At 40.0% G+C, this 72,089-nt stretch overlaps 2 protein-coding genes and 1 non-coding gene across 3 annotated transcripts; 2 read left to right on the forward strand and 1 right to left on the reverse strand.

Annotated features, from left to right (window-relative positions):
• Positions 1–3,671: 3,671 nt before the first annotated feature.
• idh3a (isocitrate dehydrogenase (NAD(+)) 3 catalytic subunit alpha) lies at positions 3,672–11,087 on the reverse strand. The gene is made up of 11 exons (XM_033990525.2): positions 11,030–11,087; positions 10,094–10,150; positions 9,418–9,501; positions 8,805–8,919; positions 8,046–8,233; positions 7,096–7,229; positions 6,362–6,464; positions 5,956–6,020; positions 5,802–5,886; positions 5,263–5,415; positions 3,672–4,440 (listed from the first exon to the last, which is right to left on the reverse strand). The coding sequence occupies exons 1-11, from the start codon at positions 11,054–11,056 to the stop codon at positions 4,357–4,359; spliced, it is 1,095 nt and encodes a 364-aa protein (XP_033846416.1). The 5' UTR covers positions 11,057–11,087; the 3' UTR covers positions 3,672–4,356.
• Positions 11,088–12,112: 1,025 nt separating this feature from the next.
• Positions 12,113–31,000, forward strand: LOC117391647 (calcium and integrin-binding family member 2-like). The gene is made up of 6 exons (XM_033989511.2): positions 12,113–12,330; positions 13,560–13,594; positions 18,581–18,692; positions 19,118–19,265; positions 20,033–20,228; positions 29,702–31,000. Exons 1-6 carry the CDS (start codon positions 12,280–12,282, stop codon positions 29,721–29,723), a joined length of 564 nt encoding a protein of 187 aa, XP_033845402.1. The 5' UTR covers positions 12,113–12,279; the 3' UTR covers positions 29,724–31,000.
• Positions 31,001–33,444: 2,444 nt separating this feature from the next.
• On the forward strand, positions 33,445–33,516 carry trnaq-cug (transfer RNA glutamine (anticodon CUG)). Its single transcript has one exon. It is a non-coding gene; the product is annotated as a tRNA-Gln (tRNA).
• Positions 33,517–72,089: the final 38,573 nt, after the last annotated feature.

The raw sequence follows: 72,089 nt of genomic DNA on the forward strand, positions 1-72,089 counted from the left end.
TTGAGATGAACCATTTTGCTGATGCTGCCCTCGGTGAAATTGAGTTTGACACCCCTGTCGTAGAGCTTCTTAATACTTTCAGAGAGTCATCACGGTTTACATTGCTGCCGAGATTAAAAACATGTGTAACCTAACATCTGAAATAACCAGATGATGCATTTGAGTGGCTGTTTAAATTGATTCACCAATATAAAACCTGGTAATTCTAGTGTAGCTTGAGAATTATACAGTAGTTATTAAATGTTTACAAATCTCTTTTATAGTAAGTTGCATGTTTATAGTGTTTTTGCTTTTAATCTGTTCTCTTTATTTAAAAAATAAACCTAAATAAAAGCATGTTTTATTTTGTTTGTGTTTATTGTAAAGGAAAACATGTGTCCTTTCACTGAGCAGACTCTGCACAAACCTTTTATCTGACCTGGAAGAAGGCCTTTTTCTATGGAATCATGCAGATAAAGGCCCTCATCCAGGCCAAAGGACTGTCAGGTTTGTTGAGATGCAGGTCTGCACGCAGTAAAGGCACATTTTTCTATGTTTGACCGGTACAATAAACACCACCAAATATATATATATATATATATATATATATATATATATATATATATATATATATATATATATATATATATATATATATATATATATATATATATATATATATATATATATATATATATATATAAACAATTCAACTCTATTTTTGGCTTAAACGTTACACACTGTGGCTTTAGTTTGACTAAAACGTTTGGCTAAAACGTGTATAGTGGGGCAAAAAAGTATTTAGTCAGCCACCAATTGTGCAAGTTCTCCCACTTAAAAAGTAATTTTCATCATAGGTAGACTTCAACTATGAGAGACAAATTGAGAAAAAAAATCCAGAAAATCGCATTGTCTGATTTTTAAAGAATTTATTTTCAAATTATGGTGGAAAATGAGTATTTGGTCAAAAGTTCATTGTAATACTTTGTTATACACCCTTTGTTGGCAATGACAGAGGTCAAACGTTCTGTAAGTCTCCACAAGGTTTTCACACACTGTTGCTGGTAGTTTGGCCCATTCCTCCATGCAGATCTCCCTTAAAGCTGTGATATTTTGGGGCTGTGGCTGGGCAGCACGGACTTTCAACTCCCTCCAAAGATTTTCTATGGGGTTGAGATCTGGAGACTCCAGGACCTTGAAATGCTTCTTACGAAGCCACTCCTTCATGGCCCAGGTGCTGTATTTGAGATCATTGTTTGCTGAAAGACCTAGCCATGTTTCATCTTCAATGCCCTTGCTGATGGAAGGAGGTTTCCACTCAAAATCTCACAATACATGGCCCCATACATTCTTTCCTTTACAGAGATCAGTCATCCTGCTCCCTTTGGATGCAACTCAGCATTCTTTCTCCTCCAAACACGACAAGTTGAGTTTTTACCAAAAAGTTCTATTTTGGTTTCATCCGATCATATAACATTCTCCCAATTATTCTCTGAATCATCCAAATGCAAACTTCAGACAGGCCTGGACATGTACTGGCTTAAGCAGGGGGACATGTCTGACACTGCAGGATTGGAGACCCTGGCGGTGTAGTGTGTTACTGATGGTAGCCTTTGTTACTTTGGTCCCAGCTCTCTGCAGGTCATTCACTAGGTCCCCCTGTGTGGTTGTGGATTTTTTTCTCACTGTTCTTATGATCATTTTGACCCCTCGGGGTGAGATCTTGCGTGGAGCCCCAGATCATGGGGAATTTTCAGTGATCTTGTGTGTCTTCCATTTTCTAATTGCTCCCACAGTTGATGCAACCAAGCTGCTTATCTATTGCAGATTCAGTCTTCCCAGCCTGGTGCAGGTCTATGATTTTGTTTCGATTTTGCTCTTTGGTCTTGGCTATAGTGGAGTTTGGAGTCTGACTGTTTGAAGTGGACAGGTGTCTTTTATACTGATAACGAGTTCAAACAGGTAATGAGCGGAGGACAGAGGAGCCTCATAAAGAAGACATTACAGGTGTGTGAGAGCAAGAAATCTTGCTTGTTTGTAGGTGACCAAATACTTATTTTACAGAGGAATTTACCAAGTAATTAATTAAAAATCTACAATGTGATTTCCTGGCTTCTTTCCCCCCATTCTGTTTCTCATAGTTGAAGTGTACCTATGATGAAAATTACAGGGCTCTCTCACCTTTTAAGTGGGAGAACTTGCACAATTGGTGGCTGACTACTTTTTTGCCCCACTGTATGGGCCTTGTTAGGATATTAGTACTGCTACACAAATAGATCTTCTGCTTCAAAGTTTCACACTGTACCTTTAAGATGTTTTCTTTTTTCAAAATAAAACTCTGCAGTGAGATAAATACCAGATTTATTTTCCTTTTTTCATTTCAAACCATTTTCAGTCCCGTTTACTGCAATTACAGTGATATCAGCTGCGCAGTGAAGACAGCTGCACTCGGTTGTAAGCCAAGTTTATGTCAGTGTCATCAGGTAACAGAATAGATATAGGAGTGTAGCTTGCATCATAAACCTTTATAAACATCATAAATTGTATATTTGTAGATGGCAGTATGTGACAGTAACACTGAACAATAAATAAGACGATATTGTAAACGGTTACAGTAGTTAACCGCTAAAAAAAATAGTGATTCTTTTACAGCAAAAACAACACAGGCAAATATGATGATATGAAGACATTTTTGGTTAAGAAATAATCTCTGTCGTTTTTGGTCATGTGGTGAAATTGTGCGTATATTCAGAGTGAATGTTTGACTCCACAAAAGGCTGCAATTAACATGTAAAGTACAGAGACACAGGCAGCAATGGTAGAGAAGTCTGAGAAGAGAAAACCCAAGTCCATTCAACTGGTGAAATCTCCTGGAAACTTGGAATTAGTTTTAATATTTTTGTCATTGTTCAAATCCTACTTTTTGTCTACTTAAAAAGATGCACATCTAACTTTTTGGTGGAAGGTCTGTCACCAACTTGTTTCCAAGCTAGTGTCAGACCTTGGTAATACTTTGCCTGAAATGTCCCATAATATGGCATTATCCAACTGCATTCATTCAATTGGCTGTGTTTTTATTGCTCATAAACATGCATTCTTGCTGTGAGCAGAGTCGCCTCACCGTAGCTCTGAGCTGCTAATTTCCATGGAGATAGTCAAGATTAATGCCATACTATGAAACAATCCAGGCAAAAAAATCTCTTCATTGAGAAAAAATACGTAGTGCATCTTTAAAATTACATTTGTATACATTATTATAAAATTTGGTTTTGAATCTGTTTTAGTCATTTGAAATGTTTGAGAATCATACAGAAGCAACAACACCGGGACTAAACTAGGTACTTTCCATGTAATATTTAGTGGCCCACCATCGTTTTACATACAGTGCCTCAAATACCTACAAACTTATACTTTACATTCTTCCATATAAGGCAATGGAAAAGCTTGTTATTACAGTAATATGTTAGTTCACGTCAAAGGCAGCATGGTGTCTAGACCTAAGATTTGTACCAATCTTAAACTGTATGCATTTTAAATTGAATGGTAGCTCTCAACGTGTGGTAGGCGGCCCATATAGACATGTTCATATACTTTGTTTAGCCCAGCTTTATTGCAGTTTTAAATATTGTTAAAGAGGAGGTATTAAGCTTCTATGAAGTATTAACTATAACACATAATATAATTAGATCACCACATTTCCTTTTATTGTTTGAAAATACTATATTAACTGAAAAGAATGTATTAACATATTTAATAAGGTTAATTTTTGGTTTTGCCTGTGCAAAGTCACTCTGCCTTCAGAGCGCTATCACAACACAATCAGCGCGTATTCAGCTAATAAAACTACAACACCTCGCATCAGGTTTATGAAGATGTAGAGTAGTTTTGTATCATGTTTTGGTATATTTATGAAGAATTGAGCATGGGTGATGTACACTTGTGGGCCGAGCATTGCACAGAATCTTACAGTTAACTGTAAAGAGGGCTAGAATAGGCTCCAGAAGAGATCGCTAGATTACTCAAACATGCATGGATGACATCTAAAACCTCTTCAGGCAAGTTTTTGATGAAAGAACAACATTATAACATGGGAGAAAGCTTTAAAAAGTCAGTTTTTGATAATACCCCCTCTTTAGAACACATGAGACCCTATAGTAAATTCTAATTATCTTCACCAGTCAATAAAGGGACTTGGGCTGTATTAGCAGTAAAATAAATGTGACAGAAATAAACAATAGATGGCAGCACAGAGTTCCCTTAAGCCGACCTCCATTTCCCCTGCATCTTCAGAGGAAAAACAGTTGACGCTGGAAGGAGTGGAGCTACAGTGCCCTCGACAGGTCAAACAGGAGTACTGCATCTGTCTTAGTGAGTGAATCAGTTCATGTCCTGAACTCTACGGCAGATCTCCCCTGTGAACTCTGAGCACTTTGAGTTCCCTCCGAGATCCTTTGTCAAAACCTGAGGAAAAAACAAGGGGAAATGTGTAGGGTTATTATAAATGTTATTGTTAATTCATCTGAAAGCTCGCCCCCTATGGACCAAAAATGTAGTTCTTTTCTTAAAATTCTTCAGGGATAATTTCATAATTGCTGTAGTGGAAATATGGGCCTGATAATTGTTTTGGAGTGATTAACTTGCTTCGAAAAAGCACTAACGAATACAATTTAAAAAATTTAAATAAGGAGTACAAGAGACAACTGTTGTTGTGATTTTGGGCATTACAAAAATAAAATGAATTGAATTGAATTGAGTAGGTAGGAATAAAACAGGTATTCTACTTTCTGTAAATCATACATGTGTACTGTTTTTTTAATATGTCCTCACTGTGTGCTTGTTATGTAAATATTTATAATGAATAAATCAAAGTGTTATGTTGAAGTATTAATTTATAGACTATCCTAGAGCATGTTTAGAAGCCTAATGTGGCACTACTGCATATTTGACAGAATCTTTAAATGTTATCATACTTTAGCTAGTTGGAATACGTTAAAATGCACTAGAAAACATGAAAAAAGTCTATATTATTAAAAATGTTAGACCCACTCTGGTTCATAATCAAAAAAGTATCCTTGTAATCAACAGTTTAGCCTGAGTGGCACTGAAGTGGAGAGGGCCTCCAAGCCAAATTCTGCTTAGGGCCTACTGAAATACAAATGTATTACAATGACTGACCCTTGAAAACATTTTTGACACAACAATCATGACAAACATCTGATAACGTGACACCATCATTGGAGTGTTTTATTGTTTTTTCTGTATTATGTATTATGTAAACCTGACCTTCTTGTCCTTGATGGTGTCAAAGCAGGCTGTCTGGATCTTGTCTGCGTGGGAGTGGAGGCCCATGTGTCGCAGCATCATGACCGCACTGAGGAGCAGAGCCGTGGGGTTGGCCAAGTCCAGACCCGCGATGTCCGGAGCTGTGCCATGGACCTAAACAGCATTCAAAATATAGTCAATAACTGATTACCAAAATTTTGTTTAAAAAAAACAAAAGCCCAAAACACATATTTCCATAACATTTTCTTCATTTTTCTATCTTGTATGTAACCACAGTATGTAACATTTAAGCCAAAAAATTGTTGCTGTTTTTTGCACTGAAAAACATGCATCCGGCCCTGAGCGGGGTTGCATTTCCACAAACCTGACTCTTACTTGGCCTAGAGGAGGGACTATGGCTATAATCTTGCAGTATGGCATAAAATGTAACCATCTCCATGGAGAATATTCTCAAGTATGGTTTTAAATTTCCATGGAATCATGCAGAAAGTTGTGTACTGTACCTGTATTTTATTTTTTTTATTTTTTAAAACACAAACCGATTCGAAGATGGCGACTCCATTTGCTCCGATGTTGCCGCTGGGAGTAACTCCGAGTCCTCCGATTAGACCAGCACAAAGGTCACTGTTTAAACAGAAACGGACTTTAATACTAATCAGGTTGAAATGTTTGTTATTTATTGACCTATCTCACCTGAGGATATCTCCGTACAGGTTGGGCATGACCAGCACATCGAACTGAGTGGGGTCCTGTACCATCTGCGTAAAGAAAGAAACCTGCTATTTTAATTTATGGGTTTCAACTAGTTAATATCTATCTTATCCATCTTAACTATCCATCTCAACTATCCATCAATATTAAGTATCTATCATCTATCTATCTTAACCATCTATCTTAACTGTCCATCTTAACAATCTATCCATCTTAACTAACCAAGTAACTTATGTTTCTTGTCAATTTTTATAGCCCATGTTGATTACATTGTGGCTTCGCTCCAGATTTTGAGGGCAGATCAGGTGCACATACTCTTTGATATTTTTAGATTCCTGCATTTTCTTAACTAAATAATCGTTGAAACATTACTGGACACTGGACTCACGTTGAGGCACACTGTGTCCAGGTACATCTCTGTGAATTTTATGTCTTTGTAGTTTTCAGCCACTTCACGACACTTCCTGAGAAACAGGCCGTCCGACATTCGCCTAAACACGTTTTAAAAGAGGGAACAGGAAAAATTGAAGAAAAAAATGAATGATGACTTCACTACTGGGAGAGTCCTTATAAAACACCATAACACCAATATATATCGATTGGCTGATGTTATCGAGCCAATATTTGCCCTTTTTAGTGTCTTTAGTCAGAAGGTAGATAGTTTGTTTTGGCAAACCTGCTGCCCAAAGAATAAAGATAAAGCTTTATTTGAACACTTTAGTGAGAAGAGATAACAGCATAAAACATGACTATCCAGCCCTCTTATAGGTTTGTAGTAAAAAAAAGTCTGTGGGTTTGTAGGAAATTTAAATTACATAACTTGGGGGAAATAATCTATATCGGCCCTAAATATTGGCAGAGCTCATCGATCATCAATTTCTTCGGATTCAAAACTATTTGTATTGGCATCAACCATGAAAAAACCCAAATCAGTCGATCTCTAGTTGAAATAATCTACATTATACCTTTATTTGTCAAACTGTCAGAGAGGCATTAAAGGTATTGCAATTTTTTTAAATGTAGACTTGATCATTGTAATTTTAAAAGGCCATGTGCATCTTACTTTGACCCCTTCTAAGTTTGGAAACTGAAGACGATACAGAGACATTTATATTGACTGACATGATATTGGCTTTGTGCACGGCTGTGACGCTGGTTCTTTGGTTGTTCCGGGCGTATTCAAAGGCATACTCTGCAATGCGTCGACTGGCCTCTTCTGTGATCAGTTTGATGCTCTGAACCACACCATCGACGATCTAAAATGTACAATAGAGAGGGTTCAAACAGCATTCAAAACAAGATGTCCATTTTTTATTCAAGAATTCAAGAATATTTGATGCACAATCCACCTGATAAGAAAGGATTTCAATAGTTCTAGACTATACTTAGCCCAAACCCTATAACTAAATTGTTTTGTTTTGTACATGCGGCATTGGTTAAACAGCAGCTTGTAAACACAAATGAAAAAGAAACATTCAAATTTTACAACAATATTACAATAACAAAAACTATCATTGAGATATTTATACAGTTTCATCCCAAATATATATGGCTGGGCAATTTTTTTTTTTATAGTGATTTGTCTTTAATTTAATTTAATTTCTCATTAAAACCAAATAAATATGTTTTTTAATGTTAAGGTTCATGAACATATAAAGTTAGCCTCAAACTACGAACATGTAAAAAATACACACCTGACCCTTTTCAGCTAGTCTCAAACTGTAATACAAAATACTTTACAGTTCTATTCAAAAATGTAGTGGAGTAGAAAGTACAGATACCTGCTCTTGAATGTAATGAAGTGAAAGTAAAAAGTATCCACTTTCGGATGTATTTAAGCACCGATACCTAAAATTTCCACTCAAGTACTATCCTTTATTATTTTTACTTTGCAATGTTCCATCACTGGTTAACGGACAATATTGGTGAAGCTTATCATAATCATGTGCAAATGTCTTGATCATATTTTCACTAAATATGATTACCGGTACTTAAATGTCTAAACAACTGTCTCTGAAGTCTTCTAACAATTAGACTTGTTTGGTTATAGTAAAAGTGATGTTCAGACTCACGATGTGCTCGATGCCACTGTACTCTCCCTCTGTGTTCTCCCTGATAGTGACCAGGTCCACATCAGTGTAGGGAGTCTTGTACCCCTCGATGGACACACACGGACGCACATTTGCATAAAGGTCAAAGGTCTTCCTGAGCAGCAGGTTCATGGAGGGATGTCCTGCCGCGATGGGGGTCTTCAGAGGTCCTAAAGAGGGAAAAAAGTGTTAAAAGGCACTGTACCTGATTTATATGGTCTTAAAAACCATGAAATACAGGCCAAGTTAATTTTAAAAGATTTGCAGTGGTCCAAAGTTATTCCTCACTTTCCTTATGCATTCTGAGCTTCCTAATTATTCACCACTTTTCAGCACTTTTCACTTTCAGAGACAAACGTGGAGGTCTGTCGTGACGGTAAAGCTACCAACAACTAGCATACCAAACACACATTTCCTGATTCTTTATTATTAGACGAAAACTGTACTTAGTGGTTTTATTTTGACCTCAAGAACTCTTCATAAAATACATTGGTAATGGTGCAAGACTAATTTTGCTCAAATAGGCTGATAAAAAATTGGTATAGGCGCTTCAAGTTTTAATGTTGTGGAGATCATCAACAGGGCTGAAAAGGGGCTGCAATTATATACATATCAGGTATTCTGTACAAAACAAAATGTGGGGTATTATTATTCTTGATTAAACCTAATAAGACTGTAGTTTAGATCTCTACAAACATGTTGCGAACTGCATGATTCTTGTAATAATCTAGAAGAATATACCTTTGAGTCCCATTTTATTCTTGTCCATTGACTCTTTAGCGTCAGGAGGAATCATCCACTTTCCTCCAGGTCCTTTTATGGCTGTGACGTTCCTCTCCTCCCATCTGATTGGAGCCTGTTTTTACACGCAAAACAGACATTTTAAATAAGAACTGCTTTTTTTTTTTTTTATAATATGTCACTTAAAATATGTAATCAGTAATGTCCAAATGATGTCCAAATGCACAGACCTTGTATAACAGTATAATTTGTAGGCACACTAAACGCTGACAGCAGATTTTGGAGTGAATATATTGCTAATAAAGCTGAAAGAACCAACATAAACAACACTATACTCCAAATCACATCATGATGTTAGGTCATATCGCTCTGCCTATCTGGATGTCAATAAAAAATACAACTGTCTCAATGATGAAGCCAAGAAATAAACTAAATTAAAATAGAGAATGTATGAAATATAAAGCAACAGTATCAGCTACAGGTTTGTAAAATAAAACTTATCCATATAGTTTATTTAATTGTTTACAGTAGATTAATTACAACAACTTTATAATGCTCAAATTAAAGATAATGCTAGTAGTAGTGTTTTTGTGTTTTTTTTTGTTTTTTTTACCTTAGCAGCCTCAAAGATCTTCATGACGGCAGTGGAGATCTCAGGCCCGATCCCGTCTCCTGGGATCAGAGTCACTGTCTGCATCTGAGGAGGTCAAACACCAGGATTAGACCCCTCTCACACCATCAGGATTATAAGGATTTTCACACCAACATCAGAGCAATTCTGTATCCTCCCAAGTTTGTCATCATCTTAAATATAACTTAATTTTCAGTATTCGTTCATTCCCCTTATACGTGTTTTCACAATTTGCATGTCTAACATTAAAACCTGGATATCCATTCCACACACAACTGCCATGTAGCAGTAGGTAAATCTGGTACAAATCATCTTTTCTTGAATGAATTTGTACATGGTCCCTGACAAAGAATAAAGAAAGAAAGATATTCACAAAAAATTAAAATTTTAAATTGAATTATATTAATTTTTACACCATAAATTGTCAATTTGCATTTGAGTCAGCAAACATATATTTGTGTAGTTTACCAATAACATACCCATGTAATAATGCAGAGCTTTTATCCTAATTCCTCTCCCAAGTAAGCTAACAAATACAGGTGAACTAAGCTGGAGGAGACACTTTTGTTCTTTGTCAATGGTTATTTATGTTCAGGTACATTTTTGAGAGAGGTCCCAGCCCATTGTTAGTGTCAGGTTTAGGTCATATGGAACTCACCCCTCTGGAGAAGGAGGACAGAGCAGGTTTCTTGACGGCCCCTACGGCCTGGGACAGCTGCAGAACACAAGGTCAACAAAGAGTAAATAGTAAATCATTAAAATAAAACAGAACTGATCCCCCTAAAAAAAAGTATACCATCTCTCTGGCTTTAAAAAGTGAGAGATTTATACAGATTTGGTTCAATACTGGAAGAAATATTGTCCATATAAAATTAAGCAATGTTTTAACTGTGATCCATCAGTAATACTAATTTTCATATGGGACTGTAATTGCAATTTTCTAAGAACAGATTAAAAGACATGAGTATAAAGACTTTATATCCCATATAACTCATTTTAAATTTAAGAAAACAAAATCACTCTGTGGTAGGCCTCTATAATATTGCCATACGTTTGACAAGTATTTCAATAATTAACATAAACATACACTATTGGTTACATACTTAATATAAGAATTACTAGGGGAAATTACAATGTGGGTTTAGCTTTTTAAATTACAAAGAATAAACATGGCAATATGGCCTTTGTGTTGGCCAATAATCAATGAACTCATGTTGATCATAACCCAAGCAACGCTAATTTACAGTCATAAATTAGTTACAAACTCTATAAAACTATGGTTTACGTTTATGTGAAGACTGGCTATAGATATCAAGAAGTAATAAAAAAAAAAAAAGTTAATTATAATATGTGTAAGTAGCTTAAAATAATTGCTAAAGCTAACTTTGATACAGGAGCAGAACTGTCATCCAACTGAAGGACACAGGCAACAGCTAACGGGAGCTAATTGCTAATAGCCGCGTTCATAAGAGCAATAAGGAGAAAATCTTACGTAAACCCACAGGATCTTCTGCTAAAACAAGCCCCAAGATAATTAAGATGAGTTAAATCATTACACGGATTTTTAATAGTTTAACTAATCTAATTTACTCACCATTGACCTCCACGCGTTGCCTGCCATGCTACTGACGAGAAGATGTGCTGCTGAGGACAAGCCGGGACCGAGATCGTGTATGAACTGTTACCTCCACTCTGAAGAGGCGTGTCAACGTTCTTAAACCACTTAAAACTCTATTTAAAATACAGATGTTGATCACTTATGTTAGCTTTTAGATTGAAATGTGTACTTTATGCTAGAATTTGCAGCAAAATTGTAAATTATATCCTTGAAGAAAAAAGCTCAACGTTTTAAGAGTGGTTATTTCTATAATAGATGATCTTGGAAAGAGGAGCGCGTTTAATGCGGAAATACAGAGGTAATCTGTGACGCTACTCGGTTGCCAGATCTCTTTTTCCACCAATTATTTTAACTTATTTGGTGTTTGATTTAGACCTTGGAAATACAATATATTTGAGAGGGTAATATAGAAAAATATCATAGAAAATATTATGGCAATAATTGTCTTTTTTCATGATGAGAACCAATATTTTCTTTATATCCTCGTATAAATATAAATAGTACCTTATTAGTACCTGATTTTAGGTTAAATATACAATTGCAATGCCAGACAACGTACGTACGAATGAATGAATGAATGAACACAATTCGTTAACTGGACTTAATTGCATTAGTTTTATTTTTATTTGCAAACTTGTGGTAGTGAAAATATGACATTTGTCTTCCTCTTGTGACTGAAGTTGGAACTGCATGAGCAGCACCGCAACATCCCTCACCTTTAGTATGCGTTCAAGAACATCGGGAAAAAATAAATGATAGCCTAATCACTTTTTTGATTAACTTAATTTAATATTAATAATAGTTTTATCCATATTAGTCCATTTTATTCATGCTTAAATTAATAGTAGCCATAACAAAAATAGCTACAATTGTTGTTAGCCTATTCTTTAACCTTTATTCTCAAATTCTCCACAGCGTAATACCTCTCTTTCCACACCCACTGCTGTCGTAAACATTTGAAACTCCTCTCTTTTCCCACTCTCCATCCTGGCCTGTGAACGTCCCTCGCTGCTGTCTTCACCTCCTCCTCTGCAACTGCGCGAAAACCCACCTTTTCCCCAGCGCTGGTTTGCACTAAAATCAAACACGATGCAAATATGAGGGTGGATCTAGGCTTTTTCTGACGCTGTTTACTCGGATTAAAGCGGATATTTTGTTGCTTTTGATGTTTTTTGCGGAACTTCCAGTGTGATGCATCTGCTTGGAGCCGGGGCCAGTCGACGAGGATGGGCAACAAGCAGACAACCTTCACCGATGAGCAACTGGAGGCGTTCCAGGTATTGCTACCCCCCAATCATGTTAAAATATATTGGTTCGGTATAAATTATTTTAGCATCAGTTTGCTCATAATCTAATAATAATTGTACATAGAGAGGGATGTGAGAATGGAAGTATCATCACATTTTAAGTTACATAATACCAATTCAACGGAAAGGGTCTTTAGAGTATTTAGCAGGTGAATAGGGTCTAATATCATAGGGTTTTGCACAATAAGTGATTTCAACAGCTGTTTTTAGTGCCAAGTGTAATCATTTGAAAGTACAAAATAGGCTTTGTCAATATGAAGAAAAAGAACATTTTATCAATAATTATGGTTGCCTTGAAGGGATATTCTGTTGTGAATATCTGTTTTTTGAAAAGTCGTTAAAATAATAGACCTGTTATGATAATAATTTAAATTGTAAAGTGCAATAGAAACTACTTATGTTCTTGACACAAATCCTAAAGCAGGATAATGCCATGCACTTAACGCAACCAAAATGAAACAAACCAAGCATGCTTTTATTTCGTCTATGTTGTCTAAAAAGTTACATATTGTGGCTTTAAGTGGTTAGTTATAGACCTGTCACGATAATTACTATACTGACTTCATCCTTCAATATTTAAAAGCTGGAACAATATATTTCTGGGTTCAAAATGTACTGCGTGTGCAATGTTTTTGTAAAAGTGTGGATATTTTGGGTGTTTTTGTTGTATTAGAATAGGATTTGACCTATAGAGGGTTGAAAAAGTAACTCTTGTGGCTAATTATTCTTGCTTCATTCTGCTATTAATGCAACTCATGCCACGTAATGGTACTGTCTATTTAAAAATGGTTTATTGGGTTTTTCTTGCATTATTTTTTATTGTATCAGTGACCTAAAGTAGTTTCAATATTAATGTTTATTGCTTTATATCTTTGTAGCAATATATTGTGTTTCAAAATGTGTTATGGTGGCAGGTCTAGTTAGTTAGCATTATTAATGATTTGATTGGGTTGGGCTTGGGTCTACAGCTCAACTGTTACAGTATTACAAACAAAGAAATGCACACATGATAAATATATTGTTCCATATTTCATTAATTGGACAATACGTTGATGTAATTGATGTAAGTAATTATCATGACAAAAGTACAAAGGATGTAAACTAAAGTGGATATCGTCTCACTTCTGATTTGTAACATATAGAACATGATCGGGTTTCACTTATGCAAAGATTTTTGTGTTTTGTTTTATTTTTTTCAGGACTGCACTTTTTTCACCCGGAAAGAAATTTTAAGGTGAGTTATAACATTCACTCTCATTTCAACTGTGTGCACTTTGACATGCACATCCTTATTTACTTTGGTTCAGTTGCAGGATGCTGGTTGTGTGAATGTAAACATGAGCTTTTACAGGTCTGCTTTTTAACTATATTGGTAGTTTCCCCATTTTAGAATGTGTTGATATCATACACTCATGGGGGCAAGAGACAGATTTCCCTACTGATAACATTGTACTTTGCCATGAAATATCCAAAAGGTAAATTCACAAATGTTGAGTTATAACTATATTAATTACATATTGAATGGTGTGTTGTCATCTGAAACCCAGCAAATCAATCCAGCACTGATTATTGCTGGTTTACATTATTGCACTGTTACACTACCCATACTTTTTATATTGTATTTTTTATTTATTTATTTATTTATTTTTATCGTATTTTACTGCATGCCCCTATTTTCATCATAGATTATATTATTATTATTTGTTTAACATTGCACCATAACGTCCAAGCCAGTTCCTGTTTGTGAATGTAGTTCACTGACTGCCAATAAAACTGTGATTTTGATCTGCAACAGCTTATTTTCAAATGACAAAGGTGGTCTTATTATTCTGTTATTGAGGTTTAATTTTGTCCAATTGCGATTAGGTATTTTTCCCTTCCCATGAGGTTACTGTAGTGTTAAACTAATATTACTACTCCTGCAACTCCTGATGTTGGGAAGTAACTGAATACATGTACTGAAAATACATCTTCAGAATGCAAATTATGAGTATTGTATTTTTTTTTTTTTTTTAAATATATATTTATAATTTATTTGAATAGGGACAGATACAACAACTGTTAACTGTTCAGTAATCTGATGCAGGTATCACAGTGTTTATACCCTCGGTTAATTCACAACACCAGTCCCAGAAGGGCTTTAAAAACTGTTCAAATTTCATTAAAAAGCAGCAGGATTATATGTGGAAAAGCAATACCTACAGTGAATTTGTCAAGAGTATCACACACTTACAAACTTTCTTTATTTATACTTTATTTGTCAGGGGCCATGTACAAATTCATTAATCTTACAAAAGAAGAGACAATTTGTACCAGATTTAGCTACTGCTACTCTCACAGACTCATATTTTACTCTTTCTCAGCCTCCTCTCTCCCCCTTGCCTTCTCCTCATACTCTTTCTCTCCCTCTCCCCCTCTCTTCCCCTGCCTTCCCCTCATACTTTCTCTCTCCCCCCTCATATTCTCTCTCTCCTTTTCCTTCTCTCTCCCCCTGCACCCCCATATTCTCCCTCTCTCCCCCTGCCCCCCCCATACTCTCCAGTCCCCCTGTGCTGTGGCTCTATAATCCCCCTGTGCTGTGGCTCTATAATCCCCTTGTGCTGTGGCTTTATAGTCCCCCTGTGCTGTGGCTCCATAGTCCCCTGGGGCTGTGGCTCTCTAGTCCCCCTGTGCTGTGGCTCTATAGTCCCCCTGTGCTGTGACTCTATAGTCCCCCTGTGCTGTGGCTCTATGGCTCTTTAATCCCCCTGTGCTGTGGCTTTATAGTCCCCCTGTGCTGCAGCTCTCTAATCCCCCTGTGCTGTGGCTTTATAGTCCCCCTGTGCTGCAGCTCTCTAATCCCCCTGTGCTGTGGCTTTATAGTCCCCCTGTGCTGCAGCTCTCTAATCCCCCTGTGCTGTGGCTCTATAGTCCCCCTGTGCTGTGGCTCCATGTCTCTTTAATCCCCCTATGCTGTGGCTCTATAATCCCCCTGTGCTGTGGCTCTATAATCCCCCGGTGCTGTGGCTCTATAGTCCCCCTGTGCTGTGACTCTTTAGTGCCCCTGTGCTGTCACTCTATGGCTCTATAATCCCCTTGTGCTGTGGCCCTATAGTCCCCCTATATTGTGGCCCTACAGTCCGCTGTGGTGTGGCTCATGTGGACCCTGTGGATAGTTTTACAAATGTACAGGGTGGTTCAGGAGCCAGTCCATTCAAACATTTAAAGATGAGTTTTACATAATACAAATTATAGAAATTATCAAAGTTTAAATTGTTATGCTTTGATAAAATAGAACAGTGTTCAAATCTGGGCTCTGGGCTTTTTGTCTAAACTTTTGTAATCACGATTGTAGAGCCGCTCGTTTTAAGGTGACAGTAGTGCAGTACGACAGTTGAGACAGGATCATGGTATTAAGAAAGACACAGGCACAGCTGTGGTGCAGTTACTTTTTCATGTGGTGGAATCCAGAATACAGTTACTTTTCTAAAATCAAAGGAATAATAATGCAGGTTTCAAACCCGAATGGCAATAGTGCGAATATTATAAACCACTGCTCTTGTGGTGAGGCAGGTGTGATTTTTCCTTCTGTAATCAGTCATAAATAAAGGCATTATGTTTGTTGCACTGTTTATTATGCAGTTTTAATCATAAGTCATGTTTCTTACTCTATAATATAATGCAACTCCATTTGAAAGTATTCCAAGTATTCAGAATGCAGTACTCTGATTGGGCCATGTAAGGGAATACGTTACAAAATACATTCATTAATGCAGTATTTTTCCAACACTGCCCACACCATTTTAAAGGTGCACTATGTAACTTTTCCAATGAAGAGTGCATTTGGGGGATCTTATAGCTTTGTCAGTGTTCCACTGTATGGCATTAAGCTAATCTATTTTGCATTTAATTGCTGTTGCTCAAAAAATACATGGAAAAGCATCCATTCTTACTGTGAGGGTCACCTCTCTACAGAGCTGACCTATAACCTGGTGGTGTCACCTGTTTGTCTCCATGGAGATAAATAAGTTAAATGCTATACTTTGGAGTATTCTCAGAAAAGCAAAAACATATCCATGGAGACAAGGTGGCAGATCTTCAATCCAAAAAGTTGCTACTTTAATTGCAGCACTTTCTCTTGAAACTTGTAATCACTCAAACAAATAAGGACAAGGAGATATTTCTGCACTTTTGTGATTGATTTTTGCCACTGTATATATGGTCTTTTAATACCTAGTCCTTTTGGTAATTTTAGTGCAAATTAGGTAAATTTGCAAATGTAAAAAACAACTGATTTTGTGCTGCCTCCGGTGGCCACTGCAATTTCAAGTACTATGTGACATTACACAGGACTGCCCTGATTACAGCCAGGTGTTTCTGATTTCAAAGAACTGGCTGCAAGGGTGGAGTTTGAATTCTACCTGTTACACCAATCACACTGTTCCTTATATGTATAAAGACTGTATAAAGAAGTGGACTAAGTGAGTGTGACATCACCCACAGCGTTCAGCTCCAGTCAAATGAAGCTCATCGAGGCTAGCAATTATAGCGGCAAATTTGGAGCCAAGTTCCATATTTGGAATTCCGATCCCAACTATTATAGCAACCAAAGAGCTAATCGGAGCAAGGTTGTTGAAGGTAATGCCCCTTTCCGCCCGTGCTGCTGGTTTCGCAAGGAGCAAGTGCTTAGCAACGCTGTCAATCAAACCTGTACTAACACTAGCAGGAGCGACCTCAGGGAAAGAAAGTGCCTGATTTGTCTGTTATTAATGTTCATATCTTGATTTATGGACAGAATAGCGAAATAAAAATGCCAGGTTATGTAGAGCGGGTTAATACAAACATTTTAAGACCAAAATGATGACACTCACTGCAGGAATTACAGAGAAAGGGCTGACAGTTTTTCAATGTAAAGTGAATTGGAGCCACAGTCAATGGAGCCGGAAGCATGCTCATGATCACTTTGTATCTGGAATGTGGCAGCTAGCACGTTAGCCATGTCCATTTATATACACAGTCTATGGTCCAGACCTCGCCCCTCCTGCCCCCTGACTCTCCCTTTTAGCCCTCCAAGTACTGGCCAGTTTAGCAGCAATGTGCAATGTGGTTGTGGGCAGAATTTATGTGTTCAGTCCCACTTAAAAATACTGAATATTGTTATCAAATTATTGCAAAACACTATCAAGATACTCACTGTAGTCAACATCGGCAACCCCCACTCTCATTACCCTCCCACTGTTCCTCCTGTTCTGGTGATCTATGACTCAAACTGCCTCCAGGTCCAATTAAAGCCCTGTAAAGCTCCTCCTCTGTGCCCGGGCTCCATTTGTTCAGCTGCAGACTACAGTAGGTCACGGTTCCTCTATGAAAGCTACAGATTTATGCTCATTATTTACGCTTATGGTTTTATAATGAGCATTAGCTGTTGCAGTGTTGCTGGTTCAGGTTATTCCTACATTTCCCTGTGTAAATCAGCCCTGTGTTTTTTCCACTCTTTTGGCTAACGTTTGTTCAAGTCTATTAGTGAATGCTTCCACTCCGCTGCACACCGCTCTACAGTGATGCTAATGGACGATTTAGGCTTGTAGCGTATGTCAGTAGTACAGAGTGATTGATAAATGGTTATTGTCAAAACAAAAAGAATAACTAACATTTGCAACTTTTCTCCTTAGAGATCTTGCTGTTCCAGTTGTCTTGAATGTTCCACAGTATGACATTAAACTTATCTATACTTATCTATAACTTATCATTTATTCAATTACCAAAGTTTGTATTGTTAAAAAAATACATGCACTCTTACTGTGAGCAGGGTGACTTCTCCACAGACAAGACTTGTAACAGCATCACTTGCTTGTCTCCATGAATGAAATGCCATACTGTGGAGCACTCTCAGAAAAACTACAAACTTTCTACAATGCTCCCTACACACCATCACAATATTATAAGATAGTTTAATGTAAATTAGATTAGATTTACCGATCTTGATATTTTACTGCATATTTCTTCTGTTGTACTTTGCGTTGCAAGACTGAAATTTCCTTACTGTGGGACAAATAAAGGTTTTCTTATCTTATATAGGCCTACTGTGAGATTTGGATTCTCCCTAGATGTGAGCAGTGCTGTTTTTGTGCCTATGCTTCTTTAGACATACTACATGGACATGGACTAAAAGTAAAACAATTACATGTATGATTTTCTCAAATATTTCACAGTCCACCTCTGTGTGTGTTGTGTGTTGTAGGCTACATGGCAGATACCGAGAGCTGGCTCCACACTTAGTCCCTCTGGATTACACCAACGGCCCTGACATCAGAGTACCCCTGGCTCTGATCGTCACTATGCCTGAGCTTAAGGTAACACTAAATACTGCAGCTCCTCTGGTATGTTCTGATCAGTATTCTACATCACGTCTCCTCCTATGCATTGTTATTTCACACTGTATTCAAACCTGTAATTTGTAACCTGAAGCCTTGTGTTTATGTATTACAAAAGCCCATCACAAAGTGCAAATCTCCCAAATTCACTATCTAACTTTTCTTTTCTAAAATGTTCCACAGTATGGCATTGAACTTTCATTTATTCAGTCTTATGTGTGTGTGTATTGCCAAAAAATACTTGCTTTAGTCTCCATGGAGATTGCCAAATGTTATGCCATTGTGTGGAACATTCCAGGTGAAATATCTGAAGACACTAAGCTTTCACATATAAACTTACATAGTGCATTTTAAAGTGGCAGAGTCTTAGTCTCTGTTTAAACGTGTTGTTTCTGTGTTTTCAGGAGAATCCTTTTCGAGACCGGATAGTGGAGACGTTCTCAGAAGACGGAGAGGGAAACCAGAGCTTTAATGACTTTGTGGACATGTTTTCTGTTCTGTGTGAGGCCTCACCCAGAGAACTCAAGACCATCTATGCGTTCAAGATCTATGGTAAGAACCAGACTGCTGAGATGGAATTTTAAAAGAGATAAAAGATTCAGTATTTTACAAGCTGGATATGACGTGGTTGGAGAAATATATTGTGAGATGAGTGGCTTTGTGTTCTAAATGCATCATAATCAACAGTATAACTGACACAGCAGGACTCATATCTGCCTCATTACGTCAGCAATGCTTCAGGCTTCAGTGTTAGCAGTGTGGCATGTAAATAAACATCGCTACATGATGACATCACCGGGCTGGAGTTTGTTTGTGCTAGTGTGAGTGTGAGTGTGATGAGGATAATCTGTTATTAGTTCAATCCATTAAATGACCCTAAGGCATGGTTGTTCAAACTTTTCCAATCAGGGGTATCAAAACACAGATGAAGGGGAGGGCCAATGGAAGGCCATGGACTGACAGTCAGTATGGGGAATAAATGAAATACAAATGCAAATACATGCATTATAACAGATTACACTGAGCCACCAAACTTTTATTCATGCTTAGATCCTCAACAGAAGACACAATATTTAATATTTGCTTCATCAATTTAGATTTGCAAAAATGTGCAGTGAAAGGTACTGCTTAAGGAAATATGGCCTAATTCACCAGGAAGGCTGGGGTGCATATTTGGCCTCTGGGTCATACTTTGAACATGTCTGCCCTATTGTTCATGCCTCGACTGAGTCATCTGTCTCTTATTAACATACCCTGATTGTTCTCTTTGTTTGATTGAGGGATTACACAGACATCTTAAGTCTCCTCTTATGTTTCAGACTATAATCGTGATAACTTCATATGTAAAGAGGACCTTCATCAGACCCTGGTGAAGCTGACCAAAGGCGAGCTGAGTGCAGAGGAGGTGTCTCTGGTCTGTGACAAGGTCATAGAGGAGGCCGATCTGGACGGAGACGCTAAACTCTCCTTCAGCGACTTCGAAAATATGATCTCTAAAGCTCCAGACTTCCTCAGGTACCACTGGTTTATACACAAGGCACTTCAGAGCATGGACTCAAGATAATGATGCTGTTTGTGTAAACAAAGATAGCAGATCACTTAAGCACCAGTTGTAATAATATAGGTTTTAGAGGTTTAGTGCTTTTCACTGTAACTCAAGACTCTTCACAGTAGTTTAACACCAAACAAAGGACAGGACAAGTGAAAACAAGTAGTGAGGAAGCAGTCATTTGTGGGGGTTATAACATACACTCACCTAAAGGATTATTAGGAACAACTGTTCAATTTCTCCTCAATGCAATTATCTAATCAACCAATCACATGGCAGTTGCTTCAATGCATTTAGGGGTGTGGTCCTGGTCAAGACAATCTCCTGAACTCCAAACTGAATGTCAGAATGGGAAAGAAAGGTGATTTAAGCAATTTTGAGCGTGGCATGGTTGTTGGTGCCAGATGGGCCAATCTGAGTATTTCACAATCTGCTCAGTTACTGGGATTTTCACGCACAACCATTTCTAGGGTTTACAAAGAATGGTATGAGAAGGGAAAAAAATCCCTTGTTGATGTTAGAGGGCAGAGGAGAATGGGCCGAGTGATTCAAGCTGATAGAAGAGCAACATTGACTGAAATAACCACTCGTTACAAGCAAGGAATGCAGCAAAGCATTTGTGAAGCCACAACATGCGCAACCTTGAGGCGGATGGGCTACAACAGTAGACCCCACCGGGTACCACTCATCTCCACTACAAATAGGAAAAAGAGGCTACAATTTGCACGAGCTCACCAAAATTGGACAGTTGAAGACTGGAAAAATGTTGCCTGGTCTGATGAGTTTCAATTTCTGTTGAGACATTCAAATGGTAGAGTCAGAATTTGGCATAAACAGAATGAGAACATGGATCCATCATGCCTTGTTACCACTGTGCAGGCTGGTGGTGGTGGTGTAATGGTGTGGGGGATGTTTTCTTGGCACACTTAAGGTCCCTTAGTGCCAATTGGGCATCATTTAAATGCCACGGGCTACCTGAACATTGTTTCTGACCATGTCCATCCCTTCATGACCACCATGTACCCATCCTCTGATGGCTACTTCCAGCAGGATAATGCACCATGTCATAAAGCTTCAATCATTTCAAATTGGTTTCCTGAACATGACAATGAGTTCAATGTACTACAATGGCCCCCACAGTCACCAGATCTCCACCCAATAGAGCATCTTTGGGATGTGGTGGAACGGGAGCTTCATGCCCTGGATGTGCATCCCACAAATCTCCATCAACTGCAAGATGCTATCCTATCAATATGGGCCAACATTTCTAAAGAATGCTTTCAGCACCTTGTTGAATCAATGCCACGTGGAATTAAGGCAGTTCTGAAGGCAAAAGGGGGTCAAACACTGTATTAGTATGGTGTTCCTAATAATCCTTCAGGTGAGTGTATGAGGAAAAGGTGACGTTTGAGCTGTTTTTGAAGGTGTTTAGTGAGTCTGAGTTTCTGATGAGTTTCAGAATGTTGGGGCTGCAGTTGGTTTGACTGTAGGAGTGAGCTGATCGGAGGCAGAAGTGGGGCTGGAGGAGGTCAGGGAGGTATGGTGGGACCTGGTTATGGAGAGCTTTGTAAGTGATCAGGAAGGAAGTTCAAAATCATTATTTTTTTTCCTGTAATGATATAGTGGCAGAGAAGTTAGTGTTAGGTCCCAGGTTTGATTTTTGGATGGATTAGGGTTTTTCTATGTGGAGTTTGCATGTTCTTTTAGTGTCTGGTTTCAAGACTCTCCTGTATGAGATTCCAAGTCTCAGTGGGATAATTCTGGTTAAATAAAGAATAAATATGAACACCTATGCAAAGCTCTTAAAACCGTTAGATTTTTGAATTATTGTTGTTGACAAATTTGATTTAATATGAATTTTGCGAAGTGTTACTGTCAGAACCAGTAACACTTTGCAATATTATTTATTTTTTACATCTTGAAAGCCACAAAAGTTAGTTTTTGTCATGGGCTCTGCTGAATATGAGCAGACAAGTGGTGGTGTCTGTAGTCTGCCTGTGAATTTCAAAATCCTAAGAAGCCCTTTATATTCCTGTGATATAGTGAATTCCATTACCTCTACATGTGAGCACAGTGGAGCAGGTCTCATTTATGTTTTTACTGACGCTGGGCCTTCACAGATAAACCCAAAGCGCGGTGTGCCATCTGACTCTTTTTACACTCCCCATTCATCAAATTCACTATGAGGCTGTAAAGCTCCCATAACCTGTGCACGAGTCTATGTGGAACCAATGTAAATTGGTGGACTTTTATATTTCGTCAGAGTGATGTGTTTTTATGCAGACAAACACTGAGCAAAATCTGAATGAAAGTTGATTATTAAAGGTGCACTCTGTAACTTGTCTGGTGGGAGCTCTGCCAACTGCTTGTCTCCATGGAGTTGTTGTTGCTTTGCCAGGAATATTCCACAGTATGAAATTAAACTTTCATTCAGGTTTTTATTACAAAAACAAGATTCCATGTAAATAGAAAGTTAAAGAGAGAGATTACAGTGGAAGGAGAGAAAGATTACAGTGGGAAGAGAAAGAGAGGAAAGCGAGAGAGATTTACAATGGGAGGAGAGAGAGAGAGAGAGAGATTACAGTGGGAGGGTGGGAGGACAGACAGAGGAGAGGGAGAGAAAGAGAGAGAGATTTTAGTGGGAGGAGAGAGAGGGGGGAGAGAGAGAAGGGACAGTGGGAGGAGAAAGAGAGAGATTACAGTGGAAGGAGAGAAAGATTACAGTGGAAGGAGAGAAAGATTACAGTGAGAATAGAAAGAGAGGAAAGGGAGAGAAATTTACAATGGGAGGAGAGAGAGAGATTACAGTGGGAGGGTGGGAGGACAGAAAGAGGAGAGGGAGAGAAAGAGAGAGAGAGATTTCAGTGGGAGGAGAAAGAGAGAGATTACAGTGGAAGGAGAGAAAGATTACAGTGGGAAGAGAAAGAGAGGAAAGGGAGAGAGCTTTTCAATGGGAGGAGAGAGAGATTACAGTGGGAAGGTGGGAGAACAGAGAGAGGAGAGGGAGAGTAAGAGAGAGAGATATTACAGTGGGAGGAGAAAGAGAGGAAAGGGAAAGTTCCAGGACAGTTGGGAGAGAGAGAGAGAGAGAGAGAGAGAGAGAGAGAGAGAGAGAGAGAGATGCACAGTGGGAGGACAGAGGAGCCCGAAAGAGAGAGAGGACAGAGAAAAAACAGAGAGAGATGCATAGTGGGACAATGAAGAAAGAGAGATGTACAGTTGGAGGAGAAAGAGAGAGTCAGATGTGAGTGGGAGAGAAAGAGAGAGCAAGAGAGAAAGATGCATAGTGGGAGCACAGAGGAGATAAAGAGAGAAAAGTACAGTGGGAGGAGAGGAGAGAGAGAAAGAGAGAGCGATGTATAGTGGGAGGAGAGAGGAGAGAGAGAGAGAAAGAGAGAGATACACAGTGGGAGGAGAGACAAGAGAGGGGAGCAGAATGGGTTGTGTTATTGCGTGTGCAGGGCCCGATAGAGCCGTGCTGCCAGTAAAACGATGAGTCACACCAAAGATGAGACTCGTGAAGTTTAGAAATATAAAACTGAACTGGAAAATTATAGTATCATTTTCAACAGTGAGAAAAACATTGATTTTACTGTTACATTTCAGACAAGAGGAGGGCTCAATTGTATTCAATATTTTTGGTACCAGACCAGTACTTAAACAATGGCAGAACTTAGAACACAAAGTTTACTTTTTTGGTCCCTTTGTTAATTAGACCAGATCCACAAAAAACACATATGAAAATTAAATAGATTTTTAAGTTCTTGTTTCTGTGGAAAATGTTATTCCTTTGTAGTGAATGTTCCACTGATTGGGATTAACATTGTCTTTCCTCACGAAGACAAGCGTGACATCACCAGGACAAATTACAGGATCTATACAGAGGCAAGCCCACTTACATTAAGAATAATGGTCGCCCAGGCCTTTCTGTGTGGAGTTTTGCATGTTTCTCCCCGTGTCTGAATGGGTTTCCTCTGGTTTCCCCCCATCAACCAAAACATGAACGCCCTTCGAGACAACTGTTGTTGTGATTTTGGGCGTTACAAAAATAAAATGAATTGAATTGAATAATGTTATTCTTAAAGGGCAAAAAACATTGACAATGAAATAAGGCAAGTTTATCTGTATAGCACAATTTGTGGACAAAGTAATTCAAAGTGCTTTGCAGAATACAAAAGACATTAAATTCACAAACAACAAATCAAAACATAAACAATAATCATGAAATGAACATTAAAAGTGAAGAGTGCAAAATAAGAACCTTTCAGTCATATGCACAGCTAAACAGAACCGCTTTGAGCCTGGATTTAAACTATGTCAAAGTAGTGACCTGTCTGCTATCTTATAGCTGCATAAAACTGAAATGCTGATTCCCCATGTTTAGTCCTGGTTTAGTCCTGGTTTAGTCCTGGTTTAGTCCTGGTTTAGTCCTGGTTTAGTCCTGATTTAGTCCTGATTTAGTCCTGACTCTGGGTACCTGCAGGAGGCCAGTCCCTGAAGTCCTCAGAGTGTGATGGAGAGGTCATGGAGAGACTTGTGCACAAAGCTTTCTGAGCTACAGGAAGCCAGTGCAGAGACCTGAGCACAGGACTTATGTGCTTGTACTTCCTGGTCCTAGTCAGGGCTTGAGCAGCAGCGTTCTGGATGTGCTGCAGCTGTTTTAACGCAGATTTGGAGAGGCCAGTGAGTAGGCTGTTACAGTAGTCTAACTTACTGGAGACAAATGCCTAGATAAGTCTCTCTAAGTCTGGTTTTGACAGTAGACCTGATTTTTTTTTTACCAACAGCTTATTAGCTTCCTCGAAATTAACAACTCCTTTGATGTCTTCCAATCAGGTTTTAGACCCCACCACAGCACTGAGACTGCTCGTATCAAGGTGACAAATGACATCCGCCTGAACACTGATGCAGGCAAAGTCTCAGTCTTGATCCTGTTAGATCTGAGTGCTGCCTTTGACACTGTGGATCATGGGATTCTCTTACAGAGACTAGAGGACTGGGTGGGCATCTCTGGTACAGTACTAAACTGGTTCAAGTCCTATTTAGAAAACAGGGAGTACTTTGTTGAAATTGGAAAATGTATATCAGATAAAATGTCCCTGACCTGTGGGGTGCCCCAGGTTTCAATCCTGGGACCCCTGCTCTTCAATCTCTACATGCTGCCATTAGGCCAGTTAATACGCAGCAATAATGTGTCCTACCACAACTATGCAGATGACACTCAGATCTATGTCTCACTGGCAGCAGGTGAATATGGACCAGTGGATTCATTCTGCCACTGCATCCAACAACTTTCTTCTGCTAAACTCAGACAAGACTGAAGTCATCATCTTTGGCCCACAGAAACATAGAGAAAGTGTCAGCAGTCACCTCCAGTCTCTCTCTCTAAAACCTTCAACTCAGGCTAGAAATCTAGGGGTAATAATGGACTCAGACTTGAACTTTAACAGCCACATCAAATCAATAACATCTGCAGCTTTTTACCACCTAAAGAACATTGCAAAAATCAAAGGTATACTGTCAAAGCCAGACTTAGAGAGACTTATCCATGCATTTGTCTCCAGTAGGTTAGACTACTGTAACGGCCTGCTCACTGGCCTCTCCAAACGAGTCTTAACACAGCTGCAGTACATCCAGAACGCTGCTGCTCGGGTCCTGACTAGAACCAGGAAGTACGAGCACATAAGTCCTGTGCTCAGGTCTCTGCACTGGCTTCCTGTAGCTCAAAGAATAGACTTTAAAGCAGCTCTGCGTGTGTATAAGTCTCTCCATGGCCTAGGTCCAAAGTACATCTCCGACATGTTAGTTCAATATGAACCATCTCGCACACTGAGGACTTCAGAGACCGGCCTCCTCTGGTGCCCAGAGTCAGGACTAAACATGGGGAATCAGCATTTAAGTTTTATGTAGCTAAAACCTGGAACCTTCTTCCTGAAGATGTGAGACAGGCCTCTACTTTGACAATGTTTAAATCCAGGCTCAAAACAGTTCTGTTCAGCTGTGCATACGACTGAAAGGTTTTTATTCTGCACTCTTCTCTTTTAATGGTAAATTTATGATGATTATTTGTGATTATTTATGTTTTGATTTGTGTGTTTTTAATGTCTGTCTTATTCTGTAAAGCACTTTGAATTACCTTGTGTACGAATTGTGCTATACAAATAAACTTGTCTTGCCTTGCCTTTTCAATGTTTTGAATAAATGCTAGAGAGATACATATAGTACCATACTACTGAACAATATAGGCAAAGCAATTACATCTCCATGGTGCTGAAAAACACTTCTTAATCATGGCTGGCACAATAATCAAGAAAAACTTATTGGTTGGGTTCAGCTGTTTCTACATTTCCATGGGTTTAAGAATGCTGAACAGTTAGGACCATTGCCATAGTGATTATTTTAATTCAAATATAATTACAAACATTAAAACTGCAAGCAGTGATAAAGGCCCTCGCCACCCCTTGCGACCGCGGGGTACACGCCACCGCGGAGATCCTGCCTTTCGTTCCCGCTTTCATCGCTCCTCCCCCCAAAATCAGCAACTGAGTAATACTACTCCATTCATTCCAATGAGAGCATTTATGACATTGTCACGCCTGTACGGTTAGAAATAGAGGTATATCTTCATTGGCTTTTTTGTTCAGTATGATGAGAGGAATATGTGTACCAAATTTCCATGGTCTATGACAAAGTAATAATTTTTCATCCCAGTTAACCAAAACCCATGTATTTCAATGAGAAATGTCAGACGTTGCCATGGCAACACCTTTGAAAATAGAGGTATGGTGTCACTGACTTTTTTGTTCAGTATAGGAATAGGGATGTTCATGCCAAATTTCAAATGTTTGTGACAAAGTAATGTTTTTACATGCCATTTAAAATTTTCAAGGGGGTGCTGTGGAGCAATGTAGTCTTTGATATGTGTAAATTGCATATCTATTCACTCAAATCAAGATTTTGAACAAAATGTATATTAATGCCGGGAAATAGGACACTGCATGTGTGAGTTATGCTCACTTTAACATGTCAAAATATTGCTTTTATCTTTGATTGGTGGCCACACCCACATTTTATGATGTAGAAAAATCCAGGACAGTTCCATATAATCCCACATGGGTCTAGTTCATTTTGACCAATTTGCAAGTTTCTTGAATGAAAATCCAAGGCGCAAAAAATCCAAATGTGAGAGGTAAAATTTTGGAAAAATGGGGTTCCGCCCACAATGGCAGACTTCCTGTAGGGTTTAGGGTGGGGTCATAATATAATTTTTTACTTGTCTTGAAATGTTCTATGTTTGTACCAAATTTCATTAGTCTACGATGAAAAAGGTCTCTCATTGCCGTAATGTATTTCAAATTTTGAGGTGGCGCTATTGAGTCATTTTGATACGTTAATTTTTTTCCACATGAAAATACAACTTGTTTTGCCAATCTTGAATTTTAGGCCATAGTTTGATGAGTGTAGAGCATCTATTTAGTCTACAACAAAGTCCAGTACTTTGAACCCCATTCATTTCAATGGCACATTTATTATGTTACCACGGCAACATAGTTGAAAATAGAGGTATGTTCTCATTGGCTTTTTTGTTAAGTATGATGAGAGGAATATGTGTACCAAATTTCAATGGTCTATGACAAAGTAATAATTTTTCATCCCAGTTATCCAAAACCCATGTATTTCAATGAGAAATGTCAGACGTTGCCATGGCAACACCTTTGAAAATACAGGTATGGTGTCATTGACTTTTTTGGTCAGTATAGCAATAGGGATGTCCTTGCCAAATTTCAAATGTTTATGTCAAAGTAATTTTTTTGGTCCAATTCAAAAGTTCAAGGGGGCGCTGTGGAGCTATTTATTGTCTGACCTGTGTAAATTGTATATCTATGTGTTCAGATCAACATTTTGAATAAAAAAGTATATTCATGCCGGGACGTAGGACACTAACTGTGTGAGTTACATGCAATTAAAAACTTTTAAAAATGGCTTTTTTCTTTGCAGGCTGGCCACACCCACATTTTATTACTTAGAAAATTCCAAAAGAGTTGCTTATAATCCCACATGGGTCTAGTTCATTTTGACCAATTTGCAAGTTTGTTGAATGAAAATCCAAGGCGCAAAAAATCCAAATGTGAGAGGTAAAATTTTGAAAAAATGAGGTTCCGCCCACAATGGCCGACTTCCTGTAGGGTTTAGGGTGGGGTCATAATATAATTTTTTACTTGTCTTGACATGTTCTATGTTTGTACCAAATTTCATTTGTCTACGATGAAAAAGGTCTCTCATTGCCGCAATGTATTTCAAATTTTGAGGTGGCGCTATTGAGTCATTTTGATACATTAATTTTTTTGAACATCAAAATAATAAATTTTTCACCAACCTTGAATTTTGGGTCCAATAAAATTGACTTTTCGTTAACGTTCAGGGGGTCAAAAGTGGATTCAAAGTCATGACCAAAATAATAATAATAAGAAGAAGAAGAAGAAGAAGAATGGAAATGCATTTTCCACCCATTATTTTTCTCCTAAACCATAACAGCTACAGTCATGTGACTTTCTCACATTGTGCCCCATCACAAATAAGGCCCCTGTGAATTTTTTCACACGTCCACAACAAATCAATTGTCTTCTATGAATTTTTGAAAATGAAATTTGAAGAGGGCGCTAGAGAGCCATTTTGTGAGAGAGTGCCTTGATTTGCATATCATTGCGTTCAGCTCACAAATGTGCATAAACGCTGTATTAGCGTTTTCCCAACAAAAAATGTGTGAAAGACAAATATTTTTTTGAAATATTCCAAAATTTGCGATTTTGTTGAAAATTCACCCTGACCACACCCAAAGTCATAATCAAAATGTAATTGATAATCTTTAATCACACATGGGTTTAGTGGGATTTGGCTAAATTTGATGTGTTTCTGATGAAAACTGTGCGAGAAAATGTCCTGAATGTGAGGGTGTGCACTTTTGTCGTTCCTGGGTTTGATCCAATATGGCCGGCGTCCTGTACATTTTAGGGCGGGGCCATAATATCATTTTTGTCATGTCCCGACATGTACTATTTTTTGATGTAAGTTTCGGATTTTTACGTTGACTTTTTTCCGAGTCGGGCTCCCATTGGCCCCATGAAAATGAAAGTTTGAGGTGGCGCTACCGAGTCGTCTTTCGATATTTTTTCTCAGGGTCTTTTGTGACAATTAGAGCTCGTCGAGTTCTAATTTTTGACACTACTCACTGCCATGTCAGGGCGGGTTTACTACTTGATTTTTGCCATTTTACGGGTTTCGGACGCGGTTTTAATGAGTCCCTCGCCGGGACGGAGTCCCAGGCTTGGGCCTAATAATAATATAACTTCTGAATGGAAAAATCCTCAAAATGAAAAGAAACAGGAAACAAGAAGCTGAATTTGTTTCTGACCATGTTGTTTTGTCCTTTGTTCCACAGTAACTTCCACATACGAATCTGAGAGGATCCTGCTCCAACCTAGCAGTGCCTGTCCTGAACTCCCGTCTGCAGAGAGCCTCCACAAAGCACACAAAGACAAGCAAAACAGACATTTGTGCATGAAACGCTCTCTTCAAACACTCCAAACTTTACAAAATGGACGTCTTTAAACCTGATGAAACTCCATGGGGCTAACCTGCAGAAGTCAGAAGCTTTGTAAAACTGATACGGACAAGACAAGGCAGCAAAAATGGACTTTACTTGGGATTTTCTGAGTTTTGTGCTTGACAGAAAACCCCTTACTATGATATAATAGGTTGCGTTCATGTGACATTGTAATATTCGACAGAGCGTGGTTTCAAATTGAGCCGGAGGGCAGGTCAATATTCTTTTAACTGTCAAAATGCATATGTTTTGAGCTAGTTTATGGTTAATATCTCTGTAATTATCCACATGAAACAAAAACTAAAATCTTCATTCATACACATCACAGCATTGTACAGGCCAGTAATATTTAGTACAGATGGGGGGCAGCAAAATGAATTTGCCTGGTAAGTCCAGAAAAATATCTGATATGTACTTTTATAAGGAGTGATATCAATCTGGTCACCACTCCCTCCATTGTCTCTCGAGCCAGGCTCAAACATAGCCGTTCAATCCGATTTGTTTATTTCAGTGGCACATGTGAAATGAAGCATCTCATTGGTCACTCATCATTTTGAACAATTTGAAAGATTAACAGAGTTTAGTCCTTTGCTCACTGATTCTGCAGAAATCCGCCATTGTTGGCCTTTCTTTTTGCCTCATAAGCAGCCATATTTGTTTTGATCTGGCCAATGCGTGTCCCAGATTGGCTAATCCACCTGTCATATACGCTCATCTGAACTCAGGGAGATTTACTGGTGACCAGATTCACATCTTCAGAAAGTACTGGAGAAGTGTGCATTCTGGATCCCATGGCAACTGCCCTCCATCTGAAATTATGACATCAAAATAAATATCGTGAACGCAACCTGTTACTTTTCAAAGCACAAAAGGGCCACACAGATAAGAGCTATGCAATCCTATGGGAGCAGCATGGACTTCCTCCTCTGCAGTGTACATGGCTTCTCTAGTTTTTCATGTTAAACTCGTGGTTGTTGTTGTGACCGGTGCCTCAGACAATCATAGTCTCCTGTAGTTCAAGGGCTCATGTGGTGAAGTGTAGAGTCGGCTTTGATAAAACTTTTCCTGCCTCTTTAAGACGTTTAGACAGCAAAAATGTCCTACGGCAAAGAATGAAATAAAAACTTTTATCTCAGTTTTTGGTAATGCACTAAGCTTTTTATTAACTATTTTTGTGGGCATATTGTGTGTGCTATTTACGAGTTTATGTAGCTTCTGGTGCCATCTGCTTGTTTCCGTGGAGATGTTTGTGCTTTGCGATTAATGCTTCACAGTGTGGCATCCTCAGCAGATTCCACAGATCTGACTACTGTTGTTACAATACAAAAATTTCAAATTCAACATTGATACTAAGGAACAGACTTGATACTTAATACCTATTTGGTCCATACTAGTCTATGTGGTCTTCTACTATCATTATCATCAGATTAATACCTGCACAAATAAATATTTAGTTTCAGTAGTGGGTTTAGTGTCAATTAGTATCAGATTTTTCATACTTTTGACTACCCTTGATCTGGGTTTCAGCATAGCAGCATTCTATTGGCCAGTATCGTTTAATACAGAATGGGGGCATCTGCAATTAATATAGTTAAAATTAAGATTTTTGCTGTAATATATGATTTATGAGTTCTTATCTTGTTCTAGTCACCAAACAAAATGATCCTGTTCAACCTTTGTGAATTTACCTTTTGGATATTCCATTGGAGAATACATTGTAAAAAGCAGGGAACACTGGTCTTTGCCCCCATCTGTATGACAGAATCTGAAAACCACCAATAGTGTCACATGCTTGTGTCCTTGGAGAAATACCGGTAAGCTAAATTACATACTGTGGACCTTTCCAGACAATAGCAAATCCATGGAGACAAGCAAGTTTCTCCACCAGTAAAGTTACATAATGCAGTTTTTAATGGTCTGATCAGACCAGTATGTGCTCTGGTGTGGGGGTGTGTTTCTGCAGAGCTGAAGTGAGAGACATTCATCGTGATTAAAGTGAGGAGCAGCGGAGTGGAGATAACAGTGTCTCTGCTGCATCAGCATCACTGAGCAAGACTGAGCCCAGAGACTCAGCCCTCTACAGTCACCAAGGGCCGTGTGCAAGGGCCATGCACAAGTTACCGCACTATGGATAGAGTCTGTGTAAACATTCACCTGCGTAGCAAAATATATACAGTTTAATGATGCAGATAATAGCATCAAATTAGGACAAACCTAGTCAATCTATTCATGGATTTCAGCTTTTGGGGACAGCTGACCATTCGGAATATAGTAGTTTTAAATTGTTAATTGTTAGGACTATGGTCCTAACTTCATAATTCCGAAACTCATGCATAAATAGTGGGAATTGCACTTATGTTGTTAAATCTCATCTATTATAGGGAATATTATAACTTCTGATTGCATAGACCAGATAATGGTTTACACATTAATTAATTAATGTATTCATTTATTTTTAGTTTATTTTTTATTGTTAACTTTTGGTTTGCCACCCTTCCCCTGATCTTATAGTCCTCATGATTTCTTCAAAAAAAAAAAAAAAAAAAAAAATCTACATTATAATAATTATTCTTCAACATGATCTACATGTCAAACACAGTGGGCACCCAGGGGATCCTTCTTCAGTAATGGAACTAGGCACAGGCAGAACATGCAAACTGTTTTTTTACCCCCGGCATGGTAATCAAACCCTGGACCTTCTCAATATGAGGCGAGAGTTCTACCCACTATGACACTGTGTTGTAGGTCTATAACTTCACTGTTCTTATTGTAAAATTGTGTCATGGGCCCTTTATTATTATTATTATTATTATTATTATTATTATTATTATTATTATTATTCAATATTTCGGTCTGTATAAAAATGATCAAAACTAAATTTTTTAAAAAGAAAATAATGTATGATGTACTGAGGGTGAAAAAACATTATTCACTTTCTCTCACAGATGGAGCTGTCTAAAAGCCATTGTCCCAAAACAGAACAAATCTCATGTTTCAGTCACATGAGAATAATGCCATTATGTTTCACTGTGTCGCCATCTTCCCACTCAACCTCTCAGGGGTCTATGTGCAAAACAACAGGCACTTTGGTTTGGTAATGCGGGAAATTAAAACACAAACGCATAAGAAAGGAATATTTTATAATCTATATTTATATTATTCTATTTTATTTTGTCCCAAGAATAATAAGTAGTGATAAGTGTGTGTAAAATTGAGTAGGTCTAGATTAAATTACATGCTGCTGAGGACGATTTAAAATAAATTTGAATACTGGGAAAGGATTTTTGCGAGATTTCAATATTTCAGAATAATACATTGAGCTACACCGCCATCTAGTGAACAAAGATGAAACTGCATGAACCAAGAAACACGTTTTTTTCCCAATCCTATTCAACAATAGACAAAAATAACATGGTATACCGCCCATATACATTTTTAAAAATACATTTTATAGCAATAACAATGATGTTATATGAAGAAATAGTAACCTTTCTTTTCCACGAACTGATGGCCTCGCGTTTACATAAAGTAGTTGCTGCGCATGCTCTAAATGCCGTGACTTCCTGTTTTTGTCGCGTGGTTCCATGGTGTAATGGTTAGCACTCTGGACTCTGAATCCAGCGATCCGAGTTCAAATCTCGGTGGAACCTGGCTTTTTCCCCCCCTCTCTCAAAGCAAACACTACATATATGCTCCGTCACTAAAACAGTTAATTGCAATAAACTTGAGTAACTACGACGGAGTATAAGGGTCACTTAAATCAAATAAATTATGCAGGCGCTACGAGAATAAAGTCGTAGCATTTCGACATTAAACTCGCAATTTTACGAGAAAAAAGTCGTAATATTACGAGAAAAATGTCGTATTTTATTGATGAGGCTGCTGTGCGTGAATGAGTTACCAGTGTGTTATGAAGAATTTGGAGCATTTTGTTCAGATATAGCAATTTCTTCCAGATCTGTCTGGTTCCTCCAACTAAACAAACTCAAATGCTTGCAGTGTCCCTTCAAAGTACTCATACTGATGATAGTGCGGTGATGGTGGGCTAAAAAGACACAGTATTTCATCCTGCGTAAACCCCAGTTGAAAGTTTATCTGAACAAAATGCTCCAAATTCTCCATAACGCATAACGCACTAGTCATTCATTCACGCACAGCAGCCTATATTCTCGTAATAGTACGACTTTTTTCTCGTAATATTACAACTTTTTCTGGCTTCGACTTTATTCTCGTAAAATTACGACTTTAATGTCGAAATGCTACGACTTTATTTTCGCAGCGCCCGCATATATATATATATATATATATATATATATATATATATATATATATATATATATATATATATATATATATATATATATATATATATATATATATATGCGGGCGCTCCGTCGTAAGTAACATTATTTTGTGACCTAAATATATTTATTGATTTGCGCGCAGGTACTATGATTTAAAGGTACACTATGGAACTTTTTACGTGGAAGTCTTTTTACTGCTTGACTCCTTGAAATGTTTATGCTTTGCCTGCTTGACTCCATGGAGACAGATATGATTACTGTGGAACATTTCAGGAAAAATTTCCATGTTGACTAGAAGGTGGTTGACCCACCAGAAAAATGTCATAGTGTTCCTTTAAATAAACCTGAGGGTTAACAGATCAGTCAATTTAATGACAAAATCCAAAATGTAGATGATGATGATGATAATGATGATGTTGTTATTCTTATTTTTATTATTATCATTAGTTTCCCCCATTTATTACCTTCAGTGGCCTCCCGGTGTCAGTGCACTCACATGAAACATACAGCACAAACGTACATGTTCAGATCAGGTCAAATGTACCCAAACTGAGACAGAGATTGGAATAACAATAGGAGCCTACATATTACAACCCTGAAAGCCAGTACACACAAAAAGTTATGATTTCTTTACGATCAATTACATTTTCTGAACATTAACAAAACAGACAAGACCTTTAATAACTGCCATTAAAAAAAAATCTTCCTTCAGTCTGAACTCTACTCTAAAGCACATGTTTTTTTTTGTGCATTGCCTGTAAACCTCTCCATTAAAAAGATCCAAACTGATCACTGACCATTAAAAAATCCACAATCTCAATCTTGTTGATTAAACTTTGATTCTTTCTCTCTCTTTATTTATAGAGGGGAACCCAATGAAAGTGTTTGGACTGTCTGTTTCATGGGTGCCCTGTTTAAAATACAAAACAAAAAGAAAACAAAACAAATAATTATGTAAGTCCATATAAAACATTAAAAACAAGAGCAGGAGTGTGTAAAAAAGTTCATTACCCGATTATTATATTGCGATTGTATCACCAAGGCATCCACTTTTATTTTTCCTTGAAGTGTATTCCATTTTTTGTGAAGCAAAACATCTAAAAGCCCTTTTTCCCATCTCAGTTTTAGTGTGGCTAGTCCTTAGCCTTATACACAATCCTTCAGTACTTCTACTTGAGTAACATTTTTATTAAAGTAACAGTACTCTTACTTGAGTAAAACTTTTGGTTCATCTTCCCATTGTGAGTATATTTACAAGTGACAAAAGCTTAATGTTGACAATGTGAAATGATTTAAATTAGTTACTCTAATGCTTTTTAAGGCTATTGGTGCAATGCTATCAAGAATTTTAAGGTGCACTCTATAACTTTTTCTAGTCGAGGGTCTGCCACCTGCTTTTCTTTATGGAGATGTTATTTCTTTGCCCAGCATGTTCCACAACATGGCATTAAACTCATCTTTCACCATGGAGACAAGTTCATGCCACCATACCAAGTTACAGGTCAGATGTGTGGAGAGGCAACCCTGCTGACAGAAAGAATGTATATTTTTCTAGACATTTTTTAGCAATAGAAATATGGTAATGAAGTAAATGTAAGATAGATAAGTTTATTGCTGACCCCCATCAGAAAAGCTGCATAGTGCAACTTTGAATATAGAGTGTCTATTGTTGACTTACATAACACTGATACTGTGTCCAAACCCACATGTGGTTTTATTGTCTTGTCAAAAGCATTTTTCCTCCCTCCATTGATCTTTATGACTCTCGTGTTGGGTTAGTACTCTTTGCTTATTCCAGTGATCTGTCCCTACAGCCTTTTGGTACTATTAACCAAGTCGTCATCTGCTCTTCCAACTGATTTTGTATTATAGCTTGTACATTTTACAGAGGAGGTATTTTAATTCCATTCAGTGCTAGCACATACCATATTTAGATCACCATGTTACCTTTTATGTTTGAAAATGGTATATACGCCAAAAACGTAATGAAATGTTTAATTAGTTTGTAAGTCACTCACCAGTCAGAGCGCAGCCATAACACAATTCTGTTAATGAAACTACTGCACATCACACCAGGTTTATGACGTTATTGTTAAGGGTGAACCAGAGTTGGACTCATAGACTGTATAAAGAAGTAGACTAAATGAGTGTCACATCACCCACAGCATTCGACTCCGGTCAAATGAAGCTCATTGAGGCTAGCAGTTATAGGGGCCAATTCGGAGCTGAGTTCCATATTTGGAAATCTGACCGTGAGTATCACAGCAACCAAAGAGCAAATCCAGAGCAAGGCCGTTGAAGGTAACACCCCTTCCCGCCCACACCACTGGTTTAGCAGGGAGTGGGCACTTAGCTACACTGTCAATCAAACATGTTGCTAAGGCTAGCAGGAGGCACCTGATTTGTCTGTTACTAATGTTCATATCTAGATTTACGGACACAATAGCTGAATAATAAAAATACCAGGACCTTGTAGAGCTGGTTAATACGAACATTTTAAGACCATAATTACAAGTTTCACTACAGCTGTTACAGAGAGAGGGGTGACGATGTTTCACTGTAAGTGAATTGGAGCCATTGTCGATGGAGCCAGAAGCATGCACATACTCACTTCCTATTTAGAATGTGCCGGCTAGCTACATTCATTTATACATACAGTCTATGGGGTTGAACCAGAGTTTGACCCAAAAGCAGACTGAGTTAAATTCTCAATTAAAGTTTTTATTTAACTGTTTTACTGGAGGGAGTCGCAGAAGAAGAGGTGAGTATTTGGAGTGGCAGGGCAGGTACTGGCAGGACCGAGAAGCGGGTGCAGGTGTGCCAATCTGCCCAGGAACTTCCAAACAAAGACAGATAAAATAAGAGAGGAGGGGGGAACATGAGAGTGCCAAAATCAGCAGTGGTCATGCATGAATAATATATAAAACGACTTGGCATGTTTTTGATGAAGAAACAATGTTCTCCACATGAAATCATCTCCCTCTTTAGTTTGCTGATTTGGGATATCTGGCAAATTTTTGTTGGGATGATCCAAAGTTTCGGGGTGACTGAAATATTTGGTACACTCGGCCGCCAAATATTAAGAATAAGTCATCTTTTCGTCGAAAAGTGTTCCCAGATCACCACTACACTGTCCTAAACCTTTGATTTCTATGGCGTAACACCTTTGAATCGATAAAAATGTATCACTTGCCGCCCTCCCACAAACAGCAAACATAGTCCAAAACACACTGGCCTTATGTGACCGTTGGCTGTTAGCTTTGAGGACATGACAGCTCAACTGATCCAACTTTAGGAATTAATGTGTCTGGCAGAATATAGTCTCGTAGGACAATACTGCGAAAGGACGTGCTGATGATTTGAATAACATTTGACAGAACCCTGTGGTGCTAGGAAAAAAAGCTTATATCTGTTATATCTGTTCACACATACCCTGATTTGGTCCTGACCTAGTCTGAGTTTAGTCTTTGTCTAGTTCAAGTTAGCTTTATCACAATACTACAATTTTAAACTTGATTTCCTTACTAAAGAATAGAAAGAGTGACTCAACATTAAATGGTAGTACTTTCTTTTATATTCCCTTGTAGCCTTATATCTGTGTTATACCTCAGTGGTTCAGATGGGTTCCATAGTGGTCCATGGGCGTATACTAGTCTATGCGTCTTATACTTGTTTTAATACAGCTCAAGATCATTCTAAAGCTGTACAGGCAAGAAATTAATATTCCCTCAATTTTCCAAGTAATCAGGTGACTCTTATTATTGCATTGTAGGTGGCAGCTCCGGTCTTTGAATCGTGAAGCAGGTTTTCGGGTTAGTCAAGCGAGTTTTCCCATCATACAACAGGACACAACATCAGATAAAAGTCCTGACCCGCATTCATAATCGTAAACCGCTCCCCTGCTGACTTTAATGGGACCAGAAACAAAGACCTGTTTCCCAAAAGTGTGTTGGACAGTTTACGTGAAGCTGCAATAATAGTCTGCTGGTGTGAGAATGTTTGGATCAATAGATATTTTATCAGGCAAAACATTAATTAAAAAGGCTTTTGGAGCAAAAGTAAGTATTTGGAGTGGAAGGGAAGGTGCTGACAGGACCGAGGATGAAGGTGAATATTTTGAGTGGCAGGGCAGGTGCTGGCAGGGCTATGACAACAGTCTGTTGGTGTCAGAACACTTGAATAAACCAGACCTATTAAAACATTCATTAAAAGACTGGAAGTGTTAAGATGGTTCTGAACAGAAATAGGTCAAACCCAAAATGTGTTCATTACAAAGGGAAAAGAGACAGGGCCATTTGGCACACTATATAATTTTTTTATGTAAGCGTCAACCAAATGCTTGTTCCAAATGCTTGTTGTTATGGCCTTGCCTGCAATGTTCCACAATATGGCATTAAACTTACTTATATAGCTTGAAGGCGTTTTTGTAATAGTTCTATACAACACTTCTCTAATAAACAGTAAATCCTTATCATAACATATTAAAATCACCATGTTACCCTTTATCACTTTGAAAATGCTATATCTGCTGAATACAACGTATAAACATGTTGAGTATGTTTCAGTAAGAAGGGTTCGAATAGGGCCCAGGAAAAATCGCAAGATAACTGAAACATGCATGGATGAACAACATGGTAGAAAGCTCCAAAAAGTTAATTTTGCAGTGGACTTGTCTTTCCACAGATCTGACAGTAAATTGGTCTCGCGGTGTCGCCTGCTTGTCTCCGTGGAGGTAGATAAGTTTAATACCTTGCTGTGAAACATTAGGCAAAGCAATAACATCCGCATGGAGACAGGAGGTGACTCATCACCAGAAAAGTTACATAGTCCATCTTTAAATATTTTTGAACTTATATTAAAGGTGAGTAATGTAACTTTTTCTGATGCGGGGTCTGCCACCTGCTTGTCTCTACGGAGAAAGTTCTGGAATATCCCACAGTATGGCAAACATATACCGGTATATTCTACTTGTTCAAGCAGGTGTTTTTATTGTTAAAAACATAGCTTGAAAAACTTGCCAAGACTGGCTATGTAAATATTGCAGATTTTAATATTTCACTTATATTCTGTCCTGTAGTAGTTCTACACTCCAAGATTTGGGTGTCGTCAGCTCTGTCCTTCTTCAGTCACACGCCTGTCTCCTCCATCAGGGTCCCTCCGTCAGGGTCCCTCTATCACGGTCCCTCTGTCAGGGTCCCTCCGTCAAGGTCCTGTCCCTCCTGTGTCCATACGGTCATGTGACAAACCCTCTTTAATAGCCCACAGAAGTAAAATACTGCCTCTGTAGAATAGAATTTGGCCCATTAACTGTTCAAATTGCAGAATTGATTCTCTGCTGCAAGCCTTGCCCCTTTAAAGTGACATCATAGCAAGCAGCAGATGAAAACATATCTACATTTTGGACCCAGTCTTTATGTTTCAGATCATTTCTATGTGAATCCATTCCATATCCAGATATGTAAGCAATGTATTTTTATCAACAGCTGTGAAGTGGCCAGTTGGACTTGGAAGTAGATATCAACCAGTAAAGGTTTTTCATGGCCGATGCCGACATCAATTGTTTAGAATATGGAGAAACTGATGGCCAATGAGCTCTGCTGATATGTTGGTTTGATTTTGGGTATCTTTGCCAAATTATGTACTTTTAATTTACAACAAACTCACCTACAGTCCCAGTTATCTATTTGTATCAAGTGTTCAAATAAAGCTTTGCGTGTGTACTTTTTACACAGGAGGTCGAGCAAAAAACTAAATATCAGCCTGTGCTGAAAATGTAAGGCCCATTTGCTAAAAAGAGCAAATATCGGCCAAATGATATATTGGACTATCTCTGTCCAGAAGTGGCATCATCACTTAACCACTCTATTGGTAGCAGATGGGTGGTAAATTAGAAAAGAAAATAACAAAATCATTCTCCAGAGGGACGACAGACTTGTGGCATCTTGGTCATGTGTCTAGAGATCTCACCAGTGTAGCAATTCACAGTGGACTGTAGACAGCTACAACTATTAACCTATTTTCTGATCCATCACCCAATCCAGAAACATGCATAACATTCAGAACCTATTTAGCTCCAATAAAAAGCCAGAGTCACAGCGACACAGGTACGCCTCAAATACAAAGCAGACTAATGACACCAGCCTAAACTTTCACTGCAGGTGGAGGTGGATTTATTATCATAAGGTGGCGAGGTCCCAATGACATTTGATATTTAAAAAGTAAAGTTGGCTTAATAAAATAAAATATAAAAAGTACAGCAGGAGGATGTCTTCTGTTTTGCACTTAGCTGAGTTTTGTCTGCATGTTATCCTGCTTATTTCTGTTGCATGATTCCTGACAGACCTCTAACTATTTAAAATCTGATACTTCTTGATACTAAAACTAGTTTCGAAACTATACTTATTTGAGCAAGTATTGATACTAAAAAAGTCCCATTGACAGGACAAAAATGAACACTTCCTGAATAGCTTTAGAATGATCTTGAGCTGTACCAGAACTAATATAAGTCACATAGACTAGTATATGGTCATGGACCACTGTGGAACCTACTTGGACACTGAGGGATTACACAGATATAAGGCCATGTGGGAATAGAAAAGAAAGTACTGCCATTTAATATTCTTTATTTAGACAATACAATGTGAAAATCACATTGTATTGTCTAAATAAAGAGTTTTTATCATCATGGTATGAGAATCGGTATTGAATATTGAGTCTATTCCTTGCTGTCAAAATTGAGTTTGAAGTTTTAGTACTGTGACAACACTGGTTTCAGTTCCAGAGTGCCAGGTGGGGTCTTTCTGAGTGGAATCTGGATGTTCTCCCCATTCCCATAAATGATCCATGTTTTTCCAATGCTGGCCGATAGCGGCCTCTCCTGAAACCTTTTAACTGACAAGTTTTATGGTATCTAAGACCTGAAAGTATTTTACGGACTCGGTATTTACGCCGGGATTATCCACTGACACTTGAAATTGAAAATGGAATTGAAATTATTGATTAGCTAAAAAATGCTCTGTGTATTGATTAATTGACCAAACAATCCATCTACACTACACTACCAGTCAAAAGTTTAGACACACTCACTCATTCAGTGTTTTTAGGCCCAAGCCCCTACAGGGCATAGGGCTTTCCTAACGATGAGTGCATGGGCGAAGTTGCATCCTATCCTTTTTTTTGCACCGTGTTTTCATGATGATGCAACAAAGTGCCCATGATCCCAAAAGTGATCATGGGCACTTTGGAGTGATCCCAAAATGTCCCATTCATGAGAAAATATTAGTATCATGGAATAATTTGGCACCATGACTCTTCATGTCATCCCAATCAAAAAAGTAAATTGGACTCCTGTTATATTTTTCACTGGGTTGCTATGGTGATGCGCGAAAAAGCCCATGTTATCCTTACAGGTAATTTTCTTCAAAATCTTATAACAACCCATTAGCTTTATCAAAGAATGTGAAATTTGGCACAGTAACTCTTCATCGTCACTGTCAAAAAGTCCAGAGGGCCAAGTTTGTATTTTGCACAGTGTTGCCATGGAAAAAACAAACAAACAAACATGCATTTTAGTGCATCAGCACTTCTAATGTGTGTTGACTTTTTAAATTGATAAGTATAGCCAAAATAAAAAAGAGAAGTGGTGCATCTGCCGGGTCAGCTGAGTGCAAAGCGTGGCCCGTAAGGGCTGTTCGATGCCGCTTGCGGCTTTTTCTTTTTGTTTACTACTTTCAACATATTATATACATATAGAAGACACCAAATATATTAAGTATGATAAATGGAATTATGTAGCAAAAATAAAAAAGTCAAGTAACTAAATATTTTTTGACAAAGCAAAGGATGGCTAATTTGAGGATTTGGATACAAAATATACCAAAAAAACAAAACGTTGAATGTTGAATGAGAGGGTGTGTCCAAATGTTTAACATACCTTTCAGTGTTGTCTCTTTCTTGCTCTAGTCCATATAAATCTTTACAATCCTAATTAAATAATTTGTCAACTAATAAAAGTAAAGCACCATCAGCGATAAGTGGAGGAGATTCCAGTTTATCCAGAACATGCACTGACAGGGCCTGGACAAAACAGTTTGGAAACACCCTCTCATTCAATGCTTTTTTTTTTTTTTTACTACTTTCTACATTTTATATTCATATAAAACACATCAAATATATGAAGTAAGATATATGGAATTATGTAGCAAAGAAAAAAGTTATGTAACTCTGTTATTTACTATAGCTTACTTCATATATTTGATGTGTTCAGAGTGTATATAAAATCTAGAAATGAGTAAAAATAAATAAATACATTAAAAAAAAAAGAAAAAAAAAAAAAAAAACACTTTATGAGAGAGTGTGTCCAAACTTTTCAGCAAAAGATTTCTTGCCCCCGCACAGATATATTGTATAAGCAGTTCTTGAGGTCAAAATAAGTCTGCTGTGTGCTGTCTGCATGACTGATTCTAAAGTGTTTTATTGTTCGATAATCAGGCAGAGTATGATAGCATACCAGTTGTTGTTAGCATCACCATGATGGATCTCTTCTCTGGCGTCTAAAAGTTGTGTAAAGCACTTATAAACCCATTGTGGTAAATAATTGGGATGCTCAGAATACATAAGGTAAGTGAGGAACAAGTTTGGCCCACTGCATACTGTTTAAAATTAACTACTTCTGTTTTTCACCTTTTTAAGACAATAAAAGTCAGGTATGGCGCCTTTAGCACAAGAGCTGTGTACTTTTAATGGGAGTTCCCTGTCTGTTTTGTCTGTACAATTAAACCCATGCCGTTTTCATTAGCCCCGTGCAAAGCTCCAGCAGAGACGTCCCCACATATTTGCAGCACATGTTGGACTATACCTGGACAGCATCAACATGGCTGACAGTCAAGATGATTACAGAATATGGGAGGTCATTTTAGCAGCTTTTAATCATAGAAACATAAATAAGCCAATGTATTCACCAGGTGCACACTATGAACTTTCTAGAATACTCACTTCTTCCAGGAATAGGCGCCACACTTTGTACCAGTGCAAAGTTAAACCTGACTTTTGACTGGATGCCTTGATTGGAGCAGAGGGACCAAAGCGGAGATCTAAAGCCAAAGTTCAGTACATGATAGGCGGGATGAGAGCCAAAGGAACAGTTGTATAATTCAAACAATAGCAAAGCAATCAGGGCATGTTTCAGCATTGGAGAGGAGGGGACTTGGTGAAAGGCTAAATCATGTGTGGAATTATTTATGTGAAATATGTAATTCTTCTCAAGATGAAGTCATTTTTTACCTGGAAAAAATATGTTTTGTAGTCTGTGTGGGGGCCAGTTACACTGTGTGGAGGGAGTAAAGAGACATAGATCAGTGGTAGTGTTGTCTATAAACCAAAGGCTGGAGATTCAATTCCAGTTCAGTCTTCTCCTTGAGCAAGACACCTCTCTCATGTTATGTAATAATGTATTAAGGCTGCCAATCTGCTTACCTGGCTGTGGGACAGATGATCTGTCCAGCCAAAACAACACGCTTTTGCAAAACTTTACAAAGATGAGTGGGTCTGGAGCTGTGTTCTGTCGCCCTGATTCCAGTGGGCGAGACTGACAGGTGGATTAATCTCTTGTTAATTGTGTCTAAACAAATGTGACAGTTTAAAATTACCACAGAGGGTTGTGAAACAGTAGATTTCTGCAGAATCAAAGCACCAAACTGTTATGTATCTCAGGTCAAAGAAGTTATAGATTTTGTTCTGAATGATATGAGAATGTTCAAGAGGTGATGTTTTCTACTGTCGTAACGGTAGGACCAAAGGATGCAGACCCGGGGCAAGTTTATGGTGTTTATTTACAATAGTGCAGAATTTATAGTCAATAGTTCATAGATCACAAACGGGGACAGGGAGCGGGAGGCAGGCCAGATGGGCGTAGTCCAGAGCGGGCAGGAGACAGACAGGGCCGAAGCACGACAGGACAAGACGCGGAACCAGGAAGGACCGAGCAGGAGTAATCCAGTAAGCAGGAGCCAGGGCAGGTGACAGGAAACAAGTCGGAGACCAAGACAGGACAGGAGGCGAAGACAAAGGGTAGGCTGTACCGGAGCTGGAACGCAGAGTCAGGAGCGGGAACGAGCGAGAGAGCAGGAACCTGAGGAGTAGCAGCAATCCGGTAAGAGGCGAGCAGGCAGGCAACAAGAATACAAAAACAGAGCTGGAGCATTCACGTTAAACACGCGGACGGTCTGGCGCCGAGTGTCTTCTGCCGAGCCCTCATATACTCGGCAGCAGGTGATGGTGATTATGCTGATGCGCTCCAGGTGCGCACGGGAGGAGTAGGAACTCTGCCCAGCTCCAGAATCAGGCAGGTAGGGGAGGGGGAGAGCACACAGGGATACGGAACATACAGGCTTCATGACAGATACAAATTAGTCCATTAACCAGAGTTAGGACAGAGGTCTATGGTCCCATTCTAGAGCCTTTTGGATTCAAACACAGTGTAAAACGGACTGGCTGGTCAGGCATCAATTTGCGCCATCGACCCTCTATCTATCTATCACTAACACACCCACACACGCACACACACACACACACACACCCCTACACTCAATCACACCCACACCCATGCACACACACACACACACACACACACCCCCACATACAAATACACACCCAACCATATACACACACACATGCACACGCACAGACACGCACACTCTCACAGAAATGCACACACATGCACACTCACGCACACTCACACACACACCAGATTCATACAAGGCCATGTCCTGCCCAAGTCTGTGAAACAAACACAACAACAGTTTGCCCTAAAGCCCCCTCTTTCTCTAAGACAATAGTGCAATAGTATCAGGTGTCCATGCTTAAAGGGCATTTAATGGAGTTACATTAATAATAATGATACATTTTATTGATATTGCACTTTTTATATTTAGGTCAGATTAAAACTTGTTGGTATTTTTCATTCAAATTCAGTAGATTGTGGCATGAGGTTGCCTGTACCAAATTTTTGTCGTGTATTTGAGCAATGGATCTAATCATAAAGAGTTTCATAGTCCGATAATCAGGACTAGTGCATTAACATGCATATAAACTCATTGTGGTGAATAATTGGGATACTTGGAATGCATAAGGTATAAGTGAGGAATATGTTTGGACCACTGCAAACTGGTTAAAATGAACTAGTTTCTTTAGCTGAGCTGTTGTTGATGATCAAAGCGAGGAGGGTCTTAGAAGTCCATCTCCCTCCAATGCTGCTGCTTGAATTGTTAAAGTGAGGAGCTGCTTAATGTTTGGAACACTTGAGCACATCAGGTTTAACAGCTCCAAACCCAACTGGAAAATGTCCTACTTGAATTCACTCAGATATTATTACAAACAACCACACCACAGCAAAGTAGTATACAGTACGCAGTATAGTGATTTGACATGGAGTATGGATGTCAGGAGTATTCGGTTAAAGGTGAATCATGTCACTTTTCTGATGGAGGGTCTACTACCTGCTTGTCTCCATGTCATTGCTTCACCTAGAATGTTTCACAATATGGCATGGAACTTTTTTGCATGTAGCCAATTACTAATCTTTTTATTGCTCAAAAATGCCTTGAAATGCCATCTAGTCTTAATGTAACCAGGCTGCCCTCGCCACAGATCAGATCTGTAAATTGGTCCGGTGATGTTATCAACTGGTCTCTATGGGAATAAATTTCTTTAATGGTATACTGTGGAAGATTCTAGGCAAAGTGTATACCCTTCATCACACCTGCTTTCTGTATCACACATTCACACACAGCTGTCTATAATGCTAGTCTTAAGTGTGGACTTCTTACCCTCTAATGTCCTAACACTGCAGTGTTGAATGCCGTCTTCATCTGCCCATTCTGTCATAAACTCCTGTCCATTTCATGTCCACAATCATCATAGTGCTGATTCAGAATACACTTTTCTAGTATTTACAAAGACCTGTGTCTGTTCAGCAGTGAATCTCCCCAAGTTCAGATGGGCATGATTGACAGGTCAATTGGCCAATCAGCGGCACGTATGGTCAGCCCATATAACAAAAAATATGGCTACTGAAGAGGAAAAAGAAACTGCAGATTTCTGCAGAGTTACTGAACCGCCACCTTAACGTGGTGGAGGGGTTTGAGCACCCGAATGTTCTTGGGAGCTATGTTGTCGGGGGCTTCATGCCCCTGGTAGGGTCACCCATGGCAAACAAGTCCTGGGAGACGGGTCTGAAGCCCATCATGAAGAGGAAAACAACGGGGCCGTTTACGTCGCCTGGACTGGCGTTACCGGGGCCCACCCTGGAGCCAGGCCTGGGGTGGGTGCTCGGCAGCGAGCGCCTGGTGGCCAGGCCTTTCCCCAAGGAACGACGTGGGGCCGTCCTCCCGTGGACCCACCACCTGTGAGAGGAGCCATGAGGTGCGGGTGCAGAGAGATCTGGGCGGCAGTCGAAGGCGGGGACCTCGACGACCAGATCTCTGGACATGGAGACTAGCTCTGGGGACATGGAATGTCACCTCGCTGGGGGGGAAGGAGCCTGAGCTTGTGCGGGAGGTTGAGCGTTACCGGCTAGATATAGTCGGCCTCACCTCCACGCACAGCTTGGGCTCTAGAACCCAACTTCTTGAGAGGGGTTGGACTCTCCATTTCTCTGGCGTTGCCCGCTGGGAGCGGCGGCAAGCTGGTGTGGGCTTGCTCATTGCCCCACAGCTCAGCCGTCATGTGTTGAAGTTCACCCCGGTGAACGAGAGGGTCGCGTCCCTGCGCCTTCGGGTCGGGGACAGGTCTCTCACTGTTGTGTCGGCCTACTGGCCAAACAGTAGTGCGGAGTACCCGGCCTTCTTGGAGTCCCTGGGAGGGGTACTAGACAGTGCACCAACTGGGGACTCTGTTCTTCTCCTGGGGGACTTTAATGCCCATGTGGGTAATGACAGTGAAACTTGGAGGGGCGTGATTGGGAGGAATGGACTCCGCGATCTGAACCCGAGTGGTGTTTTGTTATTGGACTTCTGTGCTAGTCACAGTTTGTCCATAACAAACACCATGTTCGAGCACAAGGGTGTCCATCGGTGCACGTGGCACCAGGACACTCTAGGTCGGAGGTCGATGATCGACTTTGTTGTCGTGTCATCTGACCTCCGACCGCGTGTCTTGGACACTCGGGTGAAGAGAGGGGCTGAGCTGTCAACTGATCACCACCTGGTGGTGAGTTGGATCCGCTGGCGGAGGAGGAAGCCGGACAGACCTGGCAGGCCCAAGCGCATCGTGAGGGTCTGCTGGGAACGTCTGGTGGAGCCCTCTGTCAGAGGGGTCTTCAACTCCCACCTCCGGGAGAGCTTCTCCCTGATCCCGGGGGAGGCTGGGGACATGGACTCCGAGTGGGCCATGTTCTCCACCTCTATTGTGGATGCGGCTGCTCATAGTTGTGGTCGTAAGGTCTGCGGTGCTTGTCACGGTGGCAATCCCCGAACCTGGTGGTGGACACCGGAAGTAAGGGATGCCGTCAAGCTGAAGAAGGAGTCCTATCGAGCCTTGTTGGCTCGTGGGACTCCTGAGGCAGCTGATGAGTACCGGCGTGCCGTGGCTCGGGCAGTCACAGAGGCAAAAACTCGGGGTTGGGAGGAGTTCGGGGAGGCCATGGAGGAGGACTATCGGACGGCCTCAAAGAAATTCTGGCAAACCGTCAGACGCCTCAGAAGGGTGTTGTGGAAAAATTACAGTTCTAGATGAAAAGTAATCCATTTACAAAGCTCGGTGAGTTTTGCAATACAGGAAAAAAGGTTTATTGTTTGTTGCAGCAGATACAGACAGGACAGGGCCCAGGCCTGCCCTGGCCACAGACTGGTAGCCTCCCGGCCTCTCCCCCAGTTCCCCTCTCCCCTAAGTCCCAAGTCTCCACCACCCACCAGCCACCACCCCGAGCATCTGAGCTCTATTTTATACCAGAATGACAATGCTACATACATTTCAAAGCAGAGTGACTTTGTTTCACACCCATATGATAATGAACTTTTACACTTAGACAGGTAGAACAACAGCGAGTTTCTTGTGGGATGGAGACAGAGCTTCACACATGTTAATGTCTCGTCTGGGTCTGGCAGACTGACACAGATTAAATGCTTTTAAAATACACAACATGACTATACTTAAATTTCTATCACAAGGGGGAAGCAGTGCTTCACCAACACTGTTTACAGTGCGGGTGGAGAGCTGCTGACCTCGACTGAGGATGTTGTTGGGTGGAAGGAATACTTTGAGGATCCCCTCAATCCCACTGTCACGTCTTCCGAGGAGGAAGCAGAAACTGGGGACCCGGAGGCGGACTCGTCCATCACCCTGGCTGAAGTCACTGAGGTGGTTGGCAAGCTCCTCGGTGGCAAGGCTCCGGGGGTGGACGAGATCCGTCCTGAGTACCTCAAGTCTCTGGATGTTGTGGGGCTGTCTTGGCTGACACGCCTCTGCAACATCGCGTGGCGGTCGAGGACAGTACCTGTGGAATGGCAGACCGGGGTGGTGGTTCCTCTGTAAAAGAAGGGGGACCGGAGGGTGTGTTCCAATTACAGGGGAATCACATTCCTCAGCCTTCCCGGTAAGGTCTATTCCAGGTTACTGGAGAGGAGAATCCGACCAATAGTCGAACCTCAGATTCAGGAGGAGCAGTGTGGTTTTCATCCTGGTCGCGGAACACTGGACCAGCTCTATACTCTCCATCGGGTCCTTGAGGGTTCATGGGAATTTGCCCAACCAGTCCACATGTGTTTTGTGGATCTGGAGAAGGCATTCGACCATGTCCCGCGCGGTGTCCTTTGGGGGGTGCTCTGGGAGTATGGGGTCCAGGGCTCTTTGCTAAGGGCTGTCCGGTCCCTGTATGACCGGAGCAGGAGCTGTGTTCGCATTGCCGGCAGTAAGTCAGACCTGTTCCCGGTGCATGTTGGACTCTCTCAGGGCTGCCCTTTATCGCCGGTTCTGTTCATTATATTTATGGATGCAGCCAGGGGCCAGAGGAGGTCTGGTTTTGGAACCACAGGATTTCATCTCTGCTGTTTGCGGATGATGTGGTCCTGATGGCTTCTTCGAGCCAGGACCTGCAGCAGGCACTGGGGCAGTTTGCAGCCGAGTGTGAAGCGGCTGGGATGAGAATCAGCTCCTCCAAATCCGAGGCCATGGTTCTCGACCAGAAAAAGGTGGTTTGCCCTCTCTGGGTGGGTGGTGAGTCTCTGCCTCAAGTGGAGGAGTTCAAGTATCTCAGGGTCTTGTTCACGAGTGAGGGAAGGATGGGGCGTGTGATTGACAGGCGGATCGGTGCAGCGTCTGCAGTGATGCGGTTGCTGTATTGGTCCGTTGTGGTAAAGAAGAAGCTGAGCCCAAAGGCAAAGCTCTCGATTTACCGGTCAATCTACGTTCCTACCCTCACCTATGGTCATGAGCTCTGGGTAATGACTGAAAGGACAAGGTCGCGGATACAAGTGGCTGAAATGGGCGTCCTCCGCAGGGTGGCCGGGCGCACCCTTAGGGATAGGGTGAGGAGCTTGGTCACACGGGAGGAGCTCGGAGTAGAGCCGCTGCTCCTACACGTCGAGAGGAACCAGTTGAGGTGGCTCAGGCATCTGCTCAGGATGCCTCCTGGATGCCTCCCTAGGGAGGTGTTCTGGGCATGTATGTCCCACCAGGAGGAGGCCCCGGGAAGACCCAGGACACGCTGGAGGGACTATGTCTCTCGGCTGGCCTGGGAATGCCTTGGGGTCCCACCGGAGGAGCTGGAGGGTCCGGGGTGAGGGAAGTCTGGGAGTCCCTGCTTAGACTGCTGCCCCCGCGACCCAGCCCCGGATAAGCGGAAGAAACTGGATGGATGGATGGATGGATACTGAGTGAAGCACTAAATGTGAGCTTAGAAAAATGTCATTTTGCCAGATGACCAATGAGCTCCTTTGTTTCACATGTGTTACTGAAATAAACTAATCTAATTGGATGGTGCTGTCTGCTTCTGTCTGGAGGCGGGATGGAGGGTGTGGTGAAAAAGACACAGATATCTGTCTGGGTTTGCCAGGCAATCATGATAAAGTTAAAGTCTGAACCACTGTGACAGAGGGGGCATTGGTTGATCAGACTACACTTTACCAGCTCAGGTCTGTGAGAGCAGAGCAGATGGGTCACATCTGCATATATTTTCACAGCCTTGTTTAATTGTGCGAAACATTAAATGACCTTCTGGTTACCAGATCAAAGAAAACAGCTGCCAGAGTCCAATCCTGTTCCTGCTATAAGGTTAACCGGACAGGCGGAGCAATCATAGAGCAGCACTGAAGTCTGTGCAGAAGCCAAAGGTGAAGCGCTCAAACGAACCAAAACAAACTATTCCCCAAGTCAGGACACACACGCATGGAGAGGCCTCTTTCCAGTTTTATGGCCCCCGTCTATGGAATAGCCTGCCGGAGGACCTCAGGGCTCAGAACATTCAGGTTTTTAAAAGCAGGCTCAAGACCCATCTTTTTAGCATAGCTTTTGATTAGTATTTATCATTTTAGTTTACTTCTCTATTTATTTAGTCTTATTTAGGCTGGCTAGTGTGTTTATGTTTTACTTATGTCTTATTTACTTGTTTAGCTTTGATTTATTTTATTTCTTTTAATAATTTTAGATTTGCCAGTGTTTCCTCTGAGGAGCCCTCTGCACCGGGAGCTGTGGTTTGCTGTGGCTCCTGGGCCCTGGAGGTTTGGTCCTGACCTCATCTCTTCTCTGGGCCCTGGGCTGGTGTCCTGTGGCTGCGGGTGACCCTGCTCCTGGTGCAGATGGTTCCTCTGGTGGCGCTCTCTCATCTGGTTCATCTTTATCCAGCCTATTGCATTAAACATATTTTAACCGAGGTAAACCAAGGTATTTTAACATGTGTTGGGGTCGGGGGTGGGAGTGTGCGTTGGGGTGGGGGGTTGTTTGGTTATGTTTATTGATGTGTTGGGGTTGGGTTGTTTGGCTGTGGGGTGGTTGGGTGGGTTTGGTGGGTGGGACTGATTTTAATGCTTTGTAAAGCACTTTGTGTTACTTTTTTTTTTTTTGTATGAAAAGCGCTCTATAAATAAAGTTTGATTTGATTTGATTTGAAACATGGTGATGACAACAGATGAACTTCAACAGATTTTAGCATCAGTACAGACTATTTATTTTAGAAGGTCAAAGTTGTGAGCTTTTGTGGAACAGGGAAGAGTTTTTCTCTCAACTGGATGTAACAAAAGTTAGATTTTTCGTCTTGTTTCAGCTGTTGTGACTCTACGACCAATCAGATTCAAATAATCGTCATGATATTCTGTGTTTCCGATGGCTTCCTGTGAGAGCCATCTCAGACTGATAATGAGTAGAACTCAAATCAGAGTGACACACATATTAATCTGGTGTGAGGCAGTTTAGTCATATTAGTTCTAGTTACTGATGCAAATAAATGCAAATTCCAAAACAAACATGCATTAACTTTCCAAATATCAGGATTAAGACAGTTTTTATGACTATTTCATCTTCCCGGTGTTAGATTAATGACCCTTTCTTCCCTTTAATGTCTGTGAAAAGCCATATAATGACAGATAAAACCAATGTAGCACCAAAATGGCGCAGACTGCACCGATCTCCATATGTAATATGCACAGCCCTGTGTGACATTAGTAGGCAAAAAATAATTGTATTTTAGTTCAAAGCCATTCTTTCATTGATAAAACAGTGAGGATAAGTGAGGTCATGTCAACAGGAGGCAGCTTGTGAAACATGTAGTGATGTGTTCATGGAACTTCAGACAGTGGGGATTCAGGGTTTCACAGCTCTGAGTCAAAAATCTGCTGCCAACATAAACAAATCTATTTTAGTCTGTCACCAACATGTCCCTGCTCCAGGTTCACATACTGTTTAAACAAACTAACTATTGTCACATTCACTTCACAAATGAAAGGGCCTGTACCAGATTTATTTATCATGTATTTGAGTAAAATGTGTCTTATAGATTGTATAAGCAGCTCTTCAGGTCAAAATAAGTCCTCTGAGTACTGTCTGCACTTAATTATAAACTGATTTAAAATCAGGAAGTGGGTGTTATCATGGGAGTTGTATCAAATCTCTGTTCTGATCTCTGAAAGTTGTGAAAAGTGCTTATAAACTCATCATGGTGAATAATTACTATGCTGCTAAGTAACTGAGGAATAACTTTGAACCACCGCAAACTGTTTAAAAATAACTAGTTCTGTTTTTCACATTTTTAAGAAATCAGGTACAGCGCCTTGCTGAACACTATGTAAATTTTCTAGTGGAGAGTACACGACCTACTTGTCTCCAGGGAGCTGTTACTGCTCTGCCTGGAATGGTCCAAAGTACAGCATTAAACTTATCTGTATCTTGTGTTTAATTTGAAAACACACGATACAAAACACAACTCCAGAGATCTGACATGTAACTTGGGCTGGTAACATCACCTGCCTGTCTCCATGGTGATATATAAGTCCAATACTACTCTGTGGAACATTCAAAGCAAAGCAATAACATCTTTATGGAGACAAGCAGATGCCAACATTATATGCAGCAGTACAAATGTATTTTTCATTGCCAGAATAAAACTCAGTGTCTTCTTCAATAAAAATCTGTAGCTATTTTCCAAACCTTACCTAACCTCACACTTCCTGTAGTCATGCGCTCTATTTTCTATTTTCTATAGCACTGATTTACAAGGGGAGGGACCAAAACTACCAAAGCACGTGCCAGAGGCTAGATCAGGCCATCCAAGTCAGACTGTGTACCCATGTTTATGTCTATTTTTATGATCCAAAAGGAACATTACTTTTTGCTTTTGTTGCCCACACCACCACACTGAGATTCTTAAAGGCAAAGTACCTCAGTTTTACCATCTTAAAACGTGAAAAACAGAAGTTTTTTGTTTTAAATGTTTTGTTTTTTATACAGTGGTCCAGTTTTACAGTTACTCACCTTGTGCATTCTGAGCATCTTAAGTACCATGATGATTTGTTTTTGTGTGTAGGCAGCATGGTGGCTGAGTGGCAACACTCATGCCTCACAGCAAGAAGGTTGGTTCGATCCCCGGGTCACCAGGCCTTTCTGTGTGGAGTTTTGCATGTTTCTCCCGTGTCTGGATGGGTTTCCTCTGGGTACTCCAGTTTCCCCCATCAACCAAAACATGAATGCCCTTCGAGACAACTGTTGTTGTGATTTTGGGCATTACAAAAATAAAAATAAAAATAAAATAAAATGAGTTTATAAGCACTTTTCACAGACCAGAGTGGGAGTTTTGCTAATAAAGCTAACATTAACAAGCATGCTAACTGTGCACTTCCTGATTCTAACACACTTTAAAATTCAGTTCTGTCGACTGGACACATATTTCGCAACTCATCCATGTGGCTTCTTCAGTAAACAAAAACGATGTGTTAGCTTCAGTGCAGTTAGCTCCTCCCTTTGGACAGATATAAGGCAGTGTCCACTAGTAATCTGACCAGAACTAAAGAAGCAGTTTGGATGAGCAGCCAAATGTCTTCACTCTAAAACTTTTGTCCGATGACAAAACTGAATTTTCTTTTACTTTAAAATTAGCTGCAGACAGTACACAGCAGACTTATTTTGACCTCCAAAGCTGCTTACACAATATATCTGTACTGGGGTGAGACTAATTTTGCTCAAATACATGGGGGAAACAGGTGCGGGGCCTTTAATCCAGTGAAACATGTCAACAGTGTACACATGCGATCTGACATTCATGCAGGTATAAGCAGAAGCATGTGTGTGTCCTGGAGCACTTCTACAGTAAACAATACAACATTATGCAGTGTGCAAGGCAAGTGTGACCGCTTAAATAGGCCTAATGCAGCATAAAACAACAGGATCTGTGAAAAGAATGGGAACAACGGCTGTCCTGAAATGACTACAGAGAGGTGGGGTATGGGGGGAGGGGAGAGGAAGGAAGAGAGCTAGAGGAGAGAGAGAGACGGAGGGGGAGAGAGGGTTCGAGGGAAGGACAGAGGGGGAGGGGGAGATAGAGCAGATAGTGAGAAAGAGAAAGATAGAGGGGGTAGCGAGGAGCAGGAGAGGGAGGAAGAAGTGAGAAAGATTGGGATATAGAGAACGAAGATTGAGTGAGAAAGAGAAGAGGGAGGGGAGAGAGGATTTGAGGGAAGTAGGGAGGGGAAGGGAGAGATAGAACATATAGTGAAAAAGGTAAAGAAAAAGGGGCTAGCGAGGGGAGGGAGAGGGAGTGAGAGAGAGAAGAGGGAGGGGAGAGAGAGAGCAGAGAGTGAGAAAGAAGCATACAAGGAGGTAGGAGAAGGGATAGAGAGAAGGATGGAGGGGGTGAGAAGATTGGTATATATAGAGCGAGAGAAGGAGGGAGGGAGGAGAGAGAGGGAGAGGAGGGAGGGAGAGAAATAAAGTAGAGTGAGAAGGAGCATAAGAGAAGGGAGGAGAGGGGGTAGAGAGGGGGAGGGAAAGAGAGAGGGAAGGGGGAGGTGAAGAGAAAAACAAAATAGGGAGGTGAAGAGAGATACATAGAGAGGGTGAAGGAGAGGTACAAAAAGAGAGAGGGACAGAAAGTGAAAGAGAAGGGACAGAAGTTAAAGGATGTAGAAAGAGAGAGAGGGAGAAAAGGGGGAGAGGAGAGAGGGCAAAGCAAGAGAAAAAGAGAGGAAAAGAAAATAAGGGAGAGGGGAGAGAGAAAGAAAGAGGGAGAGGAGAGAGACAGAAGGAGAGGAGGAGGGAGACATAGAGACTGTATTTTTGGTAGAGTGTTTTATAACTAAACAAAGACACGGGATTATGAAGTGCTGTTTTCAGAAGTCACATGAGGAGACTGAGGTCTGTGTCCTCAGAACAGAGAGGTTAAGCTGCAAGAACACAGTAGACACAAGTTAAAGGCACTGTACCCCATTTTCACCGTCTTAAGAAACTGACAAACAGAACTAGTTCATTTTTAACAGATTGCAGTGGTCCAAAGTTATTCCTCACTTATCTTATGCATTCTGAGCATCGTAATTATTCACCACGATGAGTTTATAAGCTCACAACTTCCAGAGGCCAGAGTGGAGTTGCTGTCATGGTAAAACTGGCCTGCTAATACCCACTTCCTGAACATCAGACAGTGAAATGCTTTAAAATTAAATGCAGAGAGTACAAAGTGGATTTATTTTGAAGAGAACTGCTTATATACATAATATATTTGTACTGGGACAAGACATATTTTGCACAAATGGGAAAAAAAAAACAGGCACAGCACCTTTAACATAGCTTTAGATTTAAAGGTAAATATTATAGATTTATTGAGTAGTTTGCAGCTTAAATGTGCAACAGTTACACTGGTCCGCCATGCTTACCTCTATGTTATTACTTTTCTTGGAATGTTCAAGTATGGCATTAAATTTGTACATGGAGACAAGGGGCAAGCTACAGGTCAGATCTGTGAAGTGGTGACCCCCTTTCACAATAAGGAAGCATGTTTTTCAGGTTTTATATTTCTAACAATAAATGCAGGAAAAACATTAACAACATGAAAACAAGTCAGTGGCGGAGCTCCCACAGCAGAAAAGTTTCATAATGCATCTTAATCTTTTAAAAAGAGTAGGATAATTATGAAGATTGGATCTTGAAGGGCATTTGATGTAAAACATAATATGATTAAATGTAAAAATTTCTCTGGTGAACTTGCTTTCATGAGTTTAGGAATCTCCCAGTAAGTTCAAACTTGGACTAAAACTTTGAATGATGTTTTTTACATGCCCAACCCACATCGTAGGCGTTCAAGCACTTCTCACATATGACATATGGAAGTTATGTTTTGTTATGTCAGCCAATGAGTCCGTATCAAAGATTGTTTTCTGAGCCAAAAATGTGCCCAAAAAAATCACAAGACAACACAGGTCTAATACTGACCTCCATGTGAACCATAGGCCTGAAGCACTGTTTACTGATGCAGTCTCAGGTGTTAGTGTAATGTGATACGTACAGTGTTTCTCTGTAATACAAGACACAATGGACTGTCCTCATCTGACCCATCAATATCATGCAGGGGACAACAATGCCAGAGAGCAGGGACAATTTAGATGATTTTGACCAAATTGTATAAAATTAGTCAAAAGTTAGTTACTGTCAATTGTGTGTACAATGTGTACTTTGTGTGTACACATATTATGCAAAATTGACTTTTTTCTTTTTTTTTTTTTTTTTTACTTTTAATCATGTTATAACATTGTTCCCACATTCCAAATATGTGTGGAGTTGTATTTTGCTTCTTTTATTCTACTTTCTGTAATCCTCTGTAAAAACTCCTTTATCTCTGAACCTCAAAGAATACACTATTCGAATTTTCTCAGGATTGTTGGGTCACAAGTTAAGAACCTGTGCGTTTTTTAGGTCTAGGAATTGTCACTAGAATTTAATTACAATTGCATACTTAATACATCTGAACATGTTTCACAACAACAATTTGAATTGTTTTCCCCATGGTAATTCTATTTGCTGCCAGTAGATGGCGAGCTGCACTAAATTCCAGTATGGAGAGCTGTGAAAAAATGTGTGGTTCTTGTAAAACATGAAATGCCTAGAAAAAACATATGTTCTTTCTGTGAGCAGGGTCACCCCTCCACAGATCTGATCTGTAAGTTGGCCTGGTGGTGTCACCAGCTTGTCTTGATGGAGGTAGCCAAATTTAATGCCAGCCCGTAGTACATTTTATGCAAAGGAACAACATCTCCATGGAGACCAGCAGGTGGCAGACCCTCAACCAGGAAAGTTACATAGTGCACATTTGGGTTTAATATTAAAGATCCAAGATAATTAAAGAGGGAGTATTGGGATATTGATAGCTAATACATAACATATTTAGATCGCCATAGTACCTTTTATTGTTTTGAAATTGCTATATTCACCAAAAACATGTAACATGAAACATGTTTCACTTTCGTTCACTTTCATGTTCTGAGTCCCCCCTCCCTAAATCACAACCCCTTCACAGCACTATGACAACACAATCAGCATGGATTTCACAAATGAAACTATTGCACATTGCACCAGATTTGTGAAATTGTAATGTAGTCATCTGTATTATGCTTTTGTATATTTATGGAAAATTGTTTGTGTGGGAACATGGATGACGTAGGCTTGTGGGCTAAGCTTTGGGAAAAATCATTCTACTAACTGTAAGATTAGGGGACAGCAGAGAACACTAAATTACTGAAACATACATCTAAAACCTCTTCAGGCATATTTTTGAGGAGGGAACAATGTTATAACATCAATTGCATGAACTCACCCACATCTCACTGTGTCTGTTTTGTACCTATTTATTTTTTCTTCTGAGTTCAGGACGCTTTGACCTGCAGTGGATCATGAGGTTTTGCACGTGGTCGCTAGGCCTCTCCTCTCTGCTCTCTGATCCTCTTAGATAAGGTGCTAATTGTTCTAAAATGTGTTAGAGTTTTTGTTCAGAGGAGCAGGACAAACTGTACCCGAAAACGCTTCAAAAGGTCAGCGATATCTGGAAATCTGACAAAAAAAACAACTACACAGAAAAAAGGAGGGGCAGTGAATTCTGAAGAAGCAGGAAGTGAACATCTAACATCCATGGGGCAATAGAGGTCAAAGGTCACATTTGGACAAAAAATAAATAGATAAGTTGAGTCACTGATGGTTTCATATTATAGTGTAAGTTCCCTCATTTCACCACACATGAGCTCAGCAGTCACATACATTAGTGTGTGTGGTTAACTATACGCATTCTTTATATTATAGACTCAAACTAATTTTATTTAATTATGTAAAATTGATTTTTTTTTTTTTTTTTTTTTAGCTTTCTGCCATGTTATAATGTTGTTCCCTCATTCAAAAAGACACCTGAAGAGGTTTTAGATGTTATCCATGCATGTTTGAGTCATCTAGTGATCTTTCCTGGGCCCTACTCAAACCTCCTTATGATTAGCTGTAAGATTCTGTCCAATGCTCCACCCAAAAGCCTACATTACCCATGGTCCCACATGACAATTCTCCATAAATATACAAAAACATGACACAAAATTATAAACAGCAACTTGACAAACCTAATGTGATGTACAGTAGTTTAATTAGCAGAATGCATGCCAAATGTGTTGTGACAGCTCTTTGAAAAGGGAGTGACTTAGGATAGAGAGCAAAAGGAAGGGAGACTCAGAGCATAAACAATGAAAATGAAACTAATAACACAGAGTCTACTTAATATGTTGCTTTCAGTGAATATAACATTTTCAAAACAATAAATGCAACATGATAATCTACATATGTAACGTGTTATTAATCAATAACCCATAGAATGAAAAATACCCCTCTTTAATATCACAAAAGTAAAAAAACAACAACTCTTTAATACCTCATAGAAGTAAAAAAAACAAAAACAAACCCTCTTTAATACCCCATAGAAGTAAAATAACCCCTCTTTAATACCCCATAGTAGTAAAATAAACCCTCTTTAATACCCCATAGTAGTAAAATAACCCATAGTAGTAAAATAACCCCTCTTTAATACCGCATAGAAGTACAGTACCCCTCTTTAATACCCCATAGTAGTAAAATACCCCTCTTTAGTACCCCATAGAAGTAAAATACACCCTCTTTAAGCAACATTAAAGTAACTTTACACTTTGTTATTTTTTCTCTTAACATGCATTCTCACAGATCAAAATTGCTCACATATGACCAACATGAATGAAAACCGGTTTATGAATAATAAGAATTATAATTTAAGGGTTAAGGTACTTAAGGTACTCTTTATCGTCCTGTAGGTAAATGTCTCCTCTGCATTTGACCCATCCTTCAATGCCTCTGACCAAATTCATCATTTCTGACACTGACCCCTTGTTAAAAGTTGTGCCCTACTCTTCACCCTGTCTCACACTGCTCTGTTTATCAATTTTTCATTTATTCAGTTCTAGTGTTTACCTATCTTCCAACATCTATTCTTACTGTATGTAGCATTTTCATGGAGACAAGTATGCCGTGGGGGCTGCAGCAGAGAGGTTACAGGATGCAAGTACGAAACCTTGTACCTTGATCATAGACTGTATATTGTCCATTGACTCTGGCCCCTATTCACTTTGAAACTGTCGCCCCTCTCTCTGTAACTGCTGCTGTCAGGCTCATAATTTTGGTTTTAAAATGTTCATACTAACCTGTCCTCTATGATCCTGGTATTTTTATTTCAACATTAACAACAACATTTGAAAATTAAAAACAATTTATAAAATTAATAAAATCCAAATTGGCACCATCACTGCTACCCTCAATGAGCTTCATTTGACTGGGGCCAAATGCTACGGGTGACACATGTGCTTAGTACACTTTATACAGGCAATGGCCTTGACCTAATGCCTTGACCTACTGTGCAAAATTCCAGGCAAAGCAATGACATCTCCATGGAGACAAGTTAGTGGTGGACCGTCAGTCAGAAAGTTTCATAGTACACTTTTAAATGTGGGTCAGAAAATCTAACCTGAAGACATTTACCACCTGTGATTTGTAAACCTAATCTGTTCCTCGTGTCTTCACTACTCCCTACAAACCTCTCCTGACAGTTTAATGGGACTGAAAGACCTCTGTATCCAGATTAATGAACTTTTAATACTCTGTTTACAAAATGTACCACTTAAACCTTAGCCTGATGGATCACCTCCACCCTTTTAGCTCCCTTAACCTTATTTCCAGGCCTAAGAAGCTGCTCCTTCTGCTGGCTGGCCTGCACTGACCCTCTCCACAGTATAACGTCTGTATAAACCTCTATTTAAAGACTCGATATAAAACATGGTCATGTCCCACTCACCTAGTCACCCCTCCATCTGCTGCAGAGGCTCAATGTCAAGCTCCCTTAAGACTGAAAAAGCCAAGATTCCCCCACTAACACAGTTTCACATTAGCATCTGCAGCTCTACTTCCAATATGTGACCCCAGTCCTTTAGTCCAATCCTTCCTTCAGTCCTTCAGTTGGTCGATGGCATCTTCGTCGGCCAGAATTTTTAATAGTTGACTATGACTTTATTTAGATTATAAGGATTCATATAGGACCACAGCAGAAAGGAGACAAGAGTGAGCGAGGTAGCTGAAGATTTGGTATTTTTTGTATTTATCTGTAAGAAGTCAGATTAAACTCATGAATCACATCTTTAAGCTGTCATTATATAAATACCTTGGTTTTTAGTACTTTTTTCTATGGATGCACCGTTCCAGATTTTTCTGTTTCAATACTGATTCTGATACTGTAGTCTTAAGGATCTGCTGATACCTGATATCAACCGATACCAGTGCAGAGATTGAAAACAGCATTTATTTACATAAAATATAAATAATATAAGACAAATTGATCCAAAAGTGTTTTGTAGCTGTTATTTATTGCTCGACTAACTGCAGAATAACTTTTATAAATAAAAATTCAGGTATTATTAGACTTTCTGGGCCGACTACGACCAGTAAATAGTCTTATTACATCAGTTTGTATGTTGTGGACAATATATAACTGTAATACACTGCTTAATTTCTTACAATGGTGTAAAACGTTCTGTTTTCCATGCAGCAGTGGCCATATATCACACTGAGTGAAGATAACAGCTATGTTCTGGTCATTCTGGTTATCTGTTTGGTTATCTGTAGCCCCCCTCATCTTACTCTGTAAACCCCACTCTGGGAGGGTTATAAAATAATCACCTTGTTTGACTTTGCTTTAAATTTCTTTTCTGTAGAATGTTTAACCCCCATTCTTCTAGGTGTATAAAACGCAGGTACAATCTAACCCTGTCAGACTCTGCACCCGACGCTAACAGATTCTACTAGAATCTACTAGACTTTACTAGACTTTGAATTTTGCTGGACACTGCCTTTAACCCGACTGTATTGCTGTAACCGACAATAAAAATCTACAGAACGCTCCCCGTGCTTCTACACCTATTCTTCATGCAACAGAAAGGAAAAGAACAATGTCCAACCAGGATATCGACTGAACCGATGTTTGGAAGCTGATATCCGATCCAGCAAATTTTTTACTTTTTCTACATAAATAGTAGTTTTTTGCATGACGTCTGTCACAGTATGTCTTTAGTCCAACAAGAATTTCTTGAATGGAACACAGTTGTACTAGAATTTTTGTACAGCAGGTCTCCATGTGGGGCAGAGCTGTTACTCATTTGTGTGGCAGTGGAGAGTGCTCTGTAACAGACCTATAAACCCATGCACCACTCACACTTTATGGATTCTCTATTAAAGCCCCAGAGGTGCACTGGTCCCTGTTAATAATGAAGTGAGTTTATACAGTGCAGAACAGTCATTACTATAGACCCCAAATATGATCTCCCTTGTTCCCCTGGCCCTGGCTTATATCAGGACTTAAGTTGTTTAGGCTCTAATGACTTTCAAAGTACATATCTGAAGGTTTTTATGGTCTTTCTAATTATGACTTTGTTTGGTGGATAGTGCCTGTTTTTAAAGGCCCCATGTATTTTAGCAGAATGACTCTTGCCACAGTACACATATACTGTATGAGCAGCTCTTGAGGTTTCAATAAGTCAGCTGTGTGCAGTCTGCATCTAATTATAAAGAGATTTTCTGTCCAAAAATCAGGTAGTGCGTATTCAGGTAGTGCACGTTAGCATGTTAGTTAGGGCTTGTTAGCATTACTGTGATGGCAAAACTCCAATATGGTCTGTGAAAGTAGCAAAAATGTATTAAAAGTTGTCTGTTTAAATGTTGTGCCTGATTTTTACGCTCATAAACACCACATGACACATGAACAGAACAAATTCTTTTTAAATAGTTTCTTGTGGTCCAAACGTATTCCTCACTTTGTTAACATATTGCTAACATCACAATTATTTACTGAAATGAAATAGCAAAAGGTTTAAACAACTATTAGAGGCCAGAGTGGAATTTTTGCCATCACCCAGTGGTAACAACTAACATGCTAACAGTGCATCTGGTCCAAACATAGTAAAACTGCTTTATAGTTAGATGCAGAAAGCACACAGTTGTCTCATTTATACCCCAAGAGCTGTTTTACCACAAACTAACTGTACATTACAGATTTAATATAGCCCCTTTAAAAGTCAGTCATTTTAAGCGGTATTCATGGTTGGCATTTCATGTTTTATATCTTATATCTTTAACTTAGGATAACAACAAAGCAGTTCCGCCCTTGATGTGAAAAACTATGTGCTTTGTAGGGAATTAATTTCATTTTACCAAGTCTGAAATTACGACAAAAATGTACTCACAACTTTGGTGTCTTTATTGCATTAGTTTTAAAGGGAATCTCTTACACTGCAAGGAGATCCCAAAACATCTGTGAAGTCAGCAAAGTCACAGCCAAATATATTCCACATGACTTCAAACGTGTGTGTATGTTTCATTGTTTGTTTAATGCGCTATAACAATGGGAGTGTGTTTTACTGTCCATCCACAACAGCTCAGAGGCATAGTTAAGCTTCTATCATGTTCATCAGATGTACAGGTCCCTGTGGAGACACATGGCTTTGGACCACACCGTTGGCAGTTTCCATCGTGTCACTGTTGTTTTAATTATTATTGTTGTTTACTATGTTTGCGCCTTCATCTTATAATATGGACCGTTCTGATTGGAACTTCATGAACCATTTTCTAAACACCTGTCTCCCTTGCTTAGTTATTCAAACCTTTATAAAAATCTTTATTTAACCAGATAAAGCCATTGAGATCGAAATATCTGTTTCATGGTTGACCTCGGGTTAAACCATAGAATATAAATAATTGGACTAATTGAGTGTGACCTCTCCCATTGTTTGTCTCCAGTCAAATAAAGCTTATCCAGGCTAGCAGTTATAGGGGCCAATTTGGAGCCAGGCTTCATATTTGTGATTCTGACCACAAGTATCATGCAACCAAAGAACCAATCTGGAGCGAAGCTGTTGAAGGTAACGCCCCTTCCTGCCTGCACCGCTGGTTTAGCAGGGAGCGAACATTTAGCAATGCTGCCAATCAAACCTGTTGCTAACACTAGTGGGAGTGACTGCAGGGAAAGAACGTGCCTGATTTATCTTTTATTAATGTTTATATCTTGAATTACGTACACAATAGAAAAATAAAAGTACCAGGATCCTGTAGAGCTTGTTAACACAAACATTTTGAGACCTAAATGACGAGCATGACAGCAGCAGTTACAGAGAGAGGGGCAACAGTTTTTCAATAGAAAGTGGCGCCGGAAGCGCGCCCATGCTCATGGCGGTGGCTAGAGCTTTAGCTACAGAGAGACCAAGGCTTACCTGCGCAGACACACTGGTAACTGCAGAGAAGAAGCACTGTGGTAGGTGCAGACAGACCACGGCTTACCTGCGCAGACAGAGGAGGAGAGACAACACCCGTAAAGCAGGTGTTTACTGAGCTGCAGAGTACGGCTGTAATGTTCTCTCTGGCTCCAGGTCACCCCTTTCGAATCAAAAACTTCATTATAAGATCACTACTTTGAGCTTTTACTTGAGTGATATTATTTTTAAAGTAGTGGTATTTCACAGAAGAGTCGACAGGAGTGGACACATGGGTCTGTTGTCCCGGCTCCCAGGGTCTTGGGGGCTCAGAATTGGACCCTCTTACTATTCATTTATATTAGAGGGGGGCCCATGTGAGGCTTTTTGCCCCGGACTAAATTTCTGTGGACAGGCCTGGTACTTTTATGGCTTCTACTCACTTCTGATTATAAATAGATTTAAAACTAAAAATGACATGAAAACCACTATTGTTGCTTTTTTCTATGCTTAAAATGTTCCATACTATGGAACACTTTATCTGTCTCCATGATTGATACGTTAGGCCAGATCTGCTGAGAGGCAACCCTGCTTACAGTATGAACGCAAGGTATTTTTAGCAATAAGAACTCCTGTTAACGAATGAATGCAAGACAGACAATGGAACTATGGAATGTTATCAACCAATCCAGAGCATCTCCTTGGGAAAAAAAGCTTGTGGCAGGAAAATTCCAGAGTGCACCTTTGCGTGCACCGGTGGATGACCCGATTTTGTGTCCTTCTTAAACCTATGGGTAAAGAGCAGATGGTCCCCTCCTGCCCTCCTCTAAACACAGTGTAATTGTGTGAGAGATGTTGGCAGCTCTTCACCTCCTCGGCCCACTTCTCTGTGGCCCTGACCCACATTTAAGTTTGTGCATTTGGCCCGGCTCAAATGTTCTGGGATTGTTCCGCATTGTGAGCAGGACTCGTGGGGAACGTGACACTGTTCACTGTTCTGTTCTCCCTCTCTCTTAGTCTCTCTCTCCCTCCTCCCTCTCTCTAGCTCACCTATCTCTTCCCTTCATCTCTCTGTTTCTCTCTCTCCTCCCTCACTCTCTCTCAGTCCATCCTCTCTTTCTCACTCTCTCTCCTCCCTCTCTTTATCACGTGTGCTCCCTCTCCACCCTTCCTCTCATTTCCTCCATCCCTACCATCTCTCTCTTCTCCCTCTCTCTCGTATACATCTTCTTTGCCCTTTTCCTCTCTCCCTTGTTCCTCCTTCTCTCCTTCTCAAAATTTCTTTTCCTCCATTTCCATCTCTCTCCTTCTCCAATCTCTCATTTCTCTCGACCCCATCTCTCTTTCTCTCTATCTGACTCTGCTCCTTTCATTTTCAATCTCCTCTCTCCATTCTTTCTCTTCCTTTCTCTCCATCTTCTACCCTTCCTCTCTCCTCTCCCTTATGTTATTTCCCTCACTCTCTTTCTTCCTCTTTCCATCTTTTATCTTCCCTTCTTTATCTCCCCCCCTTCTCTCTTGTCTTTCTCTCCTCCTCTCTCTCTCCACATACCTGTCCCTCTCTCTCCCCAGGTCCTCCTTCCCTCTCCCTCTCTTGTCAGTCTCTCTTTCACACTCTCCCACATACATGCCTTCTTTTCCTGCTCCTCTCTTCTCTCTCCCTCCTTCTCTCTCTTCCCTCTCCCTCCTTCCCTCTCTCCCTCTCTCTGCTGGCAGCGTGAGCAGACAGGATTATAGTCTTGCTGTGGTTCGGGAACACCTTGTACTCCTCTCCTCCGTGACTGGGACAATCTGCACGGGACAGATTTCCCTCCAAAGAGTCCATTCTCATCCCTCCTCTCCCCTCCTCTCTCCCCATCCTCCCTCCGTTCTTCCTCTCTCTCCCTCCACTTCCACTCTTTCTCCCTCTTCTCGCCCTCTCTCCCTCCTCTCCCTTCTCCCTCTCTCTCTCCTCCTCTCTCCCTCCCTCGCCCCGTCCCTGTCCCTCTCTCTACCTCTTCCTCTCCCCTCTCATCCTCCATTGCCCTCTCCCACTCTCCTCCTCTCTCCCTTTCTCTTCCGTGTCCAGCCCAGATCAGAGCCAGAATCGCAGCTCTTCCAGGGCTCACATGTGATGTTTTTGCACAGGGAAGAAAGCCTAAGCTGGGGCCATTCAAGTCAATTAGTGCTACTGGTACACACATAAGATAATATGGCCAAAACAGAAACAAAATAGAAAAAAATAGAATACTACTACTACTACTACTACTACTACTACTACTACTACTACTACCACTACTATTACTACCACTGATGATAATAATAATAATAATAATAATATTAATAATAATAACAATCATAATCACAATCATAATAAGAATCACAATCATAATCACAACAATAATAATAAAAATGCATTAGTCTTATATAGATCTTTTCCAGATGCTTAAAATCACAGTCCCTGCATTATTTATTTACTCTATATTGATTGGTGGTAAACTACTATTGTAGTCACAGCGGCTCTGGGGCAGACTGACAGAAGTTAGGCTGCCAATCTGCACCCTCAGCCCCTGTGTCCACCACTGACACTCACACACAGACCATATTCACACTAATTATAGAAAAAGCCAGACCATTCTTACATCTGATGATGTTCTCTAACCATCATTTAGCCTTTCAAACTGCTTACATCACTGCTGGAAGAAGTTTATTACTTAAGAAAAAGTACAGGTACTAGAGCAAAAAAAAAAAAGAATACTAACAATAATCAAGTAGAAGTATCCACTTTTTACTTATATTTACTTAAGTAAAGTACAGATATCTAAAATTTGCAATTAAGCACAGCACTTAACTACTGTAAATTTCGGACTACAGAGCACACCTCATTATAAGCCGCACCAGCTAAATTTGAAAAAAAAAATCAATTTTGTCCATATATAAGCCGCACCTGAATATAAGCCACAGGTTTTCATATTGTAACATGAGATATTTACACAGAAAGACAGTGCACCGACATGCTTTTTTTTAAACTGTGCCTGAAAATTGGCACCAACACGACATCAACATGGGATGAACACATCTGCAGGTTTAGAAAATAAAACTGCACCAACACGGAAAATCTGCTTTTATTTCCTCTGAAAACTTTTGTCGTCTTTTTACATTGACCAAGTTGGATTCATTGATGTCGAGCTCACGTGCAGTGGCTCTATTTCAGGGGTCGGCAACCCGTGGCTCCGGAGCCGCATGCGCCTCTTTCAGCCTTATACTGCGGCTCTGCGTGGCTTGGGAAAATAAATTTTAAGTATTTAACTGAAGTGTATTTTATTTCTGTTAGCTCTTTTTATTGTAGTTTAAATTGGAAGATTATTATGATCTTAAAATTAAATTATATTTTCTTATTTTTCGTTGCTCAAAATAAGCGTCACACTTGTGGAACAATGTTCAAAACAAACTCCGCTCACGTCTCACAGACACAGACACAGCTCACAGTCCTGCGTAAAGAGCCCTGATTTTCAGACGCTGTGCGCACAGGGGTCAGGAGCAACTTTCGCCCGTCCCTAATGACACACTAATAAGCTCGTCCGTAGATGTATCATGAAAATCCTGCTGGAAATCGCCACAGAAATCTATTTGATGTAGTAGCAAGTATACACATCAGACACGACGCACAAAAGTAGAGCCACAAGCTAGTGAAAATTAGCCAAAACAAAAGTCTTTGGAGAGCTTTTAACAAAGGGGAAAAAGGACAACTGAGGAGCCAGAAGAGGAGACTACGATCTCCAAGAAAAAGAAAGATAAATTTAACAGACAATACCTACTTAAAATCTGGGTTTGTCGCTAAAGGTGACTCTCACGCGCAGAGTCCGCTCTGCGTAATATGCGGGAAAAGCAAATGAGGCAATGAAACCTTCAAAACTGCTTTGGCACATGGAGAATAAGCACCTGGGATTAAACGATACGCCTTTAGAGTTTTGGGGGTTTTTTTGAAAGAAAATGTGGAGCAGAGTAGACATAATCACATAATCAGCGCAGAGCTCACACTGATGCAGCGGTTTGGTGAGTTGTATTTTTTATGCACTTAAGTTGTTTTTGCCATATTTATCTGCCACGTGTATAAGGCTTGTCCGTGAAAATAAAACCTACATTATTCCGTTACATTCTTATTATTATACACAGTGTTATCTTCATTTTAGATGTCAAAAAGTATTTGCGGCTCCCAGTGTTTTATTTTACGTGGAAAGTGGGTCCAAATGGCTCTTTGCGTGTTAAAGGTCACGACCCCTGCTCTATTTCCTTCTTTATCTTAAAAACTGCATCATATCCATTTCATGATGCGCAAAAGGATCGTTCAAAATCAAAACTAGTGAATTCTTCAGAGCAGAATCTTTCCCCACGTCTGTCTCACGTTTACGTTTACAGCTAGAGAGCGCCCCAGGGGCCGTTATCCAGTAAAATTCCATAAATAAGCTGCACTGCTGTATAGGCCGCAGGGTTCAAAGCGTGGAAAAAAAGTAGCGGCTTATAGTCCGAAATTTATGGTACTTTTAATTTGTTACATTCCACCACTGGCCTCCACTACAGTTAAAATAACAACATGTAACTTTCTGGAGGTGGTAAATTATGATTCCCTGGAAACGGACAGTTTGAGTCAAACATTGGGACACTCTCCATGGCGATATGTTTTATGCAATACTATGGAATATTACAGCCAAAGGAACAACATTTCCATGGAAACGAGCCCTCCTCCAGGCCAAGCAAGAGTCCAGTAGGGCCCTACTCTGTACTATTTGTTTACTCAGAGATGTCACGCGTGAGAGCAGGTATTATGTCCAAATCCCAATTGTACAAGTGAACCAGAACAGTACAAGCTGCGTTCAGAGCTCCACTAAACACTTTTATGTTAAGCCTCTTTGACAAGGACATTTCCCAAACGCTGGATTAGCTGCGCAAGAACATGCAGGTTACATAAATCCCTTTGGTGGATTGTAAACACTCCTGGATGCTATTCCTAACCTAGTGATCGGAGCAGGGAGTTTCCAAAGCTCTTAATCAGATTGGACAACTCAGAAGATACAGTGTCATTCCATCAGAAAGGGTCTGGCCTGACCTGTCATTCATACTAGGCAATGTGGGTGTCTTACCTAAGGACACAATGACAGAACTTGGTCCGAGCAGGACTCGATCCTCCGACCTTCGGGTTGGGGTACCAACACTCTAACCACTGAGCCACTGTAGCCCCTCATGTATGTATCATCACATATAAATCATGTTATAAATCCATCTCCCACATAATTGTTTCTTTAGTCTGTAGATACACAAAAAATATTGTCCCCATTAAGGAATTTGTCCTCTGCATTTGATCCATCCTTCCATACTACACCACGCCTAACAGGAGCAGTGGGCCCATCTTCATGATCTTCAGCCAGACTTGGTCAGGACTACCTTATCTTTTGTCTAAGAGTGCTTTAACATGTGTACAAGTATCCCAGATTATGATCAGGTTCTTTGAGTACCCTGGTTTTGTGAGTCATGTAAGCTCAGTATCCTGATTTCAATATGCTGGATAAGCCAGTATCCTAGTTATGAGAAACCAGGATACTTTCACTGGGATATTGTGATAGTATCCAGGACACTGTGGCATGTGGACACAGTACCCACATTTTTCACACTGGTGCTGTACCAAGTATGCGTGAACTGAAGTAACAAATACGGTAGGATCTGCAACTTTCCCAAAACAACTCAAACCTCTACCAGAACTTTAAAAAAATCATCTTTATTTTATATCTATATCTAACTAAATAAAAGCAGTCTATTTCAGTACAACAACTTTTTAACACCTGTATTTAGATCTTGTTCCTTTGTTATTAGAAACAGGCTTAAAAGTCTTAAGTTAGCAAGATTACCAAAAATGTTTAGCTCCTTGCCATATCTGTGCCATGGTTGCCATAGTGACCCCTCTAAATATCCAGGATACTCTGATTGCACATGTGTATAGGGATATGAGTATCTTGGTTCCTCTGAGCACATATAAATGTCATATTCAGAATAATCGGGATAAGGCTCATAACTGGGATAATCATGTGCATGTAAAATATACTCTAAAAAATATACTTTTAATGTTCATTTTATGATGATTATTTATGTTTTGATACGTTCATCTTTTTGTCATTTTAAGGTCTTTCTTATTCTGTAAAGCACTTTACAGAATAATTACTTTATGTACCTTTTGTGCTATATAAATAAAGTTGTCATGCCTTACAGCTTCAACAACAAAATTGTTTGTCAATTTGAATAATTTTATTAGCAATTTCAAAAAGTAATAAAAATAATAAAATGTGTCTGAGCCTAGGTCATTTGCACTCTTCTGCATTCTCTGTAGGGCCCGGTACAAAATGATCTTTAGTATTTGTTTGGACTGTAGGAAACATCATGTAATGTTAATGATGATATTATATTGTCATCGTAATGAAATATGTAGTCAACTGCCCAGGGACTGCACCTGCCCAGTGACTGCTGATGGAGAGCAGTAGCGAAATCTGGAACAAATAATCTTTTCTTTTTAAGATTAATGAATTATTACATGGTCCCTGACCAATAAAGAAGAAAGAAAGAAAAAAAGAAAGAAAGAAAGAAAAAATGCTTTGGGATTAAGTTAGTGAGTTAAGTTAGTTAAGCTCTCGCTCACATACCAGAAGGTGGGCAGGTTTGTTCTGATTGCTTGCACAGTACCTGCAGTGGGACGTGACCTCTGGATGAGACAGAGAAACATGGTGTGAACACGCTGTGCTCCAGAAGAGGATTTAGGTTTGGGACAGTCTCCGAGCGTCCTGTCAGAGACACTAACGACCTGGACCAAACCCAGACACTTCTCAGAATCAGCTGCTGCCAAGAACAGCACGAGGACTACTAGAGGACAATACAAGTACTACGGGAGTACTACATGAGTACTACAGAACAACAGGAGTACTACAGGACTACTATAGGACTACTACACGAGCACTACAAGAATACAACAGGAGTACTACACAAGTGCTACGAGAGTACTACAGGACCTACAGGAGTACTACAGGAGTACTACAGGACTACTACAGGAGTACTACAGAACTACTACAGGACTACTACACAACTACTATAGCAGTACTACACGAGTACTACACGAGTACTACAGGAGTACTACAGGACAACAAGAGGATTAATACAGGACAACATCAGGAGTATTATAGGACAGCAGGAGTACTTAAGGACAATATGAGGAGTACTACAGGACAACAAGAGGAGTACTACAGTACAACAGGAGAGGTAATACTAGACAACAGAAGTACTACAAGACAACACGAGGAAAGCTACAGGACAACAGGAGAACCACAGGACAACAGGAGGTGTACTACGGGACAACAAAAGTACTACAAGAGTACTACAGGACAACAGATGAACTACAAGAGTACTACAGGACAACAGGAGTATTACAGGACAACAGGAATACTAGAGGAGAATACTCCAGTACTCCAGTACTACTGCACTGTTAGCAAGCTAGTTATTGTTACCATTCTGTGATGGTAAAAACTTCACTCTGGCCTCTGGAAGTTGTGAGAAGAGCTTATAAACCCACAACAGTGAATAATTAAGATGCTTGGAGTACATATAAGTGAGGAACAAGTTTAACAAGTTTTTTAAAACAGTATCAATCAGATACAGGGCCTTTAACTGCAATACTGTGGAACATGCCATGACACTACTGATCACAACATTCTACTGCAGAGGTTAGAATGTGACATTGGAATCAGAGGGACCGCCCTCAAATGGTTTAAATCCTATCTATCAGATAGGTACCAGTTTGTTAGTATAAACCAGAGCACCTCTCCCTGTTCTAAAGTAGCCTGTGGTGTTCCACAAGGATCTGTGCTTGGTCCAATCCTATTTACTCTGTATATGTTGCCATTGGGTAACATTATCAGAAAACATGGCATTAATTTTCACTGCTATGCTGATGACACTCAGCTGTACTTATCAATGAAACCAAATCAGACTGATCAAATAGATAAACTCAGTGTCTGTGTGAAGGACATCAAAACCTGGATGACCTTGAATTACCTGCTCTTAAATCCTGAAAAAACAGAGGTCATTGTCGTTGGTCCCAAAGGTCAAAGAGATTCTCTGTCGGACCTGATAATCTCACTCGACAATGTGTGTATAGCTTCTAGCCCTACTGTAAAAAATCTTGGAGTCCTATTTGATCAAAATCTCTCATTCACAGCCCATATAAACATAGCTTGTAAAACCGCATACTTTCACCTGCGAAATATAACTAAAATTAGAAATATTTTACCCAAAAACGATGCTGAAAAACTCATCCATGCATTTGTTACTTCCAGACTTGATTACTGTAATTCTCTGCTCGCCGCCTGCCCCAAAAGTACTATAAGGAGCCTCCAGTTAGTCCAAAATGCAGCGGCCAGAGTCCTAACAGGAACTAAAAGAAGAGACCACATCAGTCCTGTACTAAAATATCTGCACTGGCTTCCTGTCGAGCTTAGAATCAAATTCAGAGTCCTCCTCCTGACATACAAAACCCTAAACGGTATGGCCCCATCCTATCTGCAAGATGTTATTGTCCCATACCAGCCAAACAGAGCACTCCGCTCTCAGAATGCAGGACTATTAGTGGTTCCAAGAGTGTCCAAAAGT

Source organism: Periophthalmus magnuspinnatus, chromosome 3, assembly GCF_009829125.3.
Source record: "Periophthalmus magnuspinnatus isolate fPerMag1 chromosome 3, fPerMag1.2.pri, whole genome shotgun sequence".
NCBI lineage: Eukaryota > Metazoa > Chordata > Actinopteri > Gobiiformes > Gobiidae > Periophthalmus > Periophthalmus magnuspinnatus.

What these genes read in the sequence shown, in the direction of transcription:
- idh3a (XM_033990525.2), bottom strand. Translation starts at nt 11,056, where the DNA reads ATGGCAGGCAACGCGTGGAGGTCAATG. An exon ending in AGATCTTTGAGGCTGCTAAG is followed by an intron (nt 8,920 to 9,417) that starts GTAAAAAAAACA and finishes GTGTAAAAACAG; the next exon opens with GCTCCAATCAGATGGGAGGA. An exon ending in ACACCATCAAGGACAAGAAG is followed by an intron (nt 4,441 to 5,262) that starts GTCAGGTTTACA and finishes TTTTTTCCTCAG; the next exon opens with GTTTTGACAAAGGATCTCGG.
- LOC117391647 (XM_033989511.2), top strand. Translation starts at nt 12,280, where the DNA reads ATGGGCAACAAGCAGACAACCTTCACCGATGAGCAACTGGAGGCGTTC. An exon ending in ACCCGGAAAGAAATTTTAAG is followed by an intron (nt 13,595 to 18,580) that starts GTGAGTTATAAC and finishes TGTGTGTTGTAG; the next exon opens with GCTACATGGCAGATACCGAG. An exon ending in TCACTATGCCTGAGCTTAAG is followed by an intron (nt 18,693 to 19,117) that starts GTAACACTAAAT and finishes CTGTGTTTTCAG; the next exon opens with GAGAATCCTTTTCGAGACCG.